This window comes from Ambystoma mexicanum, chromosome 7q (assembly GCF_040938575.1).
Source record: "Ambystoma mexicanum isolate Mex_15411 chromosome 7q, UKY_AmexF1_1, whole genome shotgun sequence".
NCBI lineage: Eukaryota > Metazoa > Chordata > Amphibia > Caudata > Ambystomatidae > Ambystoma > Ambystoma mexicanum.
The window spans coordinates 639470824-639542912 of NC_090941.1; positions in this window are offsets into that span (position 1 = coordinate 639470824).

Sequence of the window (72089 nt, forward strand, 5' to 3'; positions counted from 1 at the left end):
GTAGAAGTATCTCCTGTTTATTTTGCCCATCCATATTCAAATGAAACATAAAACTGTTGGTGTAGCGGGGATTAACTGCAAATATATCTATGATAACATCTGATCAATAAAGATACCGTACACCAACATACCTGTGTCTGCCCTTCCTTGTGTTGCTTTGTGTTTACTTTAATCTAGTATTTCATTGTATAGGGGTTTGGGATCCCTGCAATGATCACCTTTTCTGAATTAATCATTGCCCTAATGCGGCACCCCCATGGTGCTCGCAGGACCCCGTGCAAGCGGAGACAACAGGGACAGGTAAGGGGCAGGGCCAAAGGCAAAAACATGAATTAGAAAAAGTGTACCCACCTACACCTGTCTCCCACCACGTGAATAGTAAAATCTCCCTGCACTACACTAGCTAAGAAAATCATTCTTGGCCTCTGGCCTTGATTCCTTGCCCTTCCCTTGAGTCACAGCATAGGGAACTAGAGTGGGGACCAGACCTGTTGTGTTTCAGATAGCTCTTTACCCACACCCATTTTTTGGCAGCCCATTATGCTGCTTATCAGTAAGAAGCGGAAGGATTTAGTCTCAGATGAGCACTGGCTGAAGAAATCATTAAATGGTCATGTCCTTTCCCCTTTGACTATCCATGGCATTGGGAGAAGAAGCGGGGACCAGCCCTTCTTTCTGAATGTTCTTTGGTGTGTTCTACTCTCTTCTGGCCCATTGCATACTCTACCACTGGGTAGAGTACTGACACCATGCTACCTGCAAGTTGAAAGCAGACAGATGGGGCAGAAACAACACATATGACCTGCTGAGGAGAGTGCTGGCTAAGAACATCATTGGGGAGCGTGTGGTGCCATTAATAACTTACACTGTTGCAGGCAGCTATCTTGAGGCGCCATTCTCATCCAACCTTGAAATGGGAACTGGTAGACAATTAAATGAAATCCATGATCTCATCGTAGACCAACAACTTGACCTACTAGCAAGCATTGAAACCTGGTTACACCCTGCTGCATGCCCCCATCTAGCCATCGCCATACCCGTAGGATACAGCATCCTTGGAACAGACAGAAACAGCATCCAAGGAGGCGGAGTCGCCCTAATAGCTAGAACAACACTACAAGTTAGGGAGTGCCCAGTGAAGCAAGTACAGGGTTACAAACTTTTAGTAGGCAAATGTTCCCCTAATCCTAAATCCACAGCTAACTTCTTACTAGCATACAGATCACCCAATAAAATCAGCCATCCCAACCTTGATACCTCCCTATTGGTTATGCCCCTCATCAAACCCAAAACCAAATGCATCATTTTAGGTGATATTAATCTTGGTTACAGCGACCAACTTGATACTGATGCTGCCTCCTTCCATACAGCCATGCCAGACATGAATTTCACCCAATTGATAAATGAACCAACACACTCCAAAGGTAGAACACTGGATTGGATCCTCTCTCTTCACTCTCAAGTCACCATAGTGTCCATCCTCCCTGTAGAATGGTCAGACCACTACAGCATCACCTTCACTGTGGAATACACAAATACCAACCCCGTCAGAACCGAAGTGCCAGATACCTTTGAAGCTAGAAACATCAAAAATCTCACAGCATATAACCTTTCACCTATACTACAGTCAGCCCTAGCTAATGTCAAGCCCAATATGAACAATCCTGACTATCTAGCAGACTACTATCAACAAAGTCTCACCCACACCATTGATGCACTTGCACCTATCACCACTAAAACTCGGAAACCCGACAAACGCTCTTGTTTCTGGATCGACGAAGAACTAGTATCCCTCAGGCGTGCCAAAAGGGCACTTGAAGACCTACACAGGAAAACCAATACCAATGAATCAGCTAAGGCATTCTCAACAGCCAAAAAAATATATAAATCAGCTATAATCTCTCATAAAGCTAACACGCTTAACAAGCATATAACCAATGCTAATTCAGACAGTAAAGAATTGTTCTCCATCCTTAGAGAACTTCAGAACCCATGCCAAGCAACAGTACCTCATAACACCAGTAAATCTTGGTGCACCACGATACAGGACGCACTAGCCTCCAAAATTAACTTGCTACAAAATAAGATTGACAGTAAAAAAACGCTCTTGGCGGAAAAGACGCTTCCCACCATAAGTGCCAATACTCCCATCACTCACACAGGCTCCCCCTTCAAATTCACCCCAGTCACAAACAAAGAACTACTAGGTACCACAATGAAACTAAAAGCGTCCAACTGCAAAGAAGACCAATTCCCTTCACATCTAGTCAAACTATGCGCACACACTCTATCACCAGTTATAACAGAATTTGTCCATTCCTCCTTCAGCACCAACACAGTCCCCACTAGCATCAAAAAAGCCTGGGTTACACCCCTCCTTAAAAAACCAACCCTGGATCCTGCAATCCCCGCCAACTACTGACCCATAACTACCCTCCCATTCCTCCTGAAAATCATTGACAAAATAGCTTACTCCGAAATGCAAAATCACCTAACACACTATCATCTACTAGGAGACCGACAATCAGGATTCCGCCCCAACCACAGTACGGAAACAGCTCTAATTGATCTCAAGATCCAAATGGATGCCACCAGAGAATCAGGTAAACTATGTCTACTAATGCTCCTCGACCTCTCCGCGGCCTTCGACCTGGTTGACCACGATAAACTCTGTGCCACTTTTAACAACAACTTTAACTTTTCCAACCATGCCACAGAATGGATCAAATCCTTTCTCGCAGACAGGTCCTCAAGGGTCACCATTGGCAAAGAAGCATCTGACCCTATACCAGTCCCATTAGGTGTCCCTCAAGGATCCTGCCTCTCTCCCACCTTGTATAATGCCTACACCAAGCTGCTCTTTGCAGCACAGGATGATATGGGTGTCATCTACACTAACTTCGCAGATGACACTTAAATCTGTATCCCTCTAACAGGGAACCATGAGCAAGATTCCTTACTGATCAACACAATCTATTCAATAATCCAAAATTGGATGGCCAACAACAGCCATTGTCTCAGCGACGGCAAAACGGAGTTGCTCATTCTAGGATGACCATCTAAAATAGACTCCCTACAGCCCAGTTACTCAGCATTCTGCATTGACGGCACCACTATCCCAGTCCTAAAGCAAGTGAAAACACTAGGGGTTTACCTTGACGCGACACTCACCATGGCCAAGCAAGTTAACACACTGGCATCCTCTACCGCCTAGACAGCCAAACTTATCACTCTCAGCCGTAAATTCCTGACACCGGAAAAATGTATTACACTAGCAAGAGCGCTCATCCTATCAAAACTCAACTATTGTAACGTCCTCTTCCTAGGCACCTCCAACACCAACATTGCCAAACTCCAACTCATGCAAAAAAAGCTCTCCGAGCTGCCTTAGGCATAAAAAAATCAAACCACATTTCCAATATCGGAAGATAATATCATTGGCTCCCCATCAAAGCCAGAATACTTTTCAAAACTCTTAGCACTTCCCATAAATGCATCACAAACAAAGCTCCTAAATACCTCATTAACACATTCACCAAGAAAACCCACATTAGACTCCTCAGATCTTACAACAGGGAAAACCTTGAAATCCCACGTTATAAAAGAGAAAAAGCAGGAGGCAGTAGCTTCAAAGTGCTTGCTCCCAGGCACTGGAATGCCCTACCCATAAACATCAAGAAAGAAACACCCTTCCCACTCTTCAAAAAACTACTTAAAACATGGCTATTCAGCCAGTTATAGTTACTCCCTTGCTTCTCACAACCCTGGCCTACTCCCCCTCCCACTGTATTTAAACGCCCTCTCTAATGGATATAATGTGATAAATGTAACCTGTATCCAATGTACATAACGTGACAAATGTAACCTGTACCTTCTGCCTAAATTATGTGTTCATTTCTCAGATTGCATTTTCACCCTATTTCTGTAACTACGCCGTGATACCTGAGAGTCTAGGCGTATAACAAATGTAATAAATAAATAAATAAACAAGCTTGTGAATAATGTAAAGAGCAGCATTTCTCTAAAGGCGGTGAAGCTGTGGTCATGCGGAGGGAAGCTTGCTCCACGTTGTCGGGCCAAGTATTCACACAAATCTGCCCACCATTCTATATGTGTTTGACCGGGGAGTACCAAAAGCACCATGTCGAGGCAAGGTACAGAGAAGCGGCCCCATTGATTGAATTACAGACCAGGATTCATGGACCAGGCAGCATATCTTGAATCTAATTCGGGCTTTAATGAAGCACCCTCTCGACTTCAAAGATATGGAGCCCTTTCCAGACATCACAAAGTCACCTGACTGCACATTGTGAGCCGCAGAGAGGTAGGATGAACGTATCCTGGCATACAGAACATTACAGAAATCGAATTAGGAATGAAGCGGAACGGCTACCACACTCGTCCCCAGGAGGAATGCTTGGCAGGAAGAGTTTAAGCAATTGTTAAATGGACTAACTGCCAGATTTGGGAACTGTGGGAGAGATTGCGGTCCTTCCAAACCACAAGATTGTGTATTCTATTTTTAGGCTCTGCAGAAAAGGGGAAAGAAGGAGGGAAAGGCCTCTCTAATAGGTGAATACCTGAGATCATATGGTGCCCGAGGTGGATAAAACTGATCTTCCAAGCATCCTGCCAGAGTCCATGGGCACTCGGCCTGCCCTCCACACCAGAACTTCCAGATCCCAAGATGCTTCCAGAACCCAACTGTGTAGGAAACATGTAGTGGGATGAAATGAGGGTTTAAATAACTTAGTTTGAAAGGTCAGTGTGTGTACAGTTAGATGAAAAGGAGAGAAAATGACTGATTTACACAGGTTAAGCCTTATTTTCCCTGCACTGGCATCATATAGAGAGACTCTCTTTTGAATTTCATAAATGCTTGCTGACAGAATGTAGTTTCAAGATTGGCACACAGAAGCAGTGTTTTACCAACACGCTTATTGCAGCTGCAGCACACGTTTATGTAATGTTGCTCACACTGCCAAATTCTGTAGTGGTGCAAGTTGACCTTTCTTCAAACAGAATGTTGAATAGATGGTATGCGTCTAATTGGGAGAAGAGTGCACATCTGTGCTGGTATCTTTAGAAAATGGCAAGAGTATCACTTCAAAGACCATGGCTCGGCCATCTCCACTTAAATAATCATTGTTTTTATTGGAATGAGTAAAATCCTCCTTAAAAAAAAGTCATGAAATCTTTTCCAGCCACATTTGTTTTAAGGTATTGGAAATCTGTAGAAGTTGAGGTATGCAGCAGGGTTCAACACAGGATTGTGGTTGCCAGAGTGACTCGTGTTGTTTTCCGGTGTTCCCTTTGCAGTGCTGATATTCAAAATATTCCGAAATAACCACACCAGGAATTGAGTCCCATCTCTGATTTCTTTGACAGATTGATTTCTTCGACCCCATCCAACTAATCAAGGACACATGTCACAACATCAACAAACTGTGGAATCTAACCTGTCATTCCAGTACACTGCATAACATTCCCAATTCATCTTGCTGTGGCCCTTCATAGGTGGTCTGTGATCAACCAGAGTTCAGGTCACAATAACGCAACCAGTGTGAGCTTGGTTGCATCTATTTTCCAGTGGTACAGGAGGAGGCTATAAATGGTAGGCATTGAAGATGGTTGTCCCAAGGGTTGACTTTCCTGTTAAAAATAATATAATCAACAAAGCGCATCCATTTTGTCCATAGCAGAGCAATATACCCCACAATTGTTCAAACAGAACTTGAGCAGCACCTAGACGTTTATTATGAATTAACAGAATACATGGGTTCTATAATTAATTACAATAGAGCTCTTTCAAACCTGAAACACAAGGAGATCTGCATCCCACCTGTGCTAATCTACATGCGCCCAACCCAATCACATGGTACTGGTGATGCCTAAGTGGGCTCACTCCAAACAGCCATGCTCTGATGCTTTTATGTAAGTATGGGGGATGGTGGCAACTTCCTTCTTTGGGGGTTAAATAGAGACACTATCAAACATGAGTAAATGCTTAGAGCTCCCAAGTTGAGTACAGCTCCTACCAGAAATATGAATGTATGCCCCTTTAGGTTAAATTCGGGGAATATATGTACACATCTGCTTCATTTCCATATGACAACCTCAGGTGGGAGGAGCAAAGAATATGTGTTTCCTGGTCCCCCGATGTATCCCTAGGCAGTCAAGTACTTGGATCCCTGCTTAATTAGGGCTAATTTCCTACATACCCCTATGACCTGGGGAGAATCTGACAGGCATCATTTCCACTACACTGGGGGGTCCCCAATCTCTCTCCATAGTCGCTGGAAATGTGTTTCTTTTGTAGTTTAGAAGTGCCTCTTGCAGTAGCGCTGGTGCCTACTGATGTCCTCTTCTCAAAATGCTTCAGTCCCTGAGTGGAACACAGGGAGCATTTCATTACTTGCAGGGCTCCCCCAATGTGTTGAAGTCCTAGAAACACCCCCATGCAGTGTGTAGGCCTCACTAGAGCACAGAGGTCATCTTAGACTTCGCCCTGTCCAACTCTCAATGAAAGCTGTTCAGGGATGTATTCTCCTGGGACAGTCACCTGGGGCTGCCCACAGAAAACATTGTTGCTGGTAGTTCTAATCTGGCCTAGATTCTCTCCCTTTGTGAAAGATCATTCACTAAAGGCATCAGTCAATCATACCAGCGACAAAACCCTGTTCCCAGGGTTGGGGGGAAACGGCAATGGAGAGGGGGGCACACCTTGGCATCCATCCATATGCTCTTCCACCAGCCAGGAATCCCATAACATGGTGCCCCAAGACCTAAAGTAATATCCTGTATGTATCATGTTAACAAACACACTACCATTCATAAATCAGAAACAGACCCGAAAAAGACACGAATACCCAGCATTCATGTTAAGATCACTTGTCAATAAAAGTATATGTACATTAAATGTACTGCTCAAATTATGAACTTGACTGATGGTCTCCAATTTAACCCGGCGACTGAACTGCTGGTAACTTGAGATGCCTCTACTCTAGATTCTAATATCTTCCAGGTAGGTACAGTATGAGCAATTAACTGAACCCTTGACAAGATACTAAAATATTTTCACATACAAAAGAATTTTGTATGCCCACATTTTTGGTACAAGTATGGGAGTGATTTTCTCCTCTAGTGTAAGCAATGTGTATTTGTAGCACAATTTGAAGAGGAAGTGAAAACATACAGAAGAGAGCCAAAACCAACGAAAGGTTGAGGTGTGGTGAAGATACCTATTGTAGAAAACATTTTGCCAGTGGGAAAGACAATAGGTGACTACTATTTATGTCATAACTGTCAATAGGTCTTTATTGATCAACATGACTAATATAGATCCTATGAAAGAATAAGAGTATGCACTCAAAAACACATGTAGCTCTTCATCATTATTTGATCAAAAAAGGCCTTGTATTTAAATTAATGATTAATCTTGCTGCTCGACTCTAGTTGTTTAGTAGGCCTCACAAAATATCTTACCCTTTCAGATTTGTTTGACATGGACAATCGCCAAATATGTGAAATCCTTCAGATTTTCATTATGATGTTGATTGAAATGTTTTCAATAGGAAAACTAAAATTCTATTTGGAAATTGCCTTCATAAGTTGTACAATTCCAGTTATTTAGGTATGTTATGTACTGCCTGCATAAAAAAGATTACACAAATGTTTCAATACATAAATATATGTTGTTTCGTTGGTTCTTCTATGTTGAATCTTGTAATTCCGATTAATTTGAGGATCACAATATGTTTTCATGTTGGTGCCAAAATGGCAAGATTTAAATTTTGCACATTTGCTAAATCTATACTAGCATCAGTTACAAAAGTGTTTGTTCATGGACATTTCCATATGTTTTCACAGCCACACATAAAGCTATGTGACCCACAACCAATTCCAAGTGGGTAAGAACATCCTTCCAAAAGTCAAGCACATGCTTGCATTTACAGAACACATGGACATAAAACCCTGCACACATCTTAGTCACCCAGCACACATCATAGGGAGGTCAGCTTGCGCTTCAACAGTCTTACTGGCGTCCAGCATAATCTGTATTTAATCTTCCATTGGCAGAGCCTTACGTTTAGGTCCATTTTCATACTCTTCATTTTCGAGAAAGACACGGTCTAGTTTGTGTTCTCCTGCAACACTAGTTCCCTCCGCAGATCGCCCTTTAGACACAATCATCATCAGCAGTCAAATCACACCTCTCCAACATCTTATAAAGAGTGGACCCTGAGAGGGAATGTGCAGAACTAAATGTATATAGCAGTGGGGCCTCATGTAACCTAGCTTGGAGAACTCTGAACAGTGTGTCAGACACTACACACATTCAGTATACCTGTTAACATCTTGTATCTACCAGTTATACATACAATGTATAAAGACAAAAGAGACCAAGAACCGATCTACCCAGACCTTGCTGATCTTGAGAAGGGCCCTCTTCATGCATGAACATTAAGTTTCCTGTGCCTTGACTTAATTATGCGGTTGTCCCAAAGAACGGCTTCACCATGGAGCAGGTAGTTATCACCCATGGCCAGCACAGTGTTTGTTTTTTATTGTTCAGTCCACTGGCTACTGTGGACAATTGCATACGCGCTTGCTACATTTCTCCAAGGACAACAAAGCATTCAGAGAAGTAGGCACAAGTGTATTTATGTCGATACAGACCCACCGATTGTCTCTGTTGCTGGGTGCAGCAAGCCAATTCCCAAGACATCTCAGGAAAAAGGCATTTTGATGCTTTGAGAGGTAACCATTCACAGTCACATTCATACCCATTCACTCACCTATCACTCATCCATACACCTTTCACATGCACTCACACTGCATTCTACACAGGCACCCACCCAGAGAATTCACACACACACACACACACACACACACACACACACACACACACACACACACATTCATACCGATTCACTTACCCAAACACAGTCTTTCACATCCACTCACACTGCATTCTCCACACATGCACCCATACACAACATTCACATTCATATCAATTCACTCATCTGTCTCTCACCCATACACCTTCTCTCAAAGTCACTAACACTGCATTCTAAACACAATCAAGGGCACCCACCCACCCAGAACATTCACAGTCACATTCATACCCATTCACTCCTCTTTCACTCACCCATAGACCTTTCACATCCACTCACACTGCATTCTCCACACATGCACCCATACACAACATTCACATTCATACACATTCACTCACCTATCACTCACCCATACACCTTCTCTCAAAGTCACTAACACTGCATTCTAAACACAATCATGGGCACCCACCCAGAAAATTCACAGTCACATTCATACCCATTCACTCCTCAGTCACTCATCCATAGACCTTTCACATTCACTCACACTGCATATTGCACACAGGCACCCACCCAGAACATTCACACATGCACACACACCCATACATCTTCTCTCACCTTCACCCACACTGCAATAGACACCAAAACACCAAAGAACATTTACACACACAATCATATTCTCACCCATTCATCCACCAGTCACTCACCCATACACCTCTCACATTCACTCACACTGCATTCTCCACACGAGCACACAGAACATTCATCCACACACACTCGATTCTTCACACGACATGCACACTCACCACCCATACATACATGCACCCATAAGCATGCATGCATACATCCATAACATTACATACACAATCACAATGACATGCAATCACATATACATATTTCCCCCCCCCCCAAAAAAATATTTCCGGTCTGATGTGCGCAGCAAGCTGGAGGCAGAGCGCCTCGCTCCTGCACCAGCTGCAGTCATCCGCCTGTCAGCGCACACCGTGACTTAAAGTCAGGGGGCGGGCTGGATGGGTGCACCCCGGACCTGGGGTGGTGGGGCCCTCCGTATTGCAGGTGCTGCATGGGCCCCTGTTACACCAGAGAGGGTGAGCACAGAGCACTAAACAGGGAGGTAAACAGTGGGCCAAAATTGAACTTGGATAAAGCAAAAGCAAGTTATTTCTACAAGACATGATCAAACGCTTTCTCCTCATCAATGACAACCACGCACATGGATCCAGGTAATTCCGATGGAGATGTATGATATCCACAAGCTGATGCATATTTCTGAAACTGTGGCAACCTTTAACAAAGCCAACCTGGTTAGGATGAATCAAGGACAGCTTCAAGCCATTCAGTCTTATTGAAAAGCTTTTTTTGCTAGGAGTTTAACATTTGCATTGAGCAGGGAAATTGGGTGAGAGATGGCATATGAGATGGGTGGCTTGTTTGGGTTAGGGATCACTGTAATAACTGCTTTGGTTATAGAGGATCGGAGTACGCCTCATTTGCAGATTTCACTGAACATTGTTGGGATGCACGTATGCACGTACAGCGGCCTAGCCAGGCAAAAAGGTTTCAGGTTGATGGAAACCTATTAGAGTGCAACAACATGGGAGCAGAGTGAAGGATGTGCCGTGGACAGCGCATACATTGTCTTAGTTATGTCTGATACATATTAGATACTCACTTATAGCAACACAGAAAGAGCAACAAATGTATAATGTTGTGGTTGCAGAGGTTATAGATAGGGCAGCATTATAGGCCCAGTGTTTTAGTTGATGTATTGTAGTGACGTAGGATAGCGTGTCGTACGGGAAGGATTGAAGTAAGTAGAAAATGGAGTCAGCAAGGCAGTGTGGTAGAAGCGAGGTCGTGTATTAACTTGACAGAAGTGTTGCCATTTTGGAAATGAAGCCCTACTACATGATCAAAAGAAGATAAGGCAGGCCTTGGTGGAGAGCTGTAGCTAAGGTAGTTCAGCTCCAAAAATAAATCCCCTTTCCTGTTCCCAAGGAGAGAAGCCAAAGTCAGAGGCACGCATGGTGCACCAATAAGCTCTAATTGCAGCCACCTGCAGGGCATGAACTTGGTGGGAACGGAATGTTAGTTTATAGAAGAGCAGGAAGGGATTTCGCCCTTTGAAGGACAAATTCATGAGACTAGGACACAAGGCTCTGTGGTGCAAAAGAGCCAGGCGAAGATTTAGAACACTAATGCCTTCACCCAGGGGCAGACACACCATATGAATTACATGTAGACACACATCTTAAGCAAACAAATCTTTGAAGCTCAGGCTCGAGAGCAGTGCCTGGTCACATCAGCACTGGGCACCCAGGTTTGGAAGAAGAAAATGGGGAGCTGTATCTGGAACGTCTTGTGATTTGGGTTGGATGGAGCGCAGGTGATGCCAATAAATGTAGTACAAGGTCGGGGGTGCAGCTCATGTCCACCACAGCATCTGGGTTAATGAGGAAGCCTACTGACTTATCAAAACAGAGTTGGCCTCACCAAGTTACTTTGATCGCATCTGGAACAGGAGGATGCAGACCACGTGACAGTCCCAAATTTATGAAGGTAGCGTAGATGTGTTCACTCGGTCAAGGGACCATAGAGGGCAGATTAGCAAGTTCTATAGGTGGTAGCCAATGAGGGTCATGGGATTATGCTGCACTCATAATTATGCATAGTACTGTTAAGTTGTGGAAATCTCCACTATATAAGCTGCAACCCTTTGAGATCAGATGAGCTGTGTGACAGTTCGGTTCTACGGGATCGTCTAAGACCCTTTTGCATGTAATAAACCTTGTTTTCCCTTGCAAAGAGGTGCAGTGATTATTTTGTCACTTGGATTGGAAGGAAGCACACACCTCTTAATCCTACATGCACAGCATCAGATGCTCACAGGGCAGCAGGAGTTTTGGAGGAGTTTCATGGGTACTTGCATAAATTAACCAAATGCATTAAAGTGCTCTCTTGACAGATTGCTCCTGGGAGAGAAGATGCAGCTGTAACATCAGCAACCGATGAACTGAACTTGCCGCTGTTACAACTATTTCCAGAAGACAAAATGTATATTTGAAATGTTGTCTGCCGCTGGAACCAGCAGAGGTTCCAGGGACAGTACACCGTGGTGTTTGCAACCTTTGCTGTTAAGGTGAAGAAGTAGCGTTATTGGGTTCACGTATCCGACATTCAGAAGACACTTGACACCGCTCCACCTTCCCATAAAATGTACCAAAGTATTGACCCAGAGTAATCTGCATATTGCATTACATTCCTGATTGTACTATGAAGTTTGAACGGACCCAATTATTGACCCATTAGAAGCTGCATTGTGTGTTTTGTTTCCTATTGACTCATTAGAGTGTACTATGCACCACATTCCCTGTTTTACCTTGTTGCTCAGTGAGATTAAAGTGCATAATCTATAACGGTCCCTTTGTTGATTGTACAGCTGAGATTGGAGAGAGGGTACCTGAGGGTAAAACATGGTATCCCCCCTTTCCTAGTACTGACCTACCCTCCGCTCCCTTAGCCTTTATGGGCTATTGTCAGTCTCCGTCCATTAATCCCCTTGACTTTTCTTTAAGTTCTGAGAAGAAAAAAGGCAACAAGGAGGAATGCAGATTTCCTATTGTGAGTAAGAGAGGTCATACATGTCACACTAATTGGCCTGTACAAGGTCAGGCAATTGAGAACACTTTGTTTCACCTGCAGCCCATTGTGAATGAACAAGAGTATAAAAGCTGGAAGGCGGAAGTGTCAAGAGCAAAGTACAAAAAGTATGAGCGGTACAGGTGTAGCCAAGCGAGAAGAAGACCAAGAAGTGGCCATGCTGAGAGGGAAGAAGCCAAGACACTGAGATGCTGCTGGAAATCCCATGGGTCCTGCCGAGTGGAGCAAACAGGACCGGGAGCCCTGCATGAGGAAAATCAGAGAGCAGGCATCGTGGAGAGACTGGAGTGAGAGGCAGAAGGCGAACCGGCGAGTGCTTTTCCCGAACACAAGGGAAGCCACAGAGGGGAGCGCAGTAACCCGGTAAGGGAATGGAAGGGCTTTGGGACTCAGGGCACCCCGAAAGGCTATTGAGCCAATATACACTGAAACTTAGCATTATTGAATACCAAACTCTGTAAAAGGGGCTGGTGAGCCCGTATGAAGTGAAGCACATTCATTTTGAATAATGAACTTTGTAAAAGGGGCTGTTCAGCCTGTAGCAAGCAAATTTAAGCTCACACCAAACTGCTTGTATATGGAGTGTTGAACTAAACCGTTGAACAGTGACATTGGGGAAACCTATGGTTGCCTGACCTGTAATGGGTGGACTGTGTGGTCTGTCAACTGTGCCTAGACCAAAGGCAACTATCAATGGGAAAGCAGCAAAGAGGAGGGAGTCCTTGGTAAAACTAACAGAAGAAAGGGTCATGGGGACCTAATATTCTTTTGTGAAGCAGAAGGAAGCAAGTCAATGGCTGAAGATGATCTTGGGGAAGGGAACTCCAAGATCACAGTGTTGTGTGAACTTTATTGCAATCATCTTGGGGAGGGGAATCCCAAGATTATATGTTAGTGTGAACTGCATTGCCCTTTGGAACTAGGGGAATGGGGAACTGAGACCAGTAAAGGATGTGAACTGTGATGTTGATGAATCCAAGTAAGACTTTGATCAATCTGTAGCAGAACTAAGGTTACCTTGGAACTGTATTGAACTTTAACATTTGCTTTCGAATTTTTTTAACATGTACACTAGTTTGTGTTGTAGTTGTGAGGACACAGACAGACTTTTGTTTTGCACTTATAAGACATAGCCAGCCTTTCTTTAGATCTCTTTAGGCAGGGAAATCCCACCATAGCATAGGGTTAGTTAGGCGTTATACCATCCTGAACATTAATAAAGCATTGTTTAAAATATATCCTTGTTGTCGGAGTCACCCTCTTGATACCATGCCTGTCTCACATTGGCCCATAAATACATATGAGCTGTAACAAGGTCCCCTGCTTGGCTGCAGATATTGGCAGTTTAAGGGTCTTGGGAGCCGGGGAGCATGGTAAGCTCCAGGATGGTGACCTGGAAGGAGGTATATAGGGGATCTCCATGGACCTCAAACTATGACATGTTCATTTGCAGAGGACTCTCAAAAGTTAATCACCACTACCCCCAGTGGTCCCTGCATTTGGAGATCAAAACCCTCAGGCCTCCCTAAACTAAAGACAAGCCCCTATAAGGGTCAGGAAAAAGAAAGCAAAAGGCTCATGATCATTGGAGACCATTCTGTGTCTAATCGCGAGTATGGCTGAATTCCCACCGCAAACCCGCAGCATACTTTTCGAGCACGCATGCTGAAGCAATGCAAAGGTTTGGACCCCAAATACTTTGTAAACTAGACACCAGGTCTGCAGAACGCACAAACTGTGTTTTTATATGCAGCGGAGATCAACCCTGGCCTTCCTGCATTCCAGGAAAAAAAACAGCATCCACAAGAGAGATTTTAATGAAAACCCAGACCAACAAAGAACAGGTGACATAACAGCCATCAAAACAAACCCTGCTGAGAAAATAAAATCCAAACTGTTCAGCCTTTTTGTTGACGACTCAGTGTTTCCCAGAGGAAGGAGTCAATGGCTAACCAATCATGAACATACCCCCACCCTGGGACACAGAAACAAACCAATTAATGAAGAGCCTATCCAGGGAAGGGGCCAAGCGTCTATTAAAGAACAGAACACTCGGTCCAAGGTTTGGGTCATTGGAACCGAAGGCATTCAGAAGGAAGAATGCGGGTAAAGGGCGTGTTTTCTGCTCCTGCTCCTGATAGCCACACCCTCTCCAATTTAAGAGGATCTGCATTAGCCCACAGGGCAAAGCCTGTAGGTTAAGGGTGCAGGAGTATTGGGCTCCGCAAGGGGTGTTTGGCAACTGCAGGGGGCGACAGCCTGCCTGCCAAGCACAGTTACACTGTGCTCTTTTTAGCACGAGGCGAACGAAGATTGATGTCAAGATAAGGTGAGGGGCACTACAAAGACGAGACTGGGATGAGGGTCACAATGAAGAGCACAAACTGCTGAACTGTAAACTGCTACTTTTTTGTTTTTTGTTTGTTCCTCTCTGATGCATTGTTGACCCTCTTGGTGCTGACTGGCCCTCTCTCCCACCCCTTACTGTCACCGCAAAGCGCCTCAATGTCTATTCATGGAAAGGGAGAGCAGAGAAGATGAATTGCAAAAAGGAAACTGCTGTTGAATACTTCTCCCAAAGGCAGCGATGTTCATAGCTCTTGTTGCATATGGCCCCGCGGCCCTCACATGCATACGCGCACGCACACACACAAGGAGGACACGGGACGCGATGTTGCTTGCTACGCGTCCCGGCGGCAACTGCCGCACGGACGCAGTTTATTCCAACTGCGCATGCGCGGGTCCACAACGAGGCCCGCGCATGCGCGCTACATCAACCTGGGACGTCACATCCCTTTTCAACTTTAACAAAAACAGTGTAAACCTTCGGGGTGTGCACACCCCTGCATAACTGGTGCCCACGTGGGCGGTCGCATGAATAACTTGAAGTCTCACCTCACTTCTTTTTTACAGTTCAGTCACCTGAGTCCAGGACGTAGTCCTTGAGATGCCCTGGTAGTCTCCGCTCTCGGCGGACAGGGTACCTTGGCGAGATGGTGGGCAAAGTACCACACTCCAGTTCAGAGCCAGGAGAGCCCCTGTTTTGCTCACCCTCCTGATCTCCAGGTGGCTCCTCCCAACCCATGGATTCCTCTGAAGCCCCGTTCTCAGCGGGTGTTTCGATTCTTTTGAAGAACAACCGGTTGCGCGTGACTGTTCCTCGGTCGCAGGCTGCCGTCACCATCGTGCCCTTTACATGCGTTACCTTCCACGGGGGCGGCTCAAATGGCAGGGACAGCTTCCCCTCAGGGTGCCGGTTTCAGACCAGCACTGTGTCCCCCACTCGCACCTCCTTTTCTTGCAGACCCCTCCGTTCGCTTTCTTTGTCGTTACGCCTGGCCCGTTCTTCCTGGACTCCCTCCTCGTTTATTATCCCTGGCGGACGGCCTTCCTCTTCCGGTACCATTCCCCTCGGGCATCGTCCAAACAGTGCTTCGGCGGGAACCACTCTCGTGGACTGGTGGGGTGTCGTGCGGTATTCTCTTAGAAACTCCACTAACTTTCGCTCCAGGTCTTCACCGCCACTGGCGGAAATTCTTAGGACCTTGTTAAGAGTCCGCATCATTCTCTCGGCCTCCCCGTTGGCTCGTGGCCAGAGTGGGGATACTCTGCGATGCCGGATCCCCCTTTCCCGGAGGTAAGTTGCGAACTGGCTGCCCGTGAACAGCGGCCCGTTGTCTGAGCACAGTAGGTCCGGGAACCCATGGGTGGCGAACATTTTGTCCAATGCCTTCGTCGCGAACTCTGTCGCTGTCGACTCCACCACTTCCGATGAAGGGTAAGCCCTAAGTTCTTCAGTCTCTGGAGCGTGTTCTCCAACCTCTTCATGTGCTCCCTTTCCGAGTCCGTGAAAACTAAGATGTCGTCGCTCATGTTCAACACCCCTTTAAGGCCAGCCAACGCCCCCCTGATGGTGTTCTGAAATACTTCGGCCGCTGACGAAATACCGAAGCTCAGGCGTTTAAATTGGTATAGGCCGTCATGCGTCGTGAAGGTTATTATGAACCTGGAGTCCGGGTGCAGTTCAAGCTGATGGTAGCCCGCTGGTAGGTCCAGCTTTGAGAAAACTCTTGCCCCCTGAAGCTCACTGATGATATCATCTAGAGTTGGAGTAATGTGCCTCTCCCTCTTGATCGCAGCGTTTGGGAGGCACATGTCCACGCAAATTCTCACCTCCCCGGGCTGTTTTGGCTTGGGAGCCACCACAATTGGCGACACCCAGGGTGTCGGCCCCTCCACTCTCTCAATAATGTCGATGTTTTCGAGTGATCAGAGTTCCTCCTCCACCTTCTCCCTTAGGTGGAACGGAATCCTACGGTGCTTGAGGGCTGTCGGTCTGATTGACTCGTCGATATGCAGGCGCACTGGGGGTGCTCTAAGCTTCCCTATACCCTCAAAGATGCCCGAGAACTTGTCCAGCAGGGTTTCAATGTCAATCTGGTATACTCCATATGCAAAATGAACCAAATTGAGGGCCTCGGATGCAGCGCAGCTGAGAAGCGAGTGAGGGCTAACGTCCGTGACAAAGAATTTCGCCTTGATGGTGCTTTCTCCCCTCGACACTGGTGACACGAATACACCTTTGAGTGGCAACGGGGTGTCTCCTCCAAAATTAAATATCTTCGCCATGGACTTGTCCAGTGCCGGCAGGCCTGGGAGTCTTAGATAATCTTCCTCCGCCAGCACGCATACAGATGCTCCGGTGTCGATGAGGATCTGCGTCGGCACGCCCAGTATGTCCACCACACACCTGGGTTGTCTCTTCCGTTTGCTTTCTGAGGCAATATTTGAAATGAAAAACACTTCTTCTTCGTCCTCCTCCTCCTCTTCCTCTTCCTCTGCAAGTTGCAACCTCCGCACCTCCTGTTCGAGAGCTGCAATGCTGCGCTGCCTTCTGAAACCGCTGCCCCTTGCTCTCGCGGGGCCTCTCTGAGTAGGTACAGGAGCAGAGGCGCTGCACATGCGGGCATAGTGCCCCGGTCCATTGCACCGTCCACAGGACCTCGTTTTGGCAGGACACTCCTCTACATGTGGCAGGTCATATCCGCAATCTTGGCAGATTGATCCGGGTGCAGTGGGAAATCTGTTCTTGGTTGTCTTCGGGACCCACTTATCCTTCGGTTTTGTCCTTTTGTTTATGGCAAAAGCTTCCTCCCTCGCGCTTGGCCTCACTGCCGCGTCCATGCTTGCTCCTCTGTATTCTGCCAGCTCGTACGTCCGGCCACTATCCAGTATCTGCTGTAGTGTCCACCCCGGCTCTCTCAGCACTTGTCGCCGCAATTTACCTGAGCTGCAGCCCTGGAGGACTTGGTTTCTTATCATCAGCTCGTCGTTGTCCCAGCGACATGTGTTGGCTATCACCCTCAGTCTGGCGCAGAATTGATCGAGAGATTCTTCCTCCCTTTGCTTCTCTCTGCAGAACAAAAATCTTTCATAGTCGACATTCGACTGTGGGATGAAGTGGTTTTCTAGCGCAGTCTTGCCAGTGTCGTAAGTAACTACTGGCAGGGTGAATGATTCGTAGATGCGCATTATGTCCAGCCCGGCCGAATACAGAAGGGTCGCGCTTTTTGCATCGTCGTTGGTGGTTCCGGTCGCTGTGAAGTACATCTCTAGCTTCTTGACCCATAGTAGCCACCTGGGACCTAGTTTGGACGGGGGCCCCGACGTACGAGTTTTTCAAACTCCTGCATTGGCAGCAGCGACCCCTGTTGTGTCCTCACCGCTCTTGCCGTAACCTCTGTCTCTTCGTCGCTACTGGCCATCTTCACAGCTCGCACAGGCACCTCTGGGTGTGTTAGAGGCCGCAAACCTGGCTGGTGTAACTCTCAACGTACCTCCTGCTGTTGTCTGTCGCCTTTTCCTTGTGCCCAGCTTTTTTTTTTTTGGATTGTCCCCAAGTTGTTGGGGACAGTCAAATGTTCCAAAAATTGGCCTTTCTTTTTCCTGTAGCAGCGCACAAGCACCTTTTCAGGCCGCTACTGCTCTGAGGATACAAGAAAACGTTCGTGCTCGGTTCGCGTCGTGTCCTCGCGTGCCAATGCGGATTGTGCGCCCACGCACTTTGGGCGAACGCTGTGGCGGCAATCCCGCCTCGTCGCCAGTTGTTGCATATGGCCCCGCGGCCCTCACATGCATACGCGCACACACACACACAAGGAGGACACGGGACGCGTTGTTGCTTGCTACGCGTCCCGGCGGCAACTGCTGCACGGACGCAGTTTATTCCAACTGCGCATGCGCGGGTCCACAACGAGGCCCGCGCATGCGCGCTACATCAACCTGGGACGTCATAGCTCTGAGCCACAAGCACACAGTCCCTTTATGCTAGCGGGGGACACCTGTAGGTTTATTAAAGACATGTATTACTTTCTTGGAACTAATTCGGATGTACCGGGGTGAGATCAGTGAGTGCAATACAGTAGCGAACCAATTCAAAAGCCATAACATCAGCGAGAATGTCCACAGCCCTGGTAATGGAGCAGCAATTTACCGTGCAGCCAACATTTCTACTAACGCCTTCACCCACAGAGTTACATCCGAGGATTTACTTAGAGCCAAGGAGGATTTAAGCTCAGGAAAGGATGACAAGACTGCACCTAATCCTTTTAATATTTCATATTTTCAACTCCCCAGTGAATGACCCCGGGGACAAACTCCTGGAGTATTGCATGGACGATTCTGATATGATCTGTCTGCAAATCATTCCATAAATTGTTTATGTGCAGGGCCGGTGCTACCACTAGGCAAGGTTAGGCGCTTTCCTATATGTAAAAATGTTAAAGCGACAAATGCCGCCGAAGGCAATAACCACTTACACATTTTTTGTATGCATATATTTATTATTCTCTCTCTCGGGTCATGAGGCGGGTGGTGTTTGTCAGGCCGGAGCACCTTGTAAAGAAATGGACTGCTCACCAGCTTCATGAAACACGTCTTCTTTATTATCGAACAAGACGTAACCAACTTTACTCCCCCCAAACTCCTCCCCTTCTTGTCACGAGTCACGTGACTTCCTCACGAGCCCTGTCTCCATCTTAAAGAGACAGAGGGCCGTGACAACACCCCCGGACAAATGTCCTTACGTACTGTTAACATTCTTCAAGTAGTCGGGGAGGCCTCCTGACGTTGCTATGCGGTCAGCGGGCAGGCTCTGGTATCATATGTCCATCTGGTGTGTCACACGATTGCTTTGGCCACTGACGTGGTGGCTCTGGAGGAATCCACAGGTTGTCTCTTGACTCGGGGTCTTCGGGCTCCGGCTGAAGAGTTGGTGATCCTCCCTCTTCTCTTCTGCTGGCATGTTTAAACTGCGAGCTATTTCTAGTTACTTCTTTCCCAGCATTGGAGGCAGTGATCATCGTCCTTTTTACTGCTGTGACATGAAGGGGTGCTGGTGCAAACTGGGGGTCAGTTTTTCCCTGCATGGGCTGTTGGACCCATACCTCATCCCCTATCTGGAATTCCTTTGGGCGAGCTCCTCTGCGCCCATCCACCACTAATCTTGCCTTCTCCTTTCTTTCGGCACCTCTCTTAAGGACTTCTGGGTCTGCTACAGGCTGGTTTCGTGAGTTGCTGACTATCCTCGTGCGGGCCTGCTACCTCATCATCAGCTCTGCTGGTGTTTTGTTCGTGGCCTCATGAGGCGTATTGCAATAGTCTCTTAGCATTCGGCATAGTGCCTGGTGTGAGTCGATGTCTTCGACTCATGCTCTTTGTAGGACTTTCTTGATGGATGACATGAATCTTTCTGCCATGCCATTGGCCTGGGGCCATTGTGGTGTTATTTTTTGATGTTTGAATCCCATGTGTTTTGTGAATATTCCAAATTCGTGGCCACTGAAGGGTGGACCATTGTCTGATTTGATGACTTCAGGAATCCCCCGTTCACTGATGACTTAATCAAATATGGCGACTACTTGAGCGAACGCTGTGGAATTTGCTTTCTTGACAATGGGGAATCTGGAGTGTTCATCTATGAAGAGGAGTAAATAGTCACCTGATTCAAGTGGACCGTAGTAGTCGACGGCGACTCTTTCCCATGGATGGTCTGGAATTTTGGTTGGCTGAAGTGGGACTGGGGGTTCAGCTCTGGCTGTGCATTGGCACGGTACACAGTTTTTCACCCACCAGTCCACCATAGCGTCCAGGAACGGGAACCATACGTGACACCTCAATTGTCTCTTGGTGTTGTCTGCAACTCAATGCCCTTCATGGGCTGTCTTGATGACTTCGGAGCGCAGTGTTGCTGGGATGACCAGTCGGCAACCTTGCAGGATAATGGATTTGTCTTGTATGGCCAATCCTGGATCTTGGATAACCTCTCGAGTTCATCTCTGCATACACCGGGATGATGGAGTGTTGCATGACTGAAGTCCTTCCACTTGTTTTTGGTTAGGCTGATGGCTGGAGCCATCAACGAGTCTGCTGCCGAGGCTAGCGCTATTGTCTCTAGGGAGATTGCCGGTGGTAGGGCATTGGATGTAATGTATTCGGTGTCTCCTTGTCTCTACACAGGTTTTCCCACTGGGTGCCTTGACAGGTAATCTGCTGCATTGTTTTCACCCCCTGGCCGATTAATGATTTGGAAGTCGTATTCTTGAAGCCTGATGCCCCATCGCTCTATCCTTGGGGGCATTTTTGTCCTGGGTTTCCGAAGAGCGATAGCAAAGCCTGGTGGTCTGTAATGAGGGTGAACCTCTTCCCAATAACAGAATTGTGGAAGTGTTCTCACGCCCATACTGTTGCAAGACTTTTTTTTTCAGCCTGAGAGTACACTGATTCCAGAGGGGCCAGTGCCCTGCTGGCGTAGGCCACAATGTGTCTCGGATGGGCATCTGAGCCGCTGGTTTGGGCTAAGATGGTTCCCAGTCAAACTGGGCTGGCGTCTACCACGATTTCCGTATGCCATTCAGGGTCAAAGTAAGCGAGTCTCCTGGGTTCTGCCAGTGCTTGCTTGATGGAGTCGAAGGCTGCTTGGCATTCATTGGACCATGTAAGCGGGACATCCTTCTGCAGTAGTCGGCGCAGTGGGTCAATGATGGTAACAAAATGGGGAATGTATCTGGCGCAGTAGCCTGCCATGCCAAAGAATGATCTAACGTCCACCGCTTGGTAGGGTTCTTGCAGACTGAAGATGGTCGAGACTTTGTCGGGGTCTGGGGTCATACCGTCCGCTGAAAATACATGTCCAAAAAATGTGAGTTTAAATTTGCTAAATCTGCACTTTTCAATGTTAAGCGTAAGACCTGCCTCTTGGATGGCCTGGCATGTTGCTCTAAGGGCGATGTCATGTTCGTTCTTGGATCTTCCGAATACAAGGATGTCATCACTGTAGTTAAGTGTTCCTTTTATTGGTCGGATGATTTGTCGTATCGCCTCATGAAAGATTTCTGCCACTGACGATATGCCGAAGTTCAGGCGTTTGTAGCGAAAAAGTCGATTGTGTGTAGCAAAGGTGGTGATGACTGTGGGTTCAGGGTGGAGCTCCATTTGATGGTAGCCCTGGTTTAGGTCAAGCTTAGAAAAGAGGACAGGTTTGTTAAGCTGTACAATTGTGTCCTCCATTCTTGGGCCAGGCTGTCTCTCTCTCTGAATTGCGGTGTTGGCCATTCTCATATCGACGAAGAGTCGTAGGCAACCACCTTCCTTTGGGACTATGACAAGAGGTGAGGCCCATGGGGTTGGGCCCGTGGCCGGCTCAATGATGTCGTTCTTTAGTAGTTGGTTAAGTTCATTTGACACAGCTGACTGGAGATGGAAGCCAACTCTGCGTGGGTGTTGGGGAACTGGGCAAACAGACATGTCAATGTGTAGTTTGACTGGTGGGCCTTTCATTTTCCCTAGCCCTGTGCATAGGAGTGGGAATTCAGCCAAGATTGTTTCCTTCATGATGGTGGAGGGGTTTGATGCGTTGACTTGCATGGAACAGATGCAATTCCCTGGTTCAGGTAGGGGAGTCATGGAGAGGATGGTGTCATTTTCTTGTATATGAATGTCTATTAGTCCCAGATCTGAGGCTGTTTTGTAACTTAGGAGGCACCTCCCTTTTGTTGGGCTTCTAATCACGTGGATGTTTGTTGTCGTGGCACAGTTCTGATGGATGAGGCGACGTCTGAAGGACCCTACGGAGTGTAGTGGGGTATCGGTTCCCCATTCGAAGATCTTGGATGTCGCGTGTGTCAGCTATGGTTTGTCTTGGATCTGTAGGAACTTTCTCTCATCCATTACGTTTACAGTGGCTCCTGAGTCAATAAGGAAACAAAACAGTTTTCTGCAGATGTCCACTGTTATCCATGGTGCTTCACCAGCTTTCGTGTCACCCATAATGAGGTTGACATAGTCCTGCGAAGCGAACGGGTCATATTGAGTATTAATGTAGTCATAGCTATATGGCACTGTGGTGTAGTACTCTTGGCGCAGAGGTGGCCTGTCATATTTATCACGGATGTGTGGGACGGCATCTTGTTCCTCTTGTTCTTGCGGTTCTTCCTCTGGGTAGAGTTCTTCAACTACTCTCATGTACCGTCGAGGTCCTTGCTGGTATGGTCGCATTTGGTAGGGCTGTGTTTGCGGTGGCCTCTTGTAAGACTTACACTGAGGCATCGTGGGTGCTCGTGGTGTGGGGAACGGCTTGCCTTCCCGGCAGACTGATTGGAAATGTCCTTCCCTCCCACAGTTGCCGCATTTTTGGGTGAGGGCCGGGCATATACTTGCGTGTGGAAGGCCATCCCACAGTGACAGCAGGGACGTTGCATCCGCGGTGTCGACTGTTGGCCGGGGCCGTTGTTTCTGTCGCCCCCGCATTGGGCATTGGTGTGAATCGCCGCTATGACCTCTGTCTTTTCCGGTTTTGTGGGTGCAGAGCCAGACATGTGTGTTGCCTGTCTATCAACTCTTTCAAGGAGTCTGGCCATTTCATTGACCTTCTCAATGTCCAAGGGTTTTTTGAGTAGTTGATTTTTGAGTGTTGGAGAGAGATACCCTTCAATCACACGTAAACGGATGGCTTCCTCGAGCGAGTATGTGTGGAATTGGCAGTGTGCCTCTTTGATTCGTAGTCTGGTAATGAATTCATCCACGGTTTCATCAGCCCTTTAGGTGCATTGGTTAAAGATATATCTTTCATAATCTCTGTTGGGCACTATGACTAGCCGTTTGTTGAGAGCTGTGATTAGCGTGGCGAAGTCGGGGTGTTCTCCCGGTGGAATTGTTTTGATGAGTGTTTTGATCTCTGTCCCAAACGTGTTGAGAAACATGCTGCGTAGCCTCAGTGAGGTTTCTTCTCCTGCTGCAGCAAGGAAGTTATTAAAGTCCTCTAGCCATTCTGTCCAGCATGGCCCTTTTTCGGCTTGTGGAGTGAGGGAGAAAGGTGGTGGCATTCGCCAATGCCGTATTGTTCGATCTTGCCACCGGTGCTGGGGGGGCCTGGGCTTGTCCACCCTGGTCAGGGTAGCTCATCGTGTCCGCGGGATAGGTGGGGCACTTATTCCCAGAATGGGGGAGGCGCCTGCCGCTTGCTGTGCCAGGGGATTGCAATAGTGTGTCACCAGTCAGTGATAAATGCGGTCAAGCATAGGTAGTGGTTGCTGGTGGTAGTCTGGTGTGAGTGCGCGTTGAACAGATGAGGTACCACCCATTTGTGGAGAGTGGCTGCTGGTCCCCACCGCTGGCGGATTGCCGCGTGGCTCTGGGAGGGCATGTGCTTCAATTATTGCTCTTTTCTTGCCGTGCGCTCTTCTGTTTGTGCGCGTCGCCGCACTCTTCGGGGTGCGCTTCGGTCACGGCTCTGAGCAGTGCTGTGACAGCAGTTGCAGGAAGGAGGAGGTCGGGCCTGGGATCAGGTCGACGTGTGGAATGTGGCCACTGGAGGCTGAGTGCACTATGACCCGGGATCGAGTCTGGTGGCAGAGGCAGCATGGCCCAGGATCGGGTGCCTGCGTAGTGGAGTTGCCGGTGGAGGAGGACTTTAGTGCGACCTTGGATTAGGTCTGCTAACGGGAGATCAGGGCCTGGGATCGGGTGTCCTTGGATGGGTGCTTGGGCTCGGCATAGCGGGATCGCTGGCACCGTGGAGGAGGATGCTGGTGCGCGAGGTTAATGACCTCGTCGCCAGTTGTTAGGCCGGAGCGGCCTTGTAAAAAAATGGACCGCACACCAGCTTCATGAAACACGTCTTCTTTATTAAAGAACAAGACATAACCAACTTTACTCACCCCAAACTCCTCCCCTTCTTGTCACGAGTCACATGACTTCCTCACGAGCCTTGTCTCCATCTTAAAGAGACAGAGGGCCGTGACAGTGTTAGAAAAGATTTCCATTTATGTATAATTTTCCCTCCAGTTGTGAACTCCCCAACTTTTTGCTTTTGTCTGACCATCCTAGCCTGACTTTAACTAGTAGAGCCCAGCATTCTGCTGTACTCCCCTGGGCTTTAGCTCATCTCATTAAGGGGAAACTGAAATGCCCTTCAGACTGTCAGTACTGGGAGACTTTGTTTCCCTTAGTCTTTCACTTTGTTGCCATTTCTTGATAACTTTTTATCAGTGTACAATGTAGCTTCTGATACAGTGCGCTGGGGTCTCTTTTTAATTTTTAAGGCCCTAGAAACCCCCAAAGGATTTTTGATAAACGTACAAGTGTGCCCATGATGCAGCTGGTGGCAGCAGTTACTTTTTACAGCAATTTGACTCTTTTCAATGGTCCAAACCGCGTTTTACTGGATTTGGCCCAGGACGATTGCCAGTGCCTAAAATGGCCAGGCCACAAAGTCCTTTGTTCTGTCCTATGGTCATTTAGTCCCTTCACCTTCCCCAGGTCGAGCTGACCCAGGAAATTCCTTATTTACTCATGCAGACCCCGCGCAAACCGAAGCTTTTGCAGGATTCTGCATGCCTTGTGTGCGTGCGCCCAGGACGTGGGCTGGACCTCTCTAGTTCCAATACACATCCTGGGTGCCAGGATGTCTGGTGTGCTGGGATGACTGGGACCACTGTGATCCGCGATTGGTCCACGTCTGGAATGGTTGAATGTGAGCAGATCTTCCATTGGTTGCCCTTCGTTTTGGTGCGAAGCAAACTTTGGATAAGAGAAGGCACTCTACACCCATTCCAGGTCGATATTTCGATTACTCACCGAACTTAGTAAAGGAGCCAAGAATCCTAAACCGAAGAAACAGATCAGTGGTAACGCTGGAGACCCGCTGGAAGCTTTGGCAACCTGACCCCAGTATTTTCCTGTCGGATCCCCTGTTTCTCATCAATCACAGAAGGCCTGCAAGGCGATTCAACCCTTTGGAGTAGGGGGACCAACTACTCTCGGCACCTCTTGCTTAACCTGCAAACGAACCCCTTCGGAAGTATTGCTGGACTGCCCAGTGAACTGACCAGCTTGTGCGAGACCTTTGCTCTGGAATCGCTGCCATCACGAGTTTTGACTTGAGACTTTGGGAAGCATAAGTTCTTGGTATAAGACATTCTCCCACCAACTTTTGTACACCTAGCATTCCTAGATCAAGAACTAGGAGAGTCTGCCCAAACCCGAGCCTACACGGTACCCGTGTCACCCCGCTGCGGTGACGAGTTTCGGGGGTGCCCTGCTGCTGTGCCCGTCTCTGCCCTAAGATGAGCTGCAGTGAAACTGACCCAATCTCTTCCCCAGATGCAGAGAAAAGTCCACTGTCCTGCCAGGGACTGAAGTCCTGGAATGCAGACCCTGAAAGCCAGAGAGACGCACAACTGCTAGACTCAAACCTGCAAGCGAACTGGACTAGACAGCGAAGTTTGGTCCGGACTGCATCGAGGGTCAGTGAGTACTTGCAACACTTACCGGTGGCCCCTGGGTGCATCCATAGACTTTTACGCACAAGTGTTCCCCAAGGGCCACTTGTACAATATTACGGCTGTTACAGCAAGCAAAGGAAAATACACCGACACGGGCTTGTAAAGATTCCCAATTTCTTTTGATTGTCTTTCAACGGTATATGGATTTTATGCATTGACATGGGACATGACCATACGTGTTCAAAATGAACTTTTGTTACCTGTTTTTTTCATATTTAACTGTATATCTATTTTCTTTCTCCATTTATTTTTCAAACTATTATGCGTAAATGTTGCACAATCTCTGTCTTTTGAATTGAATTGCATGGCCTACCCGGGTCTCCCTGCATGTTTGCAACGTCAGAATATGTTTTCTAAATATTAATTGTAACAAACATTGCCCCAATCTGAGGAAGGCACAGGGAATGTGCCGAAATACGTGTTATCGAAGAAGGGCTTTCAATAAATCGTTTTTCAACATAAGCAGTGTTACTCATTCAAATCAAAGTGTGGCGCAGTAAATAGATGTGTGCAGCCTTCCTTATCTAATCTTACAATCGGAATAGGGGAATTCTGAGTCTCCGTTTCCTGCACACACCATTGCAACACTATTGGAATTGTTACACAGATCTAAAGTCGCAGAGGTTAAAGAGTGATTTTGTCAAAAAGTTCCCTACGTTTTTACATTCCCAGAATCTTTATTACAAAACTGAACAGTATTCAACAAAGTACACACATAGCTATTTGGCCGTCAATACATCACAGAGACCACCAGCAGGGTTCAATGTGAGCAGTGAACAGAATTTCCCAGCTGGACATCGACGCATTTATAGAATTTGTAAAAATGATGTCCAGCCCCTTACAAGTTAATAATACATTGGGCTAGGGTCGCGCCAGGTTCACTTTCCTAATTTACATATCTCGTGCATGCGGTTTACTTTTGAATACATTTACTAACACACTCCATTATTCTTTAATTTAATGTTACACTCTTTTCGTATAGTTTTAATACAGATCAAACAAATGTTTCACATATCGTATTTGGATAGCTTTACTGTACTTGTATACTTGTAGTTTAACATTGCTGATTCAAGTAATCCCCTGCTCCCGAGGTCAACAAAGGACAAGGTCTACATGACCCTAACATGTAGCCTGAAGGCAGGTTTGACATTAACTCTCCTACAGAGGTTGAAGAGGTTAAGGCAAGAACAAGAGCACACGAGACGGCCATTTTAGATTGCAGGGTGACTTTGTACAAAAACCCCAAAATGGCGGTTCTAACCTAAAATGGAGGCTTGATTCAAGATGGCGGCTTACATCAATTTCTAAGGTCAAGACCTTGCTGTAGAGAGTTATTTGTGTACAATTTTAAGCAACTTGGCGTAGGCCAATAAACATACAATCGTTACAATAGGAGGCATAATTTAATATCCAGTTCGACACACTCACCTTAATTAGGGTAGCCTCAGCTACCATCCTATTACCGATTCCTGGAAACCACTCTGCCCTCTTGTGGAGACCCTCCACGAATAGTGTAACTCTATTCTTCATCGCCCCACCCACTTGAAGAAGACCCGTTTTGTACTTTAATGCACGACCGAGCTCTTCCACGCTAAATGTACTTTTGAGCACAAGGCTCCACACTTCATAGGGTTTGGACAGCCTTCTAGTTAGGGTAGTGATTCCTGAAGAATTGCCTAAAGTATATTTGCAGTGTCTGATCCTCTTCTTTACAGGTTGCGGATCCATACTTGCTTAATATTGCTTTTCACTAGTATAAGGTTCAGTTAGAATTGTTATTATTACTGAAGTTTCATCTTGTGTTTGATTTAAAAGGCCTTTAATGTATATGTACTTTTGATATATACATCTGACGGAGAGTAATTTGTGGTGTTGTTTACTGTGTGTGCTGATTGTGGGCCTTCAAACACTCTCACCCCTCCTAAGACCTAGTCTTGACTGCCGCCGACGCTACCTTGATTGGTCTGGCTTGTCCAGAAGGTTACCGTGTTACAGGAAACTAGGATGGCCTTCTGAATCTCTGCCCATCCTGTCAGAGTTCAGAAACCCATGTTTGCAGTAGCAGGCACTGAGAGGTTCGGTTTGGGTCGAGACTCGGGGTGCCTTTTGCGGTACTAATGCTCACGTGCATGTCCTTGTGATTGAGGCTCATGCAAATGTTCTTCTCTTCTGGATGGTCGTCTGGTCTGAACCATCCGTGGCCCGCCCTGCACACTAGATGCAGCCTGCCGCCGTGGGTGGCTGACCTGCCTGCTGAGTGAGACTCAGACACACGCACAGCACAGGCAGGTGAGGGGTGTCCTATTGCTGTAATTGTCCTGTCTCTCGGTCTCAGGGGTGTCAATAGCCGAACTGAGTGGGATGGAGGGTAGATGTATGGAAGTGGAAGCGAGAATGAGTGTATATGTGTGTGAGTGTCAATGTGACTCCTGTGGCCATAGGCGGTAAATGAACTGGGGTCTGCTGTACCATTTCCCAGATCACAGGTTAGCAGGGAGAGGGGCGGGGGGCCGGGGGTAGGTCCGATGTTAGAACTGCTTGCATTGCATATAGCTGCCAATACTGCTTTCCGATTCAATAATAGCCTAGGAAAGCAGAAACTGAGTGACACAGACACTGTGACTGTAACAATTCCATTTATATTTCTATTGACATACACTGATTCCCCCCAAAGGCTCCTTGTCTTTCATTTGACTGTGCTCCGAAACCTCCAATCTGTGGCTCTGGGCACCAATCCCTGGCCTCAAGCCCAGGGACGATATCTCTCCAGCCCTAAAATCCCCCCACTGGCTCCTTGTGGTTGCTAGGATCAAATTCAAGACCCTCTGCATCATCCACAAGGCTTTCTGGGGCCTGGAACCACCCTACATCCAACTTTCTCTCCCCAAAATACCTACCTGCTAAAGTACTTCGGTCCTCTAGCTCTAACTCTCTGATGGTCAGACATTTCTGGACTGGGGGGGTCAGGTTTTCTTGCATAGAGAACCTAAAGCACCCTCCAACAACCCAGAATCCATGGATTTGCTTATAAATAAATGTACCCACTGGTTTTGTGTGGTATGCAGATGCTCATCATTACTTTGTGATGACATTATTAAGGGCACGAGATTTAACTGTAAGGATGGGTCCACATTTGATTGTATACATATTGATCTGAGGGACAGAAAAGTGGCTGAAGGTATCTTGGGCCTTGCAAAGAGATGCTGCCTGCCATCTCACAGCACAAATGAAATCAGCCCATACCTCCACCATACTTCTGCTGTTCCCCAGGAAATCATGCCACAAAACATTTTGCTCTCTGGTGCCAACGCAATTTCCTTGGTGAAAGGGTCTGGGACTCAGTCCTTGTAGGGGGTGATGTTGTACATTTGGTCAACAGACTAGCATTTACTTCAACTAGGGACAGCTGACCTTGGGATTGGTTGGGGGGTTGAAATTCTTGAGGTTGATTATTGATTTGTTATGTGTTTATGTGTTATGTTGTACTTTGATGGCCTTATGGCTGAATAAAGTTGTTGATTTAGAAGGAGGCGAGCAGAAGAAGGAGGAGCCGCAGAGACTGGAGGAGCAGGTTGGAGGGGCACAGTGTGGTGGAGACAAAGTGATGAGGAGCTGGAAGGGGAGGAACCAATAGGAGGAAGGTGGAGCACCCTTGGAGGTGGTGTGGGAAATATCAATAGGAGGAAGGCGTAGCATTGTTGGGGGTGGCTTGTGACATATCATTTGGATGAATGTGGAGGGGTGTTGAAGGTGGTTTAGGAAGCTGAAGCATTGTTGGAATTGGTTTAGCAAATATGAGTAAGAGGAAGGTGGAGAAGAGAATTTCGAAGGTGGTTGGTGAATATTTAGTGAAAAAGGTTTGAAGAATCACTAGAAGGTGGTAGACCCACTGGTGGAGCAGTGTGAACATGAAGGAAGTTGGAGAAAAAGAATTTGGAGGAAGGTGAACCAACCTCTTTCGAAAGTCACTGAGCTAATAAGAGGAAGGTGGAAATAGTGATTATAGGAGGTGGGACTAACAGACAGAGGAGTACAAGAGTATACTCCACGGGGAGATAAGAGAGCCAAGTTGTGAGACCCTCTAGAGCAAGATCAGGACGAGGCTTAGGGGAAATTCCTTGATCTGAAGGAGACAGCCCTAAAATGGGAGGAGGTCAAAGACTTTGGTGTGATGACAAAGTGGGCAGGACTAATCCAGAAACGAGATGGGAGGTGTGTTGATGCGCTGTACTGAAATTCACCTGCTACAGCCACACTCTACATTATCAGTGGCCTCACAGTCATACCCAAGGACTAGAGACATTGAGCAGCTGTGCCAGAAGACTGCTGCCTCATTGTCCAAATAGGACTACCACCTACAGCGTCATACACTGGAATCAGGTAGTTGCCAGGCCTTACTGCACATTTATATTTTGAAGTGTGAAAGGAGATTTGGGACCTCCCCTTGGGAAACCCCCCCGCCCCAAGAGAATTTTGAGAAGACAAGCCTGTAACAGACTGTTACCTAACCCAGAGGGGGTGGAAAAACCCAAGGACCACAGATTTACTAAACGACTAAAATATGGTTTCTTGATTTATGGTTGTTCCCTGATATACCTCAAGGCTTTCCAGAGCATATCTAATATCTAAAAAAGATAATGATCAAAATCACCCAGTGAGAGACAGTCGGTTATTAGTTCCCAAAAGTCAACCTGACAGTATTTAGATATATGTTTCTTTTTCCTTACCTGCATGTAGCTGTCGCCTCTGAACTTTCACCAGTGTGAGCGGCCCCACACATGCTGTCAACATGATCCTCCAGTTCCTGCACAAAGGACACAGTAAGCAGGGTGTGATGTTATGCAAACTCCTTTATTGTTCCTAAGATGCACAGTGGAGCCAGAATACCACCAATTGACACCCCAGACCCATCCAATGTGCAGGGAACAACCACTTCACACAATTTGGCCTACACTGTAAGCTACAGGGCAATCAGGTTTTTCTACAGCAATGCCATCCCAGGGGCACATCCTCACCAGCATGCCGCAGGTGAGACAGCACAAAGGACCTCATCAGGAGTTGGGCGGTAGCCCCAGCGCTATTAGTGCCAGGGCTATTAGCGCTACCGCCAAACCCCTGGCGCTGTTAGCGCCGGATCACGGGTTTGGCAGAGCGGTTATTTCCCATTCCCCATTGGATCCATTTGGGAATCCCTCATTCCCCATTGGGCCCAATGGGAAATGTTCACGCTATTACCGGCGGCGGATTTCCTGCCAGCGGTAACAGTGCAAAAAATCAGCGGATTTGTGGTGGATTTGCCACCAGCTCAGCGCTGGGGGGAAATCTACCAAAGCCATGATCTGGGGACCCTTAAATGCAGTGGTAATAGCGCTACTGCCGCATTTAAGGGTTACCACCAGACTCGTGATGAGGCCCAAAGTGTTTTCAGTGGCTAACAATTTCAAAACAGAACTTGGCACCCCATCACCCATTATAGATGAGCCACCACAAGAGAAGCTTTGGCCCGGTGGCACCAATTATAAATTGCTGTGTGTGGTCAGCATTTTGACCTTTGTCATGGAAGGGCGACCACAGTAGAGAAGACACAGGTGATGTTTTCACACCATTTATTGGAGGTTTTAGGAGGAATGATTGCGGGATACCTACAGAATAGATTGCAACCAAGGACTTTATAAATCCATGCAAAAAACTGCAAGGGAGAAGGTTCAAATTTCATGCCAAACTACTTAGTCTGAAGGACAAGAGGTCCAAAGTCTATTCCTAGTTCCTTCACTAGTCCAATGCTCTAATCATAAGACCCAGCAGTTCAAAGTCCCTCCCTAGTCTAAACAACAAATCAAAGATCCCAGGTGTCCACCCAGGACATGGTTTAGCCTGCAACTTATAGTCTCTGGGTTTAGGGTGCCCCTGCACACTTCTTTTATAGGGCTTGGCTGCCGCATGTCTGAATTATTTATTCAGGCTGTGGTCTTCTGGTGTTTGTCTTTGTCTGATGGTATCTTTGTCCTGTAAGGATAAGGCCACAGCCTCCACACAGTTACCTGGCAAGGCATTGAGAATACCCCTCTTGCTCCAGAGGTGTTGAGCAGTCCACCCTATTAGGTATACTCCCACCTGAATACTAGTGGATAAGATGTGTGGCCCCCTAGGTGGGTCTGAGGCATTAGCAAGATGCGTTTAGTTATTCTGGCACGCTTGATACACCTACCAGGAGTCTAACTACCAGCATATTCTTTAGCAAGGTTGCTGGTCCTGCTATTCCCAACTGGGTCTGGACTATAGCTCTCAGCCCACGTTGTTCTTTCTGAAGCCGTCAAGGTTACAGGATCCTGAGAAACCCGAATGGGCAGGTGCACTATGTGAGTCTCGTTACAGTAAACACAAACATTTTTCATCCAAGCTGTGGAAGCCAGCGAGGTTACGGGAACCTGAGAAACCCGAGTGGGCAAATGCCCTATGTGAAATAAAAGTGAGCAAGTCTGCCAGAGAGCTGTAAGACATTGGGGAGACCAAGAGACCGGACTTGTTATCGAGAGACATTCTTAAGAGAAACATATGGAATATCTTTTTTCTTTCAAACATCAAAGTCTGCCAGAAAGATATAAACTGTTATAGACTTGTGGTAAAAGGAGATGGACTAAGGATCTTTTCTTTTGAACTGCTGCAAGAAAGATGTGTACTGTAGGACATTATTGAAGAGTATTTGAACAATCTACGATGTCCAAGTGTTGGGCTATGCAAAAGTCTAACCCGGAGGTCGTGTCCTGGTCTCCATTACTTTAGTTTGTTTTTTAAACTGGTAGGGCCAGTTAGTTGGTTAGGATTCGGACAGAAGACTTTTATTGTGGACTTCGACGCACACCCTTAGGTCTTAGTTCCGATAGGTAGGGAACTTCCATCAGTATAACCAAAGTTCGTGTTGGGCAATTCAAAGCTGTATTAAGCGTTTTAGACTGGCTTCTGAGTGAGTGCATCTGCATTTTATGAGTGGGGGCATAGAAGCAAAAAGAGGATCACATTTTGAACTGATTACAATGGTCCTTATTACTTAAACTTTTTACCCTTGGAATTTTGCACTAAGATTTGCACCTTTCGAGGGAACTCATCAGCACCTAAGCGCTTATGTTAGCGGTCCCTTGTATGAACATTTATTTATTTTTAAAATGAGGGTGAAAATATAACTGCTTTGTAATACACCTGCACTGTGTAATAAACACCTTAATTAACAAAAAAAATGAAATTTGAACGAAGGAAACCACTAACGGTAGGAATTACATGCTGTTGGGGACCTGGCATGCAATTTTGTACATTCACTGTCCCATGTAAAAAGTAAACTCTGCCTTGAAAAACACTTTGCAGGCAGGGTTTACTAATGGATTCCTATGGACTCGGCCTGGTCACGACCAGGTGCAAAACTAAGGCCTATTCCATAGGAATCCATTTATTTTACAGCTGCATGAAAATAACAGGTAGGCATGAAAGGAAACACTGATGAGTGCTAGAAACCTGAAGGTGTCTCCCTAGCTAGTCCCCAGGGATCGGTCATCCAGGTGGCCAGGACACGGCCATCGCTATTGGATCCAGTTCCTGGGGTGGACCAATGAGGGAGATCCTTGCGTAGTGTTGGTGGGTCACCGACTGGTAAGACGTGGTATCCCCCTTCTTTCACCACATTTTCCCCATCCCACCACATAGAATATTCCAAAACACCCCCCCCCCCTTTTCCCACACGAACACTTTCACACAACATGAAAGAAAACAGCCTAACACCAGAGTTGTATACCTGACATGTACCAATACAAGGGTCAGGTAAAGTTAGGCCATTGACCAGAATCACACCCACCTGACGGCCCTTTCCATTCCACACATGGATAAAACTTGAAGCACAAGAGCACAAGACGAGCAAGGCAGGCCGCATGACGTGAGAGCTAACTCAGCACGGCAGTTCAAGAGGAGGAGAAAGACAGCGCAGACCGAGACAGTGACAAGGAGAGAAGCGTCCTTGCACTTTCCGACCAAGGCCCGTGAAACCGCTACAGAAGGAATCATAAGTCCGAGACCAATAGCCAGCATGTGTTGCAGCAGATGTCAATGGTACACGAGACCCTCCTCCGCTGATTACCAAGCCGGAGAGAGACGCTTGTCTCTGTGGTACCAACCTGGACTCCAAGGAGAAAGAATGCCAAGCGGTTCATCACAGTCGGTGAGTCGAGGGGAGTGTCAATAAGAAACCGAACTGTGTTGAACGAAAAATAGCCAATGGCTAATCTGAACTTTGAAAAGCCTAAAGATACTATTGATGAAAGAGGGAAAACCAGCAACAGAGGAGTCCGGCACCATGAGGGTGCTCACGCAGGAAACTCTGGGCAATTACACAATGGTAGAGGCCTTGGGAAAAGGCGAGAAGGGGTCAACGTTGTCATACAGAGGTCTTGTAAAATCCTCTGTACCGTCGAAAATCTTTGACCGACAGATGATTGCGAAGCTAAGGGAGATGAATCCCGCTTGGTGAAATGAGCGCTTGAACAGTGTGTTGCAAAGGTTGGCAAGTGAACCCAGCAGGGGAAAGCCAACAAAAAGGGGTGAAGCCTGAAGAACTGTTTAAAAAGAGAAAAAAATTAATTGTCCCCCTTGTCAGCAGGGTCTGAGCTCGGCTGACAGAGATCCAGGGGTGAAAAGCTATCACCCAAAGTCCATTTGGAAAGGAACTCTTTGTTTGTTGTTGAATACATCAGGCCCTCAAAGGCAAGAGACTTTTCTTGAAAAGAGACTTATCCATCGAAGAACCTGATAGCTGGAACAGAACTGTCGTGTTGTGTATGGAAAGCTTGAGTGTGTGCTGTGCTTAGGAGATCCACCTTGTCCCGTGCTCAAAACGTGGGGAAGGGAGACCCCTGGCAATCACATCCTGACTTATTATTTGTGAACACTTCTTTCTTTGTTGAAATCCTATCCCACACTCTTTCTGTAATTAGTTGTAAGGAATTGGCAATAGTTATTTTTTAGTACAGGCCTTTTTATTTTGACAAGAAGCCAAAAAGACTGCCTTATTTTTCATTTGATGGTCAATGCTTGTTCCCATCTTAGATTTAGGTTTAGGATAGGCGTTTTTCCACCCTGCACTTAAAGTTCAATAAACACCCTTGAACTGTGATCACTTGTGTCTGTTTTTACTGTTCCGTACAAGAGACAGAGGAGGAATGCACAGCAGAGATCTCATCTCCGCTTCATGCCCATCCTCCACCTGGTCACTGCAGAGAAATGGTGCAGAGAGGTAAATCAAGGCATAAAAGCATTGATCAGTGAACACTTGAGACATGCAGAGCAGCCACTGATATTTTGCTTCATTCAGTAAGCGAAAACCCAACTCAAAAAATTCAAAGGACATTCAGAGCATTCATTTAATGTGTTAGTCATTTTGAAGACTCAATAGACATTGCTAGAAAGACCAGTGCATGCTTGAGGGCAACAAGCAGAATTGCAATAATAGGCTCATATTTGACAGAAATGAAATGTGGGCCCATATATGTTATGTCATTGGGCATTTGTATAGCGCCATTCACCATTGGTATGGTCTCAACGTACTGGAGGTTGAACTCCCTCGGAGAGAGCAGTCCAGGTAAGTGTAAATGGTCAGAGAAATAAATAGCATGTGTGTGCACTAGGTATGTGTGCAGCTAGGCCGGATTTATCGTGGGGGCTAGCTGCATTCTAATGCTGGAGGTTGTGTGCAGAGTATGTGAGACAGGTAGTATGTGTACTACCCGAATATGTCTTGGGGAGTAGCTGCATTCCAATGAATGTGGTGCTTTATAGTGAGTATTGGTATGTGGAATTATGTGTGCAGCTAGGACAAATTTATAGTGGGAGATAGCAGCATTCTAATGCTCGTTACGATATGCAAGGTGGTAAAAGAGTTAGCATGGAGCTAGACCTAATTGATCGTGGGGGATAGCTGCATACTAGTATTCGAGGTGCTATGCAGGGCTAATCTGCACAATTCTACCTAATTGTGACGCATGGCTAATGTAAATGCACCCATATTCCTTGGTTCTAATGTAAATGTGACACATGGCGCATGGCTAATCTTCACAAATCTATCTAAAAGTGACGCAGGCTAATCTTCAAAATCGTTGAAAGCCTCCGTCAATGGAGTGCGAGAGAAATCTCACTGTTCATCATGCTTATGTCAAAAGCTAGTAAAAGAGACACTTTCTGCCTTGGTTACCTCAAGAGAACATCCCAGCTCTGGGATTCATAATAATGACAAATGTATCTATCAACTGATTGAATAGGTTACCCATTTAAGTTACTGTAAGTGAAAAAAGCACATGCACAAAACCATCCAATATTTTATTAAGTTCCTTGCACTTTACCAGGAATTCAATGATCTGGGACTGGACACCCCCTCAATGCCTGTCGTGATTCATACATTTGAAAAAGGATAAAATGATAGAACATTATCAATGATACAAAGAACTAACATAAGAACGGTGTCCTATGACCTCTCTACCCCTAACCTAAGGAGAGATTCCCTACCTAGGAACTAAAACTAAAGATCAGTCTGTGTCAAGTTGTTAAACGTATTAACTGTCCTTGTGCCCAAACAGTTCTAATATGACCCTCACACTAAAAGGAAACAACAAAGGGGATGCAAGGAAATGTTCTGATCTATGTTTGGTAAAAAGTGTTCATAATCAAAGTAAATAAATAAATTCAGTAGAAAACAGTATTTTCCAAGGAGAGATCCTTGGATTCAAAGGGGAATTTCCTTCCGCTAGATGTTTTAAAAGTGTCTCTTTTAAACAACAGTTCCTTTGGTTCTGTTTGGGTGGTTAGGAAAGGTCCCAATGAGAAAGAGGGGTTCACGTTGCGCGTGACATAATTGTGACTGGGGGAGCAGCGAAGTTGGGGGATGTTGCAATTTTATATGTATACAAATAATGCAGGTAGCGAGGGGTAGGGGTAGACTGATCTCTACTATCTGGGGAAAACCACATGTATCTAAATATGAGGAAGAGACAGTTTAAAGCAATCTACATAACATTTATTTATAAGGTGACAATCTTATCTCTCATCTACTATATAGTCCTGAAAAAATGTACTCAATAGACATTAATCAAATCTCATAATCAATTTTTTGTCAACATGACATGTACCAAAAACCTCCTACAGTTCTAAAAAATGTATTCTTTAATATCACCCAAAAACTGATTTACAAATACAAGCAAAAAAAATACAATACAAATACACATCACTTTCAAAACAAATAATGTAAAACTTTTTCACAAAGACGCAATCAGACAAACAATGACATCTCCACCCAAATAATGTGTCAAATTTTCATAATCCTAACATGTTTTTGTCCCTAGCTGTTACGTTCACCTTAGCTCTGCGGGAGCACCTGGAAGCCTCCTTCTCTCTGGAATCTATGTGGGGACTGGGACTTCTAGAGTTGCTTCTTGTTTATATGGGAGGGAAGCTCTCCGTCCTGCTGTCTCTCTAGAAGGGGCACATGTGGGTGTGGAGCCAGTTACGGCACTGGTTGGTAGATCTGAATCCCGCCCAGACCTGCTGCGGCGTGGATTGATGTTGATGTCCTTAATGGGGAACTGACTTGGTATTGCCGTTCTCATGGTTGTTGCTTGCCTTTCCCTTGGGTTGATCAGCTCTTAGCTGTTTCACTCTTTGCTTGTTCCAAACTTTTTGCTAGTGTCGTTCCATGCACAGTTTTCCTTGTGTGCGCCGTTTGTAAGGTGTACGCAGTCACATGCTGCTGTGGCCTGGTATGCTGCATGCACTCCCTTTTGTGTACGTGTTGCTTCCTTGGGCTGAATGCGCGTTGCTTCCTTGGGTTTTGATGCGCTGTCGGTGCGCGTTTAGTCCGTAGATTTTATGTCTGTATAGTATCTCTGTGCACACTGCGGTAATTGCTGCTCTCCCTGTGCGTGTTGCTTCCTCGGGTTTTGATGCGCTGTCAATGCGCATTTAATTTGTAGCATTTATGTCTGCATAGTAGCTTCTGTGCGAACTGCGGTAGTTGCTGCTCTTACGTGCGCGTTACTGTAAATGCTGCCTTTTCCGTGTGTGCAGTGCTAGTAGTATCAAATGCCTATAAGCATTGCTGTTTTCTGTTTCCACTTACTGTTGTTCTTCTTCTCTTAACAGGATTGCGGGACCGGGATGACAAGGAACTCTGCTGGAGCGTCGCATAACTGGATTCTAAGCAGAACCGCCAAGTAAGTTTTGCGATGCCCGGGGGTTTTGATCTGTTGTGTTCTATTCTGGATAACGTCTGTCTTCTTCCTTTACAGGTTGCTGGAGCTATGCCGGTGAGCGTCACGCAGCAGGAGCAGAGTAACGCAAAGCAAGGGTTGCATGCCTGGGTGTAGCTTATATAGCCAGCCACTCCCAAAGGCAGGAATGCAGCCCATCAGTTCTGCTTAGGCCAATCCTCCTCCATGTTGGAGGAACAGGAGGTGACTGGGCTCAGTATCACTAACCATCCAAAGGGTGATGGATGTGGCGTCATGTGCGCCAGGATTGGATCCAATTAACCCTTCTACTTCTCCAATGTGGTTGAGCACATGCCCCCAAGTGCGTTTCAGGAACCCACGTGTCCCTTGGGGTGGTCTTGAAATGTGTGTGTGCATGCATGCTGCTGAGCTGAGACTGGTGTAAGGCATAAGAGCAGTATTCGTGACCCTAGCACCAAGTCAGTCGGACATTCATCAGGGGATGTCCTTAGTAATTTGTAAAAGATTTCTGATTCTTGAATCCTGGGTGAGGTTTACATAAAACCACTCACTGAACTCATCAAATACAGTAAAAAAAATTGAAAGACAGAGAAAGAAACATCTGTCACCAATTAATTCATCAATGCTATTAATCTATCATTACAAAACAACGATACAAAACATATATGTAACAGCATTGTGTCACTCTGTACAACACATAGACAAAATTCTAAAGGATACCTGCTCATTATGTATGATAAGCTCCTTCGTATTTGTAGAAATAATTCCACTGTTTTATTAGTTTGGGACCATGATCCAATTAGAGCCTCCAAATGGCATCCGATCAACACTGTCAAACATAAAAACACATATAGGGAAACCAATCAATTCCATATTCATTAGGACAACAAATTTGCACATACCCGAGACTACATATGCCCCCAAGGACCTCGAGTGCAAGAAAACAGGGGGGGGGGGAGAATCATGCCTCTACTACATTCTCTAGAAACCAAGTTGATCACTACCAACCAAAACATTTTCAATAATGCATTTCATATTGGTCAATCAAATCGATAGACTTGAAATTCTGCAGAGCAAGAACCGAAAAAAAGATCACTTGTCACTATGGAAAATACCTATTAATTCTATCGCAGATTTACCAAGCCAACAAGAACCAATTATCGTCAAAGCATTGACCACGATTCATGCCCCATCTCTTGTTCTAAAATGCCCTATTTTCTACTGATTTGTAAAAGTAGATCCTTCTGCTAGGCTTTGCCCGTGTATCGTTGTATATAATCAATCCCTCAAAACACAGTAAATGCGGGCTATTTTTAATATTTTAAGTGTTAACAATCAATGTCCAAAACACACCAGTGAATTCACATTAAAGTGATAACAAGCCTCAATTCAGCGCAGAATGAACTTCACACAATTACAAAATTGGTGCGGTCATGTTCGAAAAATAATTATATCATTGTGCACTCCCCCAAATTTCTTCCTTTTGTGTTACAAGTATCTCACCTTTAAACAGCACGGGTACAACAATATGCTCCAGTATGCCAAACGTCAACTGCAGCCCTGAACTGTTTTTTATATAAACTCAACATCCGATCATGGCCATAGACGAGGGACTAACTCCCCTTACCATACATGCCCGCTGCAATTTTATATGTATCCAGCGTAGTTAAAGAAAATGGGATATGTGTGACTTTAAGTGTTACTTTGTGTTTAAGTTGATACTTTTAACATTTGCACATGCGCAGCAAGATAAATGTAAAAATCACCAATGAAATATAAATACAATCTGGGTATGGTGTGCCATAAAGCGTCTAGAAGTTGGGCCACAAGGAGCGTCATAATGCATATGCAAGGCTGGGATTTGTCAAGAAGACCCCACTATGCAGAAGACACAGTAGTTATTAAACATGCATGCACTGATACATACATGGGGAATTTACAAATGTATATGCAGTGTGCTCTTTTCATACATTGGTTAAACTCTGCAGTCAGGGCTTGCGAGGTGACTTCTGAGTGACTGGGAAAAACAGTTTTTTCAGGGTTTGGAGGCCAAATGAAAGGTATTGAGTAACCACAACATTAAGCAGATGGTCAGCCAACAGGCCGGCCAGGGTTTTTATGGTTTAGCAGTATCATGGAAAGAAGATGTAATCGTTTAAGTCCATGGGAGTTTTTTATTCATTGTTCAGGGGGATCCAGCTGTTTGCTTTTGACCAGCAATAAAACCTAGGGTAAAAGAATGCCTGAGGCTGGAGTTGATGAATACTTCATGGGTTTCAATTGTTTTCTCAGGATGTGACCGGATGCCATGCATGTTGAATTGGTAGTCGTTTAGATTGGAGTGTTCTGAGGACGGCAGCAATTCAGGGTGGGTGAGATGGTTATCGCCAGTTCAAAGGGAACCTGTTTATTCTTCCCCTCCTCATATTGTTGAAGTACTCTTGCAAACCATGTGCAATTATGTCGGGTATTAGGTCGTCTCAGCACAGCTGTGACTTGTAATGAATTATGTCTGTGTGTGAATGTGTAACTGTGTGATGATGTCATGACTTACCACGGACAAATCCTAAAACAGGGTGTGCATACACATTTGCTGAAGATGGTAGTTAAGATAATTGTGGCCAATGAGAACGGGGGAACTATAGAAAGATTGAATTTCTTTTGTATACTTTTTGACCAATCATGTGTGGGGGGGTGGTTTGTAATAAAATATATGGGAGTGTTTTAACTGTTGCAAAAATGTATATAATGTGTCAACTTGTGTGGTTCAGGGAGACTCAGGTTAGTTTAACTCTACATTGCCATCCAGCCCCTCCCGGCCGATTGTACAATAAACGTGCTTTACGTACAAACGTGCCCTTGCTTCTTAAGTGGTGGGCCTGCTTTGGGTTACGGTGATTAAAGGCCCATACAGGTCTTTATATTCAGTTCAAAAAGATTCATATATGTTCCTTAACTTTCTGTTGTTCCTTGACTTCATTGAATTAGATTCACAGAAATAATCTTATTCAAATGAGAAATTCCATACTACAGCTTTAAAAGTGTCCCTGGTATATTCTCATACCAGGAATCCCTTCATGGACTCTTCAGATCTCCTGGTATAGTCTCTGGCCAGGTATCTTTCCACAATATCCCATAACTTTAAATGCTCAGTTGGACTGCCTGTTATACTCCCCTGCCAGCAATCCTTTTGTGGGGTTTTGCAGATCCCCTGGTATAATCCTCTGCCAGGCAGGTATCACCCCTACCCCCACCAAATGTTCACTTCCTGATCTATTCCTTCCACCAGGACTTCTTTCAATGGCACTTTCTTTAGTTGGATTACCAGGTATACTTCCTTGCCAGGAATCCCTTGATGGGGTTTTGCAGATCCCCTGGTATACTCCCCCGCCAGGTATCTCTTCTCCCCAAATATTCACTGCCTGATGTATTCCTTCCACCAGGACTTCTTTTAACATAACACAGTTATATTATTTCACTATGTTTCTAGTTGTTGGCTTAGGGCAAGGCTTGTTCCAACATCCCCACATTGACATTTCATATGTGGGGGCTTGTTTAAGCTTTTCTTTTGTACTTTATACAGTTGGTATTCTAACACTCTGGTTTCATTTACATGTTTAAATGTCTGTGAGTGTGCCCCAGGGATCCAATGACTCTGGATAGATTCACCGGCTGTTTGTAGTGTCCTCGAATCATGGTGCATCTCTGCAAGGAAGCTTCTTTTCTGTGAAGGCCTCCTTCACACAGCTGACATTCCTGCAGCATCTCCTGCAAACCCACGCTTGCTCGCTGGCTTCTCTCCATACTTTGGACAGAGAAACAGTGCTTTCCGGCGCAACCGTAATCCCAACAACCCTGTTTCTGCTGCCTGAGCTCCGGAGGTCCTGCACAGGTGCCCACTTCGTTTCTTTTCCTTTCATGCCAATCAGGTATGTAATTCACACGGCTGCGAGCTGCAATCTGGATATGCCTGCAATCACCTCCAGCATGGCCCGCTGTCATTCTGCCTCCTTCTTTGACTCTGCTATAACCTTTTCTGACTCTCTAGCCTTCTTGAATGTGGACATCATCTCCCACATACTCGAGCTTTACTTTCCAAGGTTGGCGGGGCAGTAATTCCCCATTCATCATTGGCCCTTCCCCATTCCCATTTTTGCCCCATAGGGCTCAATGGGAATGGGGAAGGCGGTAATTACGGTACCGCAAATTGCGGCACCGTAATTAGCACCAACGTCCCTTTGCGGGTCCAATCCTTAACGGCTGGTAAAACCAGCCGTTAAGGTGAGAACCCGCAAAGGGACCTCGTAATCAGGTGCTAAGGGATTACCGGTACCGGTACCCTTAACGGTACCGGTAATCCCTTAGCGCCAGGGTCGTAATGAGGCCCCATATCTCTTCCTCCTCATTCCCTCTACAGGCTCCCCAATTCTCTCCCCCTGACCCCCGCCCTGATAACTTGTCCCTTTTCACCTCTGTTACGCTCACCTGGTTCCCACGGGGGCATCGACCGGAACTGGGCCGCTGTTGTTTCCACCAGCGTGACGTGTAGCGCCGAGATGACTGACTGGACTGTCCCGCTCAGCCTAGTTTGTCTGGCTCGCAAGAATATTCTTCTGCAAAGGAGAAGAGGAATTAACCACCCGTGGAATTGAGTGTCAACCTGCCTTCCCCACTCCCGTTGTCTTCCCACAGATCACTCTTGATGTCCCCTCCTTAGTCTCACCTGATGGTTTGGAAGGATGAGCTCTCCATCCTGCGTCGACCGCAGGGGCGCGTTGATGACCAGTTACTTCACTGGCGTAGAGGAATTGGTGAGTTCCAGTATTGACTCTAAAGTCCAATTGTTCATAAGAGTTCAAATGTCTGATCTTCACTCCGATTCCTTGCAGGTTGCCGATTAATCCGCTCAAAGATTTCCAAATGGCACTTGGTAAGATTCAGGTAAGTCTATTGTGGTTTTCCCCTTAGGGGCCGGGTTCGGCGATGAAGCAGAGTTGACTGTGCCGACCCGAGATGAGGTGAGACCCCCGTGGTAAATCAGGTAAGTTTTGTGGGGGGGTAACTGGTATTGTCTTTGCTTTCTCCCCTTAGGGGCCGGGGTACGGCGATGAAGCAGAGTTGACTGCGCCGACCCGAGATGAGGTGAGTACCTCCCGTGGTAAATCAGGTAAGTCCCTGGGGGTAGCTTGTATAGCCTTAGAGAGTCCCTTTGGTCACCTTGCTGTCTTTGTCTCCTTAGGTGTCGGAGGGCGGCCGCGAGATGGAGAGAGCGTGATGGAAAGCTGAAGTACCGCCAAGCAGGTGAGTTCAGCGCGGCGCCGTAGGAATGCGAAGCGATGCTTCAAAGACTTCTGTCTTTCAGTTCCGTGGCGAAATGGATCAGGATTCAGGTAAGGATTAAAGTTAAAACTCCTGTTCTAACCTTTATCCTTCTTTTCTTCTTGTTTCAGGAGTCCCAGGACTGAAGCGGGCGTGGCTGAAGACTGGAGCTGCTGAAAACACGGTGAGCGTTACGCTGCAGCAAGCAGAATAACGCGAAGCACGTGTGGCTGTCCGGGCGTGGTTTAAATAGCCTTGGAAGAAGATCCAGGTAAGTATTCTTCCACAGCCCCACCCAAGTAACAAAATAGTCCCTTCAGTAAAATAGTCCCTCCTAAGCCTCATTTGGCTTGAGTCTTCATGCAGCATGGTCTGCCTCAGGTGAGTATGCAGCATGGTCTGCTTCAGGTATGTTATCAATAATGAGCCTGGCGCCCATGGTGCCAGGACTGACTTTATCTTTATGAGCCTGGCGCCATAGGCGCCAGGACTGCACCCAAACAGCCCCTAACTGGGGCTTTTGGTCATGCTCCAAGTGGCATGATGCCTGCTTCCGGGGCTGCTGGGCCTGGTCTGGTCTTCCGGGGGCAGGCATCATGACAGCCTCCTCATCTCCCACTCGGAACACAGAAACAGCATTGCCATGCCATGTATGGTGCGATTGTACATAATCAAATAATATCACAGATGCATTCTAGCAAGAGATGGTATTTTGAGAGTCAGCTAATCCGATACCCGCTGAAGGTGGCACATTTCAAAATAGTATAGGCAGCTCATTCCCACAATTTTCTTTTAGACATTTTAGAATTTCAACAGGACCTTGTGATTCTTGAGCTGAGTAGTTAGTTAATAGTAGCATGATAGAGGCACTTGTCTGAACGTTTAGGAAAAGTGTCTGTGGAATTTCAGATATTTCTTGTGACAATGATAGTGTGATTTGGAAACTTGAATGGATGGATTTGTGCGTAGGGAGCGGTCACCTATTTTGAGTGTACAACATCATCACTTTGGATGGTTGTCCCATGAATTAATGCCAGCACCTTGCTGACTCCAGGTTGGTCAACCCTAAGCTGCTAACTGTAGCTGCAGATCAGAGGGTTGCACAGAGGTTCCATGAGAAGGGACAGGACTCTCACCAGAATAAGGAAGGCAACCATATTAGTCAACAAAAAAACTCCCACAAAGCTCCCAAAAACATATAGATAAGTTACTGATGGGTGGCTCTCAGAAAAGTTCTGGTAGGCGGTAAGACCAATGGCAATGGCAGGATGATGATCTGCAGAACCTCTGTGAGGTGGACTGAGTCTGGCTTGCCCTCTCTACCCTGCCTGTAAGCTCTGCATCCCCTGTCACCATATCGTTCGACTTTTTTTATTCTCTATCCGTATAGCATGTATCCTTTTGCTACATCCCTTTGTTGCACAGTGCCAGGTCTCTTTCCAGCTAGATTTGCACTATATAAAGCCCATTTCAAACATAGATACAGGCTCTTACCTACCTAGTGCCCTAATGCAGGGTCCCATTATACATTCAAGACTGGATAGAGGGCCCCCTTGATGTCTTCCTTCTCTAATTGGTACACTCTAAATATGTGTTAAGATTGCACACCTGCCTGTGTGTGTCCAGGGCAATGTTTTTAGTTTAGTATATTATTATTTATATGGCGCGCCATACCCTGGGGCATCAGGGCGCAAGCAGACAAGGATATGCTCAAATTAGTTACAAGTACATGAAAGTAGGAAAAAAAAATACAGACATCAACAATGTTACAGTAGGCAGGTATGTACAAGGAAAGGTCAAGGAACAAGGGGAACAAGATACCTGTTCCTGCATAGTCATAGGATAGTAATATACAGTTATGTACAGTGTGATATATAAGGTCAAAGCAGGTTAGAGTATTTAGCTGTCATTGGCTCTCAGCCACCTAGTTAGGTTCTGTCTAAAATTGGCGAAAGGCTGAGGTTCTCTGATGTTATGGGGGAGGGAGTTCCATAACTGCGCAGCCTTGACAGGGAAGCTATCTCCTCCAATAGTGGAGAGTTTGAAGCACGGAACTTGGAGGCAGTATGTGTTGGCTGTTCTAGTTGGTCTGGAAGAGGTTCTTTTACATAACCTGTCCATGAGGTAGGGTGGAGCTTTATTATTGAGGCATTTGTGGGTGAGGGAGGCGATCTTGAGTTGAATTTTATCAACGGTGGAGAGCCATTTATATTCTCTTCTTATAGAGGATATATGCTCATTTCTGTTAATATTGAGTGCTGCTCTCAAGGCATTGTTCTGAAGGACTTGAATTTTGTGTATGGTCTGTTTATTTGTCCCAATGTAGAGTCCATTACAATAATCCAATTTGGATAGTATCAGGGCTCTGGCAAGTGTAATGCAGCTGTCTGTAGAGAGGAATTGTTTACTCGCTCTGATAAGTTTGCATGTGTATGCTGTGGCAGAGGCTAGAGAGTTAACTTGTTTGGTAAAGTTCATGGTGGTGTCTAGCTACTTTTATGTTGTTCCCATCAATAATGAAGTTAGCATAATCAGGGCTGAGTTTGGATATATAGGTAGGGGTGACTAGGATGATAAGCTCGGTTTTATCATCGTTCAAGCATCGGCCGTGTGTGGCCATCCATGCCTGAACGATGCTATAGATTCTGTTCACTAGGGCCAGGTCCTTGGCGTAAGCTCCTGAGGGCGGGAGGAGGATCTGGTTATCGTCTGCGTAGTTGGTGTAGGCGATACCCAGATGATCCATTTCATCAAAGAGGGACTTTGTGAAAACATTGTAGAGGGTGGGTGACACACAGGATCCTTGTGGTACACCGCATGTTATGGGGATTCGATCTGCTGAGGCTGATGGAGTGAAGACTCTCATAGTCTGGTTACTCAGAAATGACTTGATCCATGTTATAGCCTCTTCTGAGAAGTGGGCTGCAGAGTCGAGGTGACTACATAGGACTGTGTGGTCAACTAAGTCGAATGCCGCTGATAGGTCCAGAAGGAGGAGTAGGGCTGCTTGGCCATTATCTCTGCATTCGTCTATTTGGGCCTTAAGATCTATTAGAGCTGTCTCAGTCCCATGTTGCGGGCGGAATCCTGATTGGCGGGTTCCAAGTAGGTGGTTGGACTCTAGGAAGTTTTGTATTTGCATGTAAGCCACTTTATCTAGGATTTTTAGAAGAAAGGGCACAGTCGTAATGGGCCTGAAGTTAGTGGGAATGGCAGGGTCGAGGGTTTGTTTCTTTAATAGTGGCAGTACCCAAGACTCTTTTAGGTTGTTTGGTACTGAGCATGTGGTAAAGGAGGAGTTGATTAGTTTGGTTATAAATGGCGATAGTTCTCTCGCAGCATCCTTGATAAGTTGTGCTGGGCATTGGTTGCCTTTGCAGTTAGACGATTTAAGTCCCAGGATGACCTTTTCTACCTCTATGGTCGATACCTAAGAAAAGCAGAATCTGGCTTCTTGATTAGGCTGTGGTGGTGGCACTAAGCTCTGAGGGATGTGGGCATTAGGGATGCCTTCTTGGGAGCAATTTTAGTTTGTAAATTAGCTACTTTATTTGTTAAGGCAAGTTGTATACTGGAGCACCATTTTTTGTCCTTGGTGCAGTTTTCTTGAGGTACAACGGGAGTTTCCAATTCTTTCAGAATGCTGAAAAGTTCTTTGACAATATGTTTTGAATTAGATATTCTAGTATTATAGGTTTCCTGTTTGGCTAACAGTATTTCTTTCTTGTATTGGGAGGAGACTTTGGAAAGGTTGAGTTTATTTTTTGACTGATGGGGAGAGTCTCCAAATGGTTTCAAGTTTTCTTTTGGTCAGTCTGAGATTTTTTAGATGAGGCGTGAACCATGATTTGAGGTGTTTTTTCGGTTTGCTATTTCTTAGTATGAGCAGAGCTATGTGGTCAAGGGCTGAGTTCATAGCTTCATTATACTGTTCAACTAACAGATTGGGGTCCATAATGTCTGGTAGTGAGTTCAATTTAGGTATTATGACGGGCATCAGATTTTCCGCTGTCATGAGTCTTTTGTTCCTCGTGGGCAAGGGTGGGGCAAGTGAGGACAGGGCAGTAGCAGGGTTGGTCGTCACTGTGAATGATAGCAGGTGGTGGTCAGTCCAGATCTGAGGTACGGAATCCGTAATATTTACTTCGCAATTATGTTCTGCTATCCAATCAAGGATACGACCTTTATTGTGGGTGGGTAATTCAACTTTCTGGCAGAATCCCAGCTCTTTCAGGGTCAGGGAAATCGCTGTAGATTGGATATCCTTATCGTCATTATAGCCATTTAAAGTCTCCTAACACTATTGTTTGGGATGTATTTTTTAGGTTATTGGACAGGGATGTCGAGATGTCCTCAGCGAAGGTTCCGATAGGACCTGGTGGTCTGTAGATAAGGATGATGTTTAAGGTTTGGGAGTTAGCGATGGCTATTTTGACCGTGAGGCATTCACAGGATTTCATAGTGGTGGTTGTGATAATTCTTATGTCTAGGCTGATTTTAGCTATGATTGCTATGCCGCCACCTCGGGAGGTGTGTCTGTCCGCTCGTAGAATTGTATAGTTGTCCGGGTCTGCTAATGATAAGGCAGGGCCTGCCGCATCATGTAGCCAGGATTCTGAGATGGCCAGGAAGTCTAGGTTGTCTGTAAGAATGATGTCTGATATCTCTGTAGTGTGTGCGACTAGAGACCTGGCGTTTATAAGCGCTCCTTTGAGATAAGGTTTGCGGCTTTCTAAGTTAAGGCAGGTAGTGTTATGACTAGCTTTGGCTGTCTGTTTGGTGCCGTTTAGTATAGGTCTATTGGGCTTGGACTGTTTCCTGGTGGGTTCTGCAGTAACCTTCAAGGGTAACTGTATTTTTTTTTGGAGATTTAGTAGTTCAACTTTCTTGGCTGGTAGCTCATGCAATTTGGACAGGCGAGCGCGTAGTCTTAGGTTTCTGTCTACAGTATTACATGGCCTTTGTAGAGTGGTACTGTCTGGATATTGGTTCATTTTAAGTCCTGTATTGGGTTGTTGTGTGTCGAGCATGATAGGGTAGGTAAAATGGGTGGGATAGGACGTGGCACAGAGACTCAAAGTGTTAGCTTTGGTGGTCAAGTTAAGTGATTGTACTCCTAGTATGATGGAGAAGGTAATATACAGTGGTAGCCAGGGTGACCTGTAGGCGAGACCCAGGCTGTACATGCTAAGTGGCTGAGTAGAGGCAAGTTAGGTGCAATTTCAGTTGGCAGAATGCAATTTGAAATGGCTAAGCACAGGCAGGCTAGATGCGGCTATCAGGCTAGGTGCAATTTCAGTAGTTAGAATACAATTTGAAATGGCTAAGTACAGGCAGGCTAGATGCGACTATCATGCTAGGTGCAGTTTTAGTAGCTAGAATGCAATTTGAAATGGCTAAGTACAGGCAGGCTAGATGCGACTATCATGCTAGGTGCAGTTTTAGTAGTTAGAATACAATTTGAAAGGGCTAAGTACAGGCAGGCTAAATGCAACTATCAGGCTGGGCGCAATATCAGATTGCAAGACATAGATAGGTTCGGTCCAGTTAATGGGCTAGGTGCAATTCGAAAGTCAGGGTGCAGATAGGCTAAAATTGTGCTATTAGCGGGCTAAATGCAGTAATATCTGACAGAATGTCGGTGCTATTTGGCTATAAGTAATTTCAGATGTCACAGTATGGGCAGCAATTTCACTTAGCAGGAATGTTAGCACTAACAGAGAAACAAGTTTATGGTATTCATAAAAAATTCTGTATCACCCTATTTAGTGTAGCTGTGCACAATAATTACTTTAGGTTTGAAAAACCCCTTCTGGAAATAGATCATGGGAACATCAAAGGTCACCCAATTTACAGCTGAATGCACTCATTTGTGCATGAAGTGGCATGAGAAAACAACCATTTTGAATATGTTACATTGGCAACAAGAGAGACATTTGTGGATCTGCTTCATATATGCCATCTTCATTATATGGGAGTCTGATGTGTCCAATTTAGAGTTTCTTTGGGTACCTTAATGAAATACACCCAACACAGAAGTTTACCTTCGAGATTGGAGCATGAAAATAATATTGATGGACACAGTGGTTGATGTCCGCATAACAAGTCAATGTTCACAGTGCACTAAATACTTACTGACAGAAATGCATTACTACTACGCACGCATCCAAGTGAGTTACAAGTGAGCTGTTGAGCTATGTCAGAGGACTCTGTGCTTCGTGTTTTCTGCTTCATGTTTTGCATTCCAGTCTCTACGAGTGCAAGGTCCTATGCCCAAGAGGAAGGACGACCTGCAACCCGAGGCGAAACGCTGCCTGTGGACAATTTGGTCTGGCTACAATACCTAGAAATCAGTGCGTGCGTCCCTCAAGCCACGCCCCCAAGCTCCCAGGAAAACTCACTTAACCACCGGATGTAGCACATCCAGCGCACGCATCCAAGTGAGTTACAAGTGAGCTGTTGAGCTGTGTCAGAGGACTCAGTGCTTTGTGTTTTGTGCTTCGTGTTTTGCATTCCAGTTTCTACGAGTACAAGGTCCTATGCCCAAGAGGAAGGACGACCTGCAACCCGAAGGCGAAACGCTGCCTGTGGACAATTTGATCTGCCTACAATATCCAGAGTAATTATATTGACTAATACTTACGCTAACGCTCTGAAGCAGGCATCTGAAGTGGGCTGGCTAAGAATTTGTGGGCTGGCTGAAGTGGGCTGGGCTAAGCTGCCTTCTGTTACTGAGGGTGGGTCTTTGAACACACCGCCGTGCAACTTATTACGCTGCTTTTGCTTTTTGTTTTATTTTTCTTAGAATCAGTTGTGCGTCCCTCAAGCCCCACCCCCAAGCTTCCAGGAAAACTCACTTAACCACCGAATGTAGCTCATCCAGCGCGCGCATCCAAGTGAGTTACAAGTGAGCTGTAAAGCTGTTTGGGTGTGTGGGTGAGTGAGTGAGGGGGTATATGTTCTTAAACTTCATGATTGTTTTGCTTTGAAATTTAGGTGGTGTTTGATTGATAATATCTGTCAATTTCATTATTATCTGGTTACTTTTATTTTTATTCTTCTGAGAGATTTTGAATCATTACATAAGTATAATTTATAAACTTCTTGTACTATATTTTGCTTAGATCTACTTATAATGGCCAGTGGTCTGCGCAGCAAGGCATTGGAGTCAGTACGTGGACGCCATATTGAACCTGCTGTTTTTAGCGGGCCAACAAGTAACAGTATTGACTCCATGGTCTGCTCTGGGAATACCTCATATATTGACCCGTTACCTGTGGAAAAATATAAGGCTCTAGAAATTAAAGAAACGGCCACCAACCCATCTGTTCATACGGCAGAGATACATCTTCCCCTGGTAGGGGAATTGCAAGATGGTGCCTGTTTAGAGAAACCTAGCACTCCTCTAGGTGTCCATGGAGGTATAGCTGAATTCGATCATTTATCTCCTCGGAATGTGTACTCCTCCCCCTCTATTACATCTCAAAAGAGGAATGGAAATAGTTTTGGGTTGGAAAGTATTATCAATCTAGACAAACAAATATGAGCCTTCATGGAAGCGATAAATCCTTTGGTATCACGCAATCTTACGAGTAATTTGAATCTGTCTATTCCATTGTGTGCGGAGCAGGACTCCCAATGCTATACAGAGGTACCATTGATAAACATAACAGATAGCCCTATGAATAGTGATATACACAAAGAAACGATTCCAGATTGTTGTAATTACTCTCCTGAACTAACTCAGCCAATGATGAATTACAGTTTACATGATTCCATATCAAGAAATTCGACTGCTGATAATAATGTTGATGCACGTCCATATACCTTTCCAGTGATTATTAGGATCCTGGACTTGTTGGACAAGGGCCATGGCCTTTCTCACTTAGAATTGAGAGAGATTAAACAATCAATGAGAATGGTTGAGTCGAAATTTAATAGAATTGAAGGGTTTATGCTGGCATGTGAACTAGGTGTCCCAAAACAAGGCCATGCTATGAATGATAATAGCACATATGCCCATCGGAGAGATGAAAAAAGTACACAAACAATAAGTGAGGTGATGGTTGAAATAAATGGATCCAAAGATTGCATGAGTGACCATAAAAACGCTCTGTGCCCCTATGAGCATGGACTGAGTATAGGTTTGATTAATGAAGAGTTGCTTGTATTAAGGGCCTTGATAGGTGAACTTGGACAAAAAATCCCAATAGTTGAGGCGAAGGACAGTCCATGTATGGAGGGATCTGATACGCCTGACAGTCCATAAGCTCTATTAAATGCTATGGAACATTCTAAAAAGGAACAGGAGGTACCTGCTGGTACAAATGATATAACAGCCTTTATGTCACGAAGGATAAAAAAAAACTATCTACGTGCATTGAAACGAACAGCTGAAAGGAAAAGAGAGGCACTGTTGTTAAAAAAAAAAAGTACGAGGGTAAACACACCGAACAGTTTTCACTGGGATCGGTGGAGCCCTTGCTAAACATACTAGGACAACAAGGTGTGACCATATTGATCTTGCACAGCTCACAACTGAGAGCCAAGCAGTACTTTTGCCATCGAACTTGAAACAAGGCGATCACTGTGATAATATCAAGGATCAAAAAAAAAATAAGAACCAATCTACCTTTCCATCAAATAAGCAGTGCAATGTATCATTGATAGACCCTGTTATTAAACTGAGTAATGAAGTAATAACTGCGCATGCTCCCCAAGTTACTAATGATGAAATCCCCAAAAAACATTGTGTATCTCCAGTTTCTGTTGACAAACTACAAAAAAAAACATGAACTCCTACTTTCCAGTATGTGGTAGAAGTTGTTCGACGAAACTTGTGAATTTGCAGAGTGCGGCACCATTGCCTAAAGTGAATGAAATCATGCCCTTAGAATCTCAGAGCATGCTCCATCATAGGAGATCCTATCTGGAAGCATGCCAATACTCTGACAAATCCGATGAGTCAAACATTTTGGTTGAGAATAATACATTTATTATCATAAATGCTGCTAGCAAAGTGAGAGAATTACCTGAAGTTATCTGGTCTAAAACCCATGGTAACACTATAGGAAGCACAATTGAAAGAAATCTCACCAATCCGCCTATGTCTGAGGCCCAGGAATGTATCTCACATGGTCCCGGAGTCTTTAAAGATTGTCATTCGAATCCTGGGACGGTTCTGATAGATACAGACCGTGCGGAAATGTTGAGAACACTAAGAAGAGCAATGGATGAGGGCTTGATTACATCTGGTAATATAACTAATGGCTTGACAGACAAACTGGATAACACAAAACCAGTGAATTCTTCCCTGTCTTTAAATCCACCAATAGCGTCACAGGGTAATGGTAGCTCTAGTAATACACAAGATCCCATTGGGTCCGCAAATGAGGGACCATCTGTAAAGAGAACTCATTTGCAAATGAAGGAGAGTGAATTTAATATTATTGGATTAGAAGGTAATCCTAGTGTCCTGGGTGCTACACGCATCAACAGGGCCTATTTTTTGGGGATATTATCCCGCATTCCGCAATTGAGATCACTCACTTCTGAGGACTTTATAAGGATCTCTTTAGCAAGAGATAATAACCACAGAATGATCTGCTATTTACCTTCGGAAGCAATTCTGAAATATATTTGGTCATTCAGGGCGGAGATAAGGGATAAAGGCTTTACCTTGTTTACGTTTGGTAATGAACAAAGTGCAAACAAATTCATTGCATACTCTCGACAGGAGGAAATTGAGAATAGCAACAAGGGGTACGAAAACAAAGGCAATACTACTGACCAAAATCAAACAATGATGCACCTCATAGGGTTAGCAGCCAATAACAACAACATATCTTGGCTCAAACCTATGTTAAAAATGATTGCTGGGTCTGTATCACCACCACCGGCTCTATAGCCATCTATAGAAGAGCAATTGAATGTCATCTCTTGGAATTCCTGTGGATTCAGAAGTTAATTTTGAAAATTGGTTCAATCTACTAGCTAATGACAAATATCCCGATATCCTCTTATTACAAGAAACCATGAAACAGGAGGTATTTATTATTCCTGGATATAGAACCTTTTGCTCTCCGGCTATAAGGGTTAATGGAGGGCAACCATCAGGAGGTTTGGTAATTGCTATTAATAACAACATGAGATGTTATACACAACTTGTATGGGAGTCAGCCAATCTTCTGGGTGTAATACTGAGTTTTATGAATAAACAAACTAATCCAATATTACTAACTAAGAAAGTAACTAACTAACTGATATTGGAACCCCGTTTCAACATCTATTGAATCTCAATTTGATGAGTTAGATAAATGCTTTGAATCATTTTATTCACAAAAGGGTATTTACGACATTCTAATTGGTGGTGACTTCAACTCCGTATCTAACCAGAAGATGTATGACTCTCAGTTATGTAATTATTCATTACCGACGCGGAAAAGGGGAAAGTTATGGAAACTCTATCTCTAAGATTGGGATATTGACATTGCTGAATTTGATGTGAGTGGTCCCCATTTCACTTCGAGTTGTGAGGGAAAAACGTCCACGATTGACTATATAGGTTTATCACATAATATCTGTCATCTAGCTGGTCCTGTAACGATCTATCCCATAAAGCATGGTGATCATGCACAATTATCAATAACATTGAGTGTTGGTTCTTCTCGGTTAGAGGTGGTTCCGGCTCTAACTCTCCCCAAAGTGGATCGCTCTGCGATATCCCTTAGATGGAATCTTGGCCTGTGTAAGCGTTTTACAGCATATGTATCTAAAGGTATCAACATAAATCATCATATGTCAACTGTAGAAAAGGAGATGATTTGTGTTAGAACTATAGATAAGGCATTAATGCATTTCCAGTCAAATATGGTAAGCGCGATTAATCACCCACATAGTTTTGAACCTGAATGCAAAAGGTTAAAAAGGGAAAAAAAAACATGAGTTGAGAAATTTAACAAAGAACCAACTTAGTGCATCCAATTATGCCAAACTCAAGAAGCATATTATGCTGAAATTTAAGAACAAGATGAAGGAGAGTCGTATTCGAAACTACAACAATGATAACTGTCTACTAATTAGAGCCATTTGCAGTTATGACACATGTACTATTTGGCAAACTATCAAGTCCAGCAATAATCGAAGCACGGCTCTATCTGCTAATTCGGTCCCTGCTCAGATCTGGCAGGAATACATGTCAGACACATTTAAATTGCCAGTAAGATTTGAATCCTTAACCTTTGTATCAAAGAGTTACAATCTTCTGGGATGTTTACAATGGACTTTGGAGGATATAAAGTGGGCTATTGGGAATCTATCCTCTTCTAAATCTGCTGGACCTGATGGGATTCCTCCTTGTCTATATAAGTCTGATCCAGATAAATGGGCCGACATCATAAAAGCTAAATTTGAAATGATCATGCTCTCAGGGAAAATTCCTCAGGAATGGGTAATATCGAACATGATACCGATATATAAAAAAGGAAATCCATTGCTACCTGTGAATTATCGACCTATTTCTCTGATTAATACAGAAGTAAAAATCTTTGCAGTATTGTTACTTTACGATCTAGAACAATATATTAATAAACATGATCTTTTCTCAAAATTTCAAATAGGCTTTAGGAAGTCGATGAGCACTGTCTTAAATGGCACCATATTGTCTCATATATTATTTGGTACTAAAGGTAAAGATGTGTGCCCTGTTTGCATGACCCTGAATGATATGTCAGTGGCATTTGACTATGTAATTCGAAATATTCTATGGAAGAAAATGGTAAAAATGGGTATACCGGCAATCCTAATATATTGGATTGTTCAACTGCATACTAATACTTCCTATAAAATACGGATTACGAAAGAGGGAGCAACTACAGACCCTATAAAAACATTCTTGGGGCTGAAGCAAGGATGTAACCTTGCTGCTACTCTTTTTAATCTGTATATCTCCGATTTAGACCATCTTTGGAGGGAGCTAAACCTCTTCTCAACTAAATTAGGAATACTTCGTCTACAATGGCTAGCTTTTGCTGACAATCTAATTTTCTTTGATCGAACTCCATCAGGATTGCGGAATAAATTGAATTTGTTTGAGAAGTTTGCAGAAGAGCACAATTTGAGCCCAAACCCAGCGAAAACCGCGATTCTGACATTTGGGCTAATGAACAGAAAGAAAAAACATTTCAGATGGCAAATATTGAATACTACTATTCCGTTAATTGCAGAAACCATTTATCTGGGCTATCATTTGGCAGAGAGGAATTCGATTAAGTAATGGATTGCCCCAATTGAATAGAAGTGTCAGACCACTTTTATCGCAATTAAAAATAATTGTGGCCAAGTATTGTAAATATTCTTTAGTGCCCTTGATAGATTTCATGAATTTAAAAATCGAAAGCGTTCCCCTATATTCGCTGGATGCTTGTTTATTGAACATAGGTGAATATCTAGATGTTCTTCAGGGTCACCTATTGAAACTGGCACTACATTTACCACTATCTCTTCCAAATAGTATACTCAGACATGAGTTTGGGTTGATTGCACTTTCCACAAGAAGGAAATGGAGGCAATTAACTAACTATGCAAAAATGATAATGCCATCTAAAAATTCCTTACATCAGGATTTGGAGATCAATTTACGATTGAATAATGTCCTCTCATTAAATATGTATCAGAAGGAGATGCTTGCTTATTTATCTGATGTTGATATAACACCTGCAGATCTATGCTTGAGACCAGGTCATGCTAAAAAGAAATGATTTGAGCATGACTGGTGTAGGACTGTGCAAAAGATAGGCAACTATAAAATGTATATGGAATATGCTAAGGAGAAGAACTCCCCGGTCAGGTTGTTTAGAATTATTACCATGCAAGATTATGAGAACAGTATATATGAGATTTAGGATGAACTTATATTACACGAGAGAAAGAACATATCATTGGAAAAAGAAGGGAGATGAGATGAATATGTTAAAATGTTGCTTACCTCTTTGTAATGAACCAGTGGAAACACTGAAACATCTCATATTATATTGTAATTATTTTAAAATACAGAGGACTAACTTGTTGATGAAGTTTGTAAATAATCAATTTGAGGACAGCTTAGAATTTCTGTGGAACAGAATGATGAATTTTAATTATCGGCCATTGATTTATGCTTTGGAATGGCTTTTGAAACACATTGAAAAAGAATTGGGAAAGAATAATATTGAAGTACAAGATGTTTGAGAGGAAATTGGATCTTATGTTGTTTATGTTTGAATCTGCTTTAATTTTCTTGTCTCTCTCTTTTTTTGGGATATTTTAAAGTTTTAATTGTATATATGTATTTTTCTAATATGGATATTTTATAAAGGTTCATTTTCGAACCATGGACAAATAAAAAATAAAAAAATAATAATAATTACTACGTGCACGATTGATGCATCCATGGATCACTATTGAATATTTTCCATTCTCTCATTTATTGCAGATCAAACGCATCACAAGTGAACTGAATTAATTTGTAGTATCTGCAAAGGAGATGAAGCAATAATAAATCTTAAAACAAACTCAAAATCATTTTTCACACAGGTGCTCTAAAAATCCTACTTTTCATACAAACTCGATGGTCATATTTACTGCGCATTGTATAAGTATGTAATCCTTTGCCTGGTTGAATCAACATTTAAACACACAAATATTCATGTAAAAACACGTTTTACTTTAATGACTGTATAATGTTCGTTTCTCCTTGTATTACCAATTTGATTCTTGTAATACTTTGTAATCAAGCTGTGATGTCTAGTCTCTATTGTCTGAGTCAGGCTGGGGAGGAGGTGACTGGCCGAAATGTTTCTTTCATGTGCATGCGGCCATTCTCCATTTTGGCCACGCGTTTAAAACCTATATGCAGTGCTCCTCATTGTTCATTTGTATACGGATGGAAATATAGTACCATAAGTCCTTTTGTGTTGTCATTTAATTAATTGTTCTGCATGCTTTATTTTCATTTGAAACTTAGGCAAACTTCTTATCTCATCAAAGTGTATTTCTTTTGTACCTTAGCATTTGAGAAAGAGACCTTTCACAGCATAACAGGTTGTGCAGTAGGATGAGTTAAGGATTTAGATGTTTAAAAAATATTATAATTTCAATAAAACTGCATTTACAAGACAAATACACTAGAGCTACAGAGGCAAATTGCTCAAAACACCAGAGTACCAGGAGAGTATTAAGAGAGAACAGTAACCTGATACACTTTCATGGCAGGGCTAGCACTGTTACTGTCTCTCCGTAGGAGATCACATTCAGACCAGGGTTCCAACTTAATATTATCTTACATAAAGGCAATGTATTTATTTATTTATTGATTATTTGTAAGGCGCTTTATACAACAGAAGTATGTTAGCGCCACAAGGCTAAATGGGAAGGGAACAGGGGAAATAATACAGTGGCAAGAAACAAAACCAACGATAATATATTTACACTTGTGGTCCTACTAGGCCTTGTGGCATTCAGCCGTGCAAGTGCATTGATGAGAAGTGCAGGGGAGGGCGATGGAAAGGGGAGCAGGGGAGTGGAGAAGTGCTGGAGGGGGGCCAAGAGGGAAGGGCTAAGGGGAAACAGGGGGAGCACCTCAGGCTGAGTGCTAGTACAGGCAGCTCTCAAGGATGGTATGTTGAGCCACCAGGCAGGGGCCCGCAGAGCTATCGGGGGAGGGGGTGCTGGTAATGATGGGGAAAAGGGCCTGAGAGCCTGTGATGTTCATGAGCAGTTGTGGGGGGATCAGCAAGGAAGGGAAAGTGGTAGAGAAACACAGAGTTTTGAGCAGTTTCCTGAACTTAAGGAGGTCAGGCTCAAATTTGAGAGGGGCAGGCAGGCTGTTCCAAAGGGAGGCACCAGCAGCGGATAGCGATCTGCCCCCCACTCTCTGCTTAGAGAAGCGCTTGACAGTCAGAGAGTTGGAGAGTTGGAATTAGAGGAGCATAGGGCACGAGCAGGGGAATATTTATGGAGGGAAAGTTTGAGATAGCGTGGTCCCCGGCCGAAAAAGGTCTTGTGGATGATGCAGATGGTCTTGAATTTGATCCTTGCAGCCACCGGCAGCCAGTGGAGAGATTGTAAGGCTGGAGAGATATGGTCCCAAGGTTTTTGGCCTCACAAGATGGTATGGTAGAGGGCCTTAAGAGGGTGGCCAAAGGGTAGGACGAAAAGAGGGCACAGGTGTCCCAATGAGGAGGATCTCCATCTTATTGGCATTGAGACAGAGATTGTTCAATAAACACCATGCCTGAATGGCAGACAGACAGCCCGGGATGAGAGTGGAAAAAGAGGAAGAAGTACAGTGAAGTTTGAAGGAAAGCTGTGTGTCATCGGCATAACACAGGAAATGAGGATAGAAGAAGGAGATCAGATAAGTAAGAGAGCCGAGATAGATATTGAAGAGCCAACATGATAGGAGAGAGCCCTGGTGGACACCACAGGTAGAGAGGGTGGTGGAGGAGGAGAAGGGGCCCAATTGCAGCTGGGAAGGGCAGTTAGTGAGGAAAGAGGTCAGCCAGTCCAGTGCCCAATCAGTGATGCCGAGAGTGTCACAGAGTCCTTTTATGGGAATCATACCAAAATGTCACCACGATTGTGGCGTGTGATGCTGGAAATGCAAATGAGGGACAGGGCCTCTGTATCCTTGTCCTTTACTGCTTTTTATTGTGTGTTCTGTCGTGTTTTCCGCGCAGGAGTTCATGTGGGACTCCTGGAGGTGCCGCTCTCTCTCCTTTGGTTTGGTGAACGGACCCGTGGGATACCCTTATGGCACCCATGGGTAGGGGTACAGCCCTGTGCCTCTAGTGTATGTTTTTGGGCACCTGTGTGTGACCCACAGAGAAGGGTGCGGGCTGGTGGCAGCTCCGTGCTGAAATGACTGGTGCCCTGAGCGTCCTCCATTTTGGGATGCCCAGGCCCTGTCATTAGAATCGGTAGATTCCTGATGGAGACAAAATGGCCCCCATGGCCTCTTGCTTTCCATCACCTGTTACCCTGATCTTCCCGAAGTTCCGGGAAGCCCTGCCTCTGTCCCTCCCCCCTGACTGGCTGTTGGGTGGAAGTGCCATATCTGGTAGTGTGGAGAAGTGCCAACCAGACTGGCTGGAGCCTTCTCAACGACCGTATGTTGTGGGTGCACCTGTGGGTGGGACCTGGGTGAATGGAGTGTGTGACGAATATACATTTTTTGTTGTGGCTGTCTAGTATCTGGTGGTTAACACAATGGTTGAGACAGCCCTGCCCAAAACCGGTATGAATGCAGCTTGGAGTATTGAATGGCTCGGTACTTGTCCCAATACACATAACTTATTGTGAGTGCCTGAAGAGAAGTGAATGGCCTGAATACCTTGTGTACCTGATTGGCTGCCTGCCTGCATGAATACCCATAGTCGTGATTGGATGCTTGAGTATGACCCAGCGGAATGAACGGGAGATCAACAGTATATCTGGGGACCTCTCACTGCTAGGAATCGTGTTCAGAAGCTGAAGTCCACTACGACGAGTAACTGGAGTGAAGCTTAACCTTGAGCCCTGCTGGACGAGAAGAATTGCTGTTGCTCTCCTTCGCAATCGGAAAGCTGCTGTGCTTCAAGGACTGACCCAGAGAGGACCTGGTAAGGCGCCCTCTTCCCAAACGATGAGGGACCATCGTGCACAGCTGATCTTTGCCTAAGCTCCCTGGTAGACAGACCTTCGACAGGCTGCCGACCCGATACAGGGACTGCTGCGGAACTCCAAGGAGAAGCGCCCGGACTGTTGTCTGTCACTGTCGTCGACCGCCATCGCCGACTGGAGCCGCCGTGCTCCCGTTGCCTAAGAACTTCATTGACCCAAGGACGCTCTCGTCCGCATCATCGCCGCTGTATCCTGCTGGAGAAGGCCTGACCGTTGACGCGCCGAGGAGCATCCACCAGTGGGTTTCCCGCCACCCAAAGACCACAGAGACGCTGACGACTCAACGCCCTTGCTGGGCCACAGTTATTCAACTCTTTGCGGTCCAGAACTATCGACACTGAGGTGCCCCGCACGCCTCTTCCTTGCAGGACGTTTTCGCTTCCCCGTCAACGAGCACCGTTAGGAACGACGCGGCCACTTCACCATCGTAGCTCGACCTGTTCTCCATCGGACGTTCGACGACCCGTGACTCCTGCCTGAAAGGGAGGACACTCAAGAAGGGTTGTCGATTTTCCCGACACGGAATGCTACAACACCAAGGTACTTTGGGGTTGCAGAACTATTGGGAAGTCTAAGGGTGAACAATATATGGACTGGGCTTGTATCTTTCTTCAACAGGTTGACCAGGTGAGGGGATCTCCACACAGAGCTGTGTTTAACGGTAGTTACCAGTATTCTGCCTATTGCTCAACCATCCTACTTTCCTTCCTCTCTCTACTGCTGGTTTCCTCTTTATTTTGATCTGTGTGTCATTCTGACGAAAAGCACTTTAATAAGATTGAGTAACGTTAGTAGTACCACTTTAGAATTGTACATATTTACCATTGTTGATTTTCGGAGCACAAAGTGAGTTATTGTGATCGTGTATATGACTTTGGGCCTCATTCCGAGTATGGCGGTAAGGGATAGCGGCCACCGGTAACGAGACCGGTGGCGGTAATCCCTTACCGCCATACTCCGAGGTTCCCTTTGCGCCCTCGCCCTTAACGCCTGCTTTGAGCAGGTGTTAAAGTCGAGGGCGCAAAGGGGCCTCCAAGCCAATAACGGTGACCGTAATGAACGGTCACCGTTATTTGCATCTTCCCCATTCCCATTGAGCCCTATGGGGGCTCATTTGGGAATGGGGAAGAGCCTTGGTGAATGGGGAATTACCGCCCCGCCAACCTTGGAATGGGGCGGTAATTCCGCCATCCACCAAGGCGCTGCCGGTCCGGGTACGGCGTCAACCAAGGCGTTAATAGCGCCATTGGTTAGCGCCGTACTCGGAATGAGGCCCTTTGAATATTAATTATATAAAGACTGTGTTTTAACCGATACAGTGTGTTGACATTCATTCGGGGGTGCTCAGGGACAACACTGTACTTAACAAACAGCTTGCATCACCTCCTGAGAAGCTAGGCCTTGATTGCTCGACCACGTCTACCTAGAGAATTTTGGCAGGGGTCTCTGTGCCTCCCCTCTACCATATAGAGAGCGGAAGTGCAGACCCCCCCTCTCGTCTTTACAGCTGGTGGCAGTGGTGGGATGCTTATGGTTTTAAGACTCAGTGTATAACCGTGCCACTTACGAAGGATATCCACACTTTGTTAAATTAAGGTTTTGTTGTGTACAAGATAACTGCATTACAAGCAATAGAATCTATTGCGAATGGTAAATTGACTCGGATGAGCCTAAAGGCTCTCCAGAGTGCTTGTGAAGCCAGGGAATTAGACTTTGTGGATAAGTCTAGGGCCGAGCTGATCGCTGCCCTGGTGGACTACCAGATAGATTGTGAAACTCTTGAAGGGGGGGATGCAACCAATGAGGACTCTACCCCGGGGGTTGTAACCGAAACTGATTCTGGGAATGCCACCATTCCTGCTGCCTCTGTTCCGAACCCCAGCAGTTCTTTAGAGCTTGAGTTATTGAGGATGAAGTTAGCCTTTGAATATCGCAAGTTGGAACTAGATGCTGAACTTAAGAAAGAGGAGTTGGCACAACAAGTGGAGGACAAGAACCGGGATCTTAAGCTAAAAGATAGGGATCTTGAACTCAAAGATAAGGACCTTGAACTCAAGAACCGGGACACTGAATGTCAGCGAATCTAGCTAGAGAAAGCTCGAGTGGAGACTTCAGCGAAACCAGTTGAGAGTGTCAGGACCCCAGCAACCAAGTTTATGAAAGATTTGGTTTGTGTATATGCGGAGGGTTCTGATATCCTCCAATGGAATGAAGCATTTGAAATGGCTTGTGCAATTCATGATGTTGATAAGATAGATTGGAATAAGTGTTTGTTAAGCAGAGTGCTCAAATGGGATATGACTGTATTCTGACACTGAGTGTGGAAGAAAGGGGTCAGTATGAGTGCATGAAGTCTGCTTTGATCGCCAAGTTTGGCAAAACGCCTACCCAATATCTTAAATGGTTCAGGGATTTTAAGAAATGAGAGAATGTGTCTTGAGTTGACTGGGTGAGTGCTGTGCACATGAACATGATGGGGTGGATTGATGGCTACAAAGTGAAAATGCTTGTTGAATTGTCTCACCTCTTGTTTATTAACCTTTTTTCGGAAGCCTGTTCACCAGAGCTGTGTCAGTATGTTGCTGACCAGAACATTTCGGACCCTTTAAGCTGGCTAGGTTGTCTGACAAGTGGGTCTCCCACCGGGTGTCCCCTAAGGACTCCAGTGGGAAGGACAAGTACAAAGAAAAGGGGGCCTCTCAGAAAGCTGAGGCGTCCCAAAAGCAATCACAGTCGGGTAAACCAAAACCTTCTTCTCAGAAGACCCAAAAACCTAGTGGGGAAAAGTCTGTTGTGGATGGGAGTAAGAGTATTGGTCCGCCTGCTGCAAAGCGGGGTCCCAGTGGCTCCAGTACCATAACCCGCACGCCCGGCACATGCTGGGATTGTGGGGCTCTGGATCACCGAAGGGGTGACCCCAAGTGTAAGGGTAAGGTACTTGGAGTCCAGGCTGTCAGCCTGACCTATCCCTACTCCGTACCTGAGGTGGAGGCCACCATCCTCCCCTCCTCTACTGGGATCACCTTCGGTGCTCCCGTAGAGATTTCCTTAGTGTCCCTTGGGGCCTGGGACCAGTAAGCAGAAGTACTGGCAACTATCCCGCAAAACACTCATAGGTTTTTGAGAAGTGTCCTCTTGAATGGCCAGCATTCTACTGGTTTGAGAGACACTGGGGCAAGCATGACAGTGGTGGACAGGACCCTGCTCAAGCCAGAGGACTATGTAGGTGCTCTTCTGAGAACCACCGGGTTAGCTGGTGGGCCTCCCAAATTATCGCCTGTAACCTTAGTAAACATTACGATTGGAGACAAGACAGCAAAGCTTCCGGTCCTGTTTCAGGACAACGTGCCTGCGAATATTTTGTTGGGTAACGATTTGGTCGAATTGGGGATGATCACGGATGGTCTACCCATGGCTGCAGTGGCAGTCACCCGTTTGCAGGTCACACAGGGTCCGGCAGCGAGCCCGGTACCCTTGCTGACGGGGAAACTCAAGGCACGAAAGAAACGGAGGAGTAAGAAGGCCGCCCCTGTGGAGGGAGCCCCTACTCCTCCCGCTGTTCCGACAGCATCAATTAGATCCCTGCTCCGGATGGGCTGGGTCCAGTGGTAAATCCCGTCTCAACTCCTGTGGGAGACGAGCCAGAAGACTTTCCTGCGGGAGAGGCTCTTAACCCGGAGGATCATCCCAACCTTCAATGCTTGTTGGATGAAGGGGGACCCTCCCGGGCGGACTTCTGTAAGGGACAGAGAGAGTGCCACTCTCTCTCGGGTCTGAGGACACAGGCCCTGTCCAAGGCACAGGGAGAAGTGCCTAGGACATTTTGGATTTATCGGGAGGGTGAGCTCCTTGTTAGTGAGCCCACTAAGCCTGAACCTGGTGCCCTCAAGAGGTTGGTGGTACCCCAGGTTTACTGGCCCTTCCTACTGCAGTTGGCGCATGAGGTGCACTTGGCTGGTCATCTTGGTACCAAGAAGAGTAAGCAGAGGCTCTCTGCCCATTTCTACTGGCCACGGATAGAAGTAGAAGTGGAGTCCCACTGCAGGACCTGCCCAACTTGTCAGTTTTCTGGCAAGACTGGAGGCAGAGTCATCGCCCCACTGTAACCGTTGCCCGATGTGGGCACACCATTTGAGAGGGTTGGCATCGACATCATCGGTCCCCTTGACCATCCCACATCGGGTGGACGTCGGTTCATCCTGGTTTTGGTAGATCATGCCACCAGGTACCCTGAGGCTATACCCCTTCGGACGGTTACGGCCAAGGTGGTTGCCAGGGCTTTCCTGGGCATTTTCACCCGTGTTGGATTCCCTAAGGAGGTTGTCTCTGATAGAGGATCCAACTTCATGTCGAGTTACATGAAAACCATGTGGAAACAATGCGGAGTAACTTACAAATTCTCCACCTCTTACCACCCCCAGACCAACAGTTTGGTGGAGAGATTTAACAACACTCTCAAAGGCATGTTAGGCGCTTTGGAAGAGCCCCTCAGGAAGAAGTGGGATCTTCTCCTGCCATGCCTGCTGTTTGCTTACAGAGAGGTACCTCAATAGGGTGTTGGTTTTAGCCCCTTTGAGTTACTCTTTGGACATCCCGTGAGGGGCCCCTAGCCTGGATCCGAGAAGGTTGGGAGACCACCCCTCCAGGTCCCGCCAAGCAAGTGGGGGACTATGTGTTAGGCATCAGGCAGAGGATGACACAGATGATGGGCCAGGCAACAGCGAATCTTAAGGTCAGCCAGGAATTGAATAAGTACTGACATGACCTTAAAGCATCGCAAGTGGATTGGACTTCGGGACAGGAGGTCCTTGTGATGGAGCCTACCAAGTTTTGGACGTTGGCGGATAAATGGACTGGACCCTTCAGGGTTATCTCCAAGAAGGATGAGGACAATTATCTGGTTGACATGGGAGCCTCTGGGGTAGCCCCTCAGATATCCATGTTAACAGGCTAAAGCCTTCCACAGGCGGGCCGAAGTCTCATGCCTCTTGCTAGCTTCCGGGCAAGAAGAGGATGAGAGTGAGCCCCTTCCTGATTTTCTGCATAGCAACCCTCAGGATGGCTCCGAGGAGGGAGTGCATCTCTCTCCCGATCTGACGACAGAGCAGCAGAAGGCCTGCCGGGCTTTGCTCCAACAGTACGCCTCTCTGTTCTCACTGACACCAGCAGGCCTTACACCGTGGTGTAGGCACGAGATTGACACTGGTGACAGTGTGCCTGTCAAAAGCAGGTGCTACCGTATGTCAGATACCATCAAGAACCGCATCCAGGCTGAGGTCGCCAAGATGTTGGATCTGGGTGTTATTGAACCCTCAACCAGGCCCTGGTCCAGTCCCGTGGTCCTTGTCCACAAGGCAAGTTCCCAGGCAGGTACCAAGGATTGGAGGTTCTGTGTGGACTACCGAGGAGTTAATGCCGTCACCAAGACTGACACGCACCCTTTGACCCGGGCTGATGAGCTCGTGGACACCATAGGTGCTGCCAAATTTGTGAGCACCTTCGACTTTACCTCAGGCTATTGGCAAATAGCTCTGACGGACCATGCCAAGGAAAAGACTGCGTTCTCAACACCAGAGGGACTCTACCAGTTTAGAGTCATGCCTTTCGGGCTGAAGAACGCCCCTGCCACTTTCCAGAGATTAGTCAACCATGCGCTCAGTGGGCTGGAAGCCTTTTGTGTGGCCTACCTAGATGACATTGCCGTCTACAGTTCCACCTGGGAAGAGCATTTGACTCATCTGGAATAAAGTGTTGCAGTCGTTAAAAAGGGCTAACCTCACTATCAAGGCGACCAAGTGCCAGATAGCGCAGGGGAAAGTCACCTATCTTGGTCATGAGGTAGGAGGGGGTCAAATCCAACCCCTCCCCAGTAAAGTACAGGATGGACAGGACTGGGAGACTCCCATTACTCAAACCCAGGTGAGAGCCTTTTTGGGCCTCACTGGGTACTATCGCAATTTCATGGCAGACTATGGAACCATAGCTGCACCCCTGACAGCGTTGACTTCGCCCAAGCAACCGAGGAAGGTTAATTGGACTGAAGACTGTCAGAGGGCCTTTGATGGCTTGAAAGGAAGTCTGTGTCGGGCACCTGTGCTATGTGCGCCTGATTACAGCAAGCCCTTTATTGTTCAAACTGACGCCTGCGGCACCGGAATTGGAGCTGTCTTGTCCCAGTTAGATGACAAAGGAAGCGAACATCCGATCATCTTCATCAGTAGACAACTTAAGGGTAGGGAACTTGGGTGGGCTACTGTTGAGAAGGAATGTTTTAGTATTGTTTGGAGCCTTAGGCGTTTTAGACCCTACCTTACTGGGTCTACCTTCAAGGTCCAAACCGATCATAAGCGCCTTAAGGGGCTTATGCACATGAAGGGTGAAAACCCGAAACTGCTCAGGTGGTCCATTAGTCTGCAAGGGCTAGACTTTACCATTGAGCACAGGCCAGGGAAGAGTCACGATAATGCAGATGGCCTTTCCAGAAGGTATGTTGACCGTCTGGATGAGGGTGTCTATCCCGTTGGAGATTAGGCACCCTCCACCTCAGTCTGGGGAGGGGGTGGCTGTGATGCTGGAAATGTATCGGAGGGACAGGGCCTCTGTATCCTTGTCCTTTACTGCTTTTTATCGTGTGTTCTGTCGTGTTTTCTGCGCAGGAGTTCATGTGGAACTCCTGGTGGTGCAGTTCTCTCTCCTTTGGTTTGGTGAACGGACCCGTAGGATACCCTTATGGCACCCATGGGTAGGGGTACAACCCTGTGCCCCTAGTGTATGTTTTTGGGCACCTGTGTGTGACCCACAGAGCAGGGTACGGGCTGGTGGCAGCTCCGTGCTGAAATGACTGGTGCCCTGAGCGTCCTCCATTTTGGGATGCCCATGCCCTGTCATTGGAATCGGTAGATTCCTGATGGAGACAAAATGGCCCCCATGGCCTCTTGCCTTCCATCACCTGTTACCCTGACCTTCCCGAAGTCCCGGGAAGCCCTGCCTCTGTCCCTTCCCCCTGACTGGCTGTTGGGTGGAAGTGCCGTATATGGTAGTGTGGGGAAGTGCCGACCAGACTGACTGGAGCCTTCTCAACGACCGTATGTTGTGGGTACGCCTGTGGGTGGGACATGGGTAAATGGAGTGTGTGACGAATATACATTCTATGTTGTGGCTGTCTAGTATCTGGTGGTTGACACAATGGTTGAGACAGCCCTGCCCAAAACCGGTATAAATTCAGCTTAGAGTGTTGAATGGCTCGGTACTTGTCCCAATACACATAACTTGTTGTGAGTGTCTGGATAGAAGTGAATGGCCTGAATACCTCGTGTGCCTGATTGGCTGCCTGCCTGCATGAATGCCCGTAGTTGTGAATGGATGCTTGAGTATGACCCAGCGGAATGAATGGGAGATCAACAGTATATCTGGGGACCTCTCACTGCTAGGAATCGTGTTCAGAAGCTGAAGTCCACTACGACGAGTAACTGGAGTGAAGCTTAACCTTGAGCCCTGCTGGATGAGAAGAATTGCTGTTGCTCTCCTTCGGAATTGGAAAGCTGCTGTGCTTCAAGGACTGACCCAGAGAGGACCTGGTAAGGCCCCCTCTTCCTGTGCTACGAGGGACCATCGTGCACAGCTGATCTTTGCCTAAGTTCCCTGGTAGACAGCCCTTCGACAGGCTGCCAACCCGATACGGGGACTGCTGTGGAACTCCAAGGAGAAGCACCCGGACTGTTGTCCATCACTGTCGTCGACCGCCGTCGCCGACTGGAGCCGCCGTGCTCCCGTTGCCTAAGAACTTCATTGGTCCAAGGACGCTCTTGTCTGCATTGTCACCGCTGTCTCCGCTGGAAAAGGCCTGACCGTCGACACGCCGAGGAGCATCCACCGGTGGGTTTCCCGCAACCCAAAGACCACGGAGACGCCAACGACTAGACGCCCTTGCTGGGCCACAGTTCTTCAACTCTTTGTGGTCCAGAACTATTGACACCGAGGTGCCCCGCACGCCTCTTCCTTGCAGGACGTTTACGCTTCCCCATCAACGAGCACCGCTAGGAACGAGGTGGTCACTTCACCGTCGTAGCTCGACCTGTTCTCCATCGGACGTTCGACGTGACTCCTGCCTGAAAGGGAGGACACTCAAGAAGGGTTGTCAATTTCCCCGATGCGGAACGCTACAACACCAAGGTACTTTGGGGTTGCAGAACTATTGGGAATTCTAAGGGTGAACAATATAGGGACTGGGCTAGTATCTTTCTTCTACAGGTTGCCCAGGTGGGGGGATCTCCACACAGAGCTGTGTTTAACGGTAGTTACCAGTATTCTGCCTATTGCTCAACCATCCTACTTTCCTTCCTCTCTCTACTGCTGGTTTTCTCTTTATTTTGATCTGTGTGTCATTCTGACCGTATGCACTTTAATAAGATTGAGTAACGTTAGTGGTACCACTTTAGAATTGTACATATTTACCATTGTTGATTTTCGGAGCACAAGGTGAGTTATTGTGATCGTGTATATGACTTTGAATATTAATTATATAAAGACTGTGTTTTAACCAATACAGTGTGTGGACATTCCTTTGTGGGTGCTCGGGGACTACACTGTCCTTAAGAACTAGCTCGCATCACCTCCTAAGAAGCTAGGCCTTGCTTGCTCGACCACGTCTACCAATACTAGAGAATCTTGGCAGGTGTCTCTGTGCCTCCCCTCTACCATATAGAGAGCGGAAGTGCAGACCCCCCCTCCGGTCTTTACATGGCGACATTCCTAATACTGCACCTGAGCGCCGTCCATAAATCCAGATACCCATTACACTGATTAAGTTTAGTGGGGATTGCAGGGATATCCCCCGATCCCCTTAGTTGGTGTAATGAGGGTCAGGGGTTGCGAAGGTGTTTGCCACTTACCATTACGGTAAGTAAGTGGGAAGAACGGATGCTGCAGGGGTACAAGGGAGTCAGCCGCACACACAGAGGTGCACCACAGTAAAGGTAAGTGGGCAGCATGCAGGGTGGGGGATTGCAGGCCGGGGCATGCGGGAAAAAGTGATGCATCTGATCACTGCACCGCACCATAATTGGAGTCAACCTTTTCGTCGGCGGAATTGCGGGCGCCGCAGTAATCACATAGATTCAATTCATGAGGATGGAATGGCTGACCGTGTCAAAGGCAGAGTAGAGATCCAGGAGAATGAGAACAGCAGGAGAGTTTGAGTCGAGATTTGCGAGCAAGGTTTCATGGGTGTTCAGGAGAGCAGTTTCCGTGCCTGTGGATACTCAGAGTCCATATTGGGGGTCATGAACGCAGCCAACAAGATCAGTATGGAGGGTCAGTTGGGGGAGGACACACTTTTCCAAAAGTTTACCCAGGAAGGGGTAATAGAGTTAGAGTGATAGTTAACCGGGCAGGAGTGGTCAGCAGACAGCTTTTTAAAGAGAGGGTGCACAAGGGAGTGCTTGAGGGATAGAGACCCAGTGGTGAAGGAGTGGTTCCAGAGGTCTGCAAGGGCCAGGGCGAGAGAGGAGATGTTGTCCTCAATGGTTCTGGAGGACAGGGGAGCACGTGTTTGGAGGAAGCCTTCATAGAGTGGACCACTTTAGAGACCTTGTCCGCGTTATGGGCAGGAGGGAGGAGAGGGGGTTGGGAGGAGAGGGGCCATGGAAGGCAGGCGAGTCGGAGAGGAGATGGGGTGGGGGAGAGTGAGCAGAGGATGTCCTGATTTTGGATGGGAAGTGGGAGGCTAAGGCAGTGCAGAGGGCCTGGGAAGGAAGGAGAGAGGTGGCGACTGCAAGCAGATTGGCAAGTTCCTTGTAGATTTTGAAAAATGTGGCCATATTGTTAGAGGCTCCAGTGATGCAGGCTTGGATGTGGACCCACTTTCTTGGAGCGGATAGAGAGGCGATATTGCCTTTGAAGCAGACGGCAGGCCAATTTGTCAGAGGATGAGCCCAAGGTATATCACTTTTGTTCACCAACTCTGCACTTGCGTTTCAGAAATGCTAAATAGCAGTCGTACCAGCTGTTGTCCTTGGTGGCAGGTTTCAGACGGATCCTCATGGCAGGGGCAAGGATGTCTGGGGCGGGAGCGGGAAATGGAAGCGGGATGAAGGTGGAGGCAAAATCAGCAGCTGACACTAGCTTCATTGGTCAAATGACGGTGAAGGAGGCTAACAGTGCAGGGGGTGGCTCGGATAGAGTGGGGTTGGTGACCGGATTAGAAATAGGGATGTCACCAGAGATGAGGGCATCAAGAGTATAGCCAGCAGAGTGATTCGGCCTGGAAGGAAGAGTAGTGAGAGAGAGGAAGTCACAGAGGACCCAGAACTGAGAGGTGGATGATTCAAGAGAATCGAGGTGGATGTTGAAGTCACCAAGGAGGAGGAGTTTGGAAGAAGAGGTTGAAAGAGATGAGGCGAGATCGGCCCATTTAGAGGGGAAGAAGGAGAAAGGGCCAAGGGGTCTTTAGATAGGGGCGAGGGTGAGAGAGAAAGTGGGGGAGACCACCAGCCTACAGATGAGGTATTCAAAAGAGGAGTATGATTGAGTAGGAATGAGGGAGGCAGGGACCCACTCAGGGAAGATCAGAGCCACTTCACCTCCTGTTGGGCCTGAGTTTGGAGAGGATTTTGCATGTGAACAGATGTGAACAGATTATAAAGAGACTTAGAGGCTCTTTACTTGTTACCACACCCAGACTAACAACTAGTGGAGCACTACTATAAGATGCTGAACAGCAAGATGGGTGCTTTGGAACAATCCCTGAGGATAAAGTGTGATTTCCTATTACCATGCACACTCTTTACCTACATGGGGGTATAAGAGAAAGAAGTGGGCTTTAATCCCTTTGGGTTTTGAGGTCCTTTTCGCTCACACTGCGAGGGGACTCTCCACCATTCTGCCAGAATGAAACCCTTGGATTCAACACATGGCATGATGGATAATGCATTGGACCTTCATGAACAGATGTCTCATGTCATGGCTGAGGCACTGGACAATCTGAAAGTTAGTCAGGCTGTGGTCAAGAAATGTATGACAAGAAAGTACAGCAGATAGAATACCAGGGGGGCAAGATATCCTCATGATAGAGACGACAAAGCCAAGGGCGCTAGAAGACAAGTGGTATGCCCCATACACTTTACAGACCTGATAATAAGATATTTTGGTCAACCATATCAAAAGCTGCTGAATGGACCAACATAAACAGCAAAGAAAGGTGAACCTGATCAGAATTTTCCTAAATATCATGCCAAACCTTAATCAATTTAAACTCAGTTCCATGTTTGGAGAGTAACCCTGGTTGTAGATTCGATGTTTCTATGTGATGTTGTAGTGCATAGTAACCATGTTCTGGAGATCTAACTGTTCGGAACTCATCCTCCTGGTCTTTATGGCAGCGATGGCATCAGAGACATCCATGTGATTATCAAACCTTCCCAAGATGGCGGACAATGGGCCCTCATTTGCTTCACAGAACA